The sequence below is a fragment of the Bidens hawaiensis genome, unplaced genomic scaffold, assembly GCF_021521415.1.
Source record: "Bidens hawaiensis isolate Kalapana, Puna unplaced genomic scaffold, B.hawaiensis_p1.1 tig00003015_1, whole genome shotgun sequence".
Taxonomy (NCBI): domain Eukaryota; kingdom Viridiplantae; phylum Streptophyta; class Magnoliopsida; order Asterales; family Asteraceae; genus Bidens; species Bidens hawaiensis.
In genome coordinates this window covers 691935-764023 of record NW_027491162.1, presented here as the reverse complement: position 1 = coordinate 764023, position 72089 = coordinate 691935, and the positions used below count along the sequence as shown (strand labels likewise).

Genomic DNA, 72089 nt, shown 5'->3' with positions numbered 1-72089 from the left:
CACACTTGAGGTTTACATTGTCCTCAATGTAAGAATACTTAACATTGTCCACAAAGTTAAAATAGATAAAACAATTAATGAACATTTGAGGGACGGGGTTGAAATTGACTTTTTGACTATTAAGCAATTTAAAAATTTCGTGGCTCATGTGAGGCGGTTCTACTAACAATTATACAATTACACTTTTTACGTTTAAATCAATAAAAACAAAATAAATTATGAAACTGAAATCACCTGATATCAACGTGACTGGAGAAGGACCAGTCGGCTCGTGAACTCTTGTAACACTCGTATACTCTCATCTCATCCAATTACCAAACTGACAATCGAACCTGCAAAATCTCGAGATGTGTAGAAGCAAGCTTCTCACAAGTGTAAGACATAGGTCTTTTAAGAGTTTCGAAAATGAATAATTTTTAATTTTATTAAAACAATTACCGAGCCAAATTAATTCGTTTCATAATAAATTCTGTTAAATTAGTTAAAAACGTTAAAAGACCTAACTCACTTTCGTAGGAATCACGATTGCATTTAGCGTATGCAACAAGCCTTGTAAACCCCCCGGTAGCCCGGGTGGACGAGTGGGATCTCGTGAGGGTTTATAGTGAACTACACCCACAAAGTTCGGTTACAACATAATATACACATACCTGGATTAACCACAGCAAAATGAACATGAAAGCACTCTGGTCGCTTAACTGAAACCTCATTTTCTCGTGGTGCGGTATCCCCACACTTAGATTTTGCTATGATGGTACGTTTGAAATACAATTAGTAATAAAAAAAATGCAAACTAAAAATATACAAAATGTACAAATACCATCCTTTTGAGAATTTTATGGCATTCAAGGTGGGCGTCTGCCCTACCCCCGTGCAGCCTTCTCGTTACACGCACGCTCCTCAAGAGATTCCTCCCAACCTTTTGGCACGCCATGATACTGCCATTTTTCATTTCCTTCTGGCGGATTCTTTACCTCTTTCTTTTTCGTCTTCTTTCCATTTCTTGTAGTTGCTTCCTCACTATCTCTAACTCCATGCAACATCTCCTTCCCTCCTTTCACCTTCATGCTACTCTTTAGCTCATTCCTGTCAGTCACAAAACATTTCTCTTTTGTGTGATCCTTGCTCAAGGATTCACACTTGTCAACAACATGGTTACTAGCATTTTCAAACAATGGTAACCGTTTATCACGATCTCCACACTTAATTTCCAATATCCCATTAGCACAATCAATCACCACATGTGCTGTGGCAAGGAATGGCCTACCCAATATGACTTGTGGTTGTGTATTATTCCCACGTTTAGCATAGTCAAGTACAAGAAAGTCAACTGGGTAGAAAAATTCCTCCACCTGAACCATTACATTAGTCACCATTCCCCGGGGAAGTGTATGAGTTTGGTCCGCCAACACCACGGTGGTGTTTACCATTTCAAATGTGCCAAATTCATACTGATCATATAAACAACCGGGCATGATACTAACACATGCTCCAAGATCTAGAAGTGCCCGATCAGTTTTAAATTTCCCGATTTGAATTGATAAAAGCGGCACTCCTGGGTCTTGGAGTTTACTTGAGGTGGTATTATTCTCCACCTCCTCATCTCTCATGATGGTCAATTTACCATTTAAACATTTTTCACATGTGCAATTTTCACAAAAAGACATTTCATATGTTTTTGGTTCTGATTCATTTTGGAAAATTGATTCATTTTGACCGACACAATCACTCTCATCACTAATATCTTCCACCACCTCCTCAACAAACTGTGGTGGTGAATCCACTTCAACACTAGAAATTTCAAAATGAGGTAAAAGACTTACAGCATTGATGTGCACATTGTTTCCCTTCTGGGAGCTTGGGTAGTAATGGTTCGGGTTGACTATAGTATCACTCGGAAGTTGACCTGCACTCTTTTTCAACTTTGCCATATCTGCTGCGAGCTGACCAATTTGCTTTGACATTGCCCCTGCTGACTTATCATGTAACTCAAACTGTTTCTTCGTTTCAGCCTTATGATCTGTCATAAACTTCATCAAGGCATCCAACTTTGAGTGCACCGACTCATCTGCATTTACCGAGGACCCCCTCTGCTGGTCCTGATTACCCGATGAATTTCCACCCCGGTTACCGTCTCTGTTATACCCCCGATTCTGATCATACGAACCTTGCTGCTGCTGATAACCGCCCTGGCGGTAATTACCCTGCGACCTGTTCTGGCTCGATCCCTGAAAGTTCGGGTGCAACTGTGTAGACGCGTTCCCGTACGAAAGTTCGGGTGATTCCTCATGCCCGGGTGATAGGTGTTTGAATTCAACCCTTGACCATTGGAATCCTCGTAAGTATAATTAACTTCCTCGGTGTCATCCTCCTCATCATCGTAATACTCGGGGCAATTTTCTGCCTTATGCCCGAGTTCACCACAATCTTCACATACCAAGAATTTAACACTAACTTTCCCGACCTCTTTCTTTTTACCCTTTTTCAACTCAGCCAATTCACGTTCCAACTCAGAATTCTCGCGGACTCACTCGCGACTGACTTAACAGATTTTGATGAATTACCACGTCTTCGTCATTCAGCTGCTGCTTCTGCCTTGGAATCTACACACGCAAACTCTAAAAATTCCCAATCATCTTCCTCAGGCTGATTCAACAACTGACCATTACACGAGGCCTTAAGATGCTTTCGGTCCTCGTATGACAAACCATCAACAAAACACTTCACCAGTTCCCACAGTTCGATCTGGCGATGTGGGCATTTCCTGATCATGTCTTTATATCTGGTAAAAACTTCATAAAATAACTCACCAGGTAACTGTGAAAAGTGACGGATGTCTGAACGGGCCTCGGTAGTCTTCGACCGTGAATAAAACTCGTTCAAGAAAACTTGTTGCATCTCAGCCCAATTTCTGATACTACGTATCGGCAGCGAATTAAACCATAATTTTGCTTTGTCTTTTAACGAGAACTGGAATAACCGCAACCGGATTTCATCTTGATCAAACGTACCGTCACCAATAGTCCCGCAGATAGCCGAAAAATAAGTTAAGTGTGAATACGGGTCTTCCGAAGCCATCCCGTTGAAGTGAGGAACAATGTTGATGTAGGATTGCCAGGACTTAAAAGTTTGATGTCCCTGCACTCGTTCATGTGGAACCAACGGGGATGCTCCGTCTGGGATAGCCGGTCTGAACCGACTGTTAACACCATGAGCCGGGGCTATGTAATTTCTCCTCAGCCCCCCGGGGTTTCCCATACCGCTCCGGTTAAACGGAATACCACGAACTCTTTCGGGTCGTTCCGCCCGATTAACCCAGTCTCGACCCCTTCCATTTCTGTTAGCTGGTTCAGCCCGTCTTTGATTTACCGGCTCTTCCACTTCTTCTTCATACTGATTATCACCCTCAATCCCTGGTTCATCAACCTCATTCTCGGGCTCAACCGCCCGATTCCTCCTAACCCATCGATCTACCTCATCATCAGCTGCCCGAAAACCTTCGTTTCCATTATTATCTTCACCCTCATCCTCATCTTTAGTCGGAACACTCGATCGAACATCATCAATATTTATCCGAACTCGGCGGTTGGGGTTATTGTTTGGAGCGGATGGTCCAGCTTGGTCAAAGTTGAGGTTTAAGTTTCGGTTAAGGTTTCGGTTTCGGTTTTGATTTCGGGTTCTGAAGGCACGAGCTGAGTTGTTTTGGTTATTCTAGTTATTGAAGTTTGGTGGGTCGGGTATGTTGTCTGGGTGAAACATGTTGGTTTATGGAAGTGGATCTTGGTTTTGGTTATTGTTCTGGTTCTGGTTTTCGTTTTGGTTCTGGTTCTGGTTTTGTTCTTCCATCTCAGAGTTTCTGTTTTGTACTCGGTTCTGCCGAGCTAACCTCTCAATTTCGGGCTCGTAAACTAACGGAGACTGTCGGCCCGAATGGCTAGTGCGCATAAACCTGTAATCTGCACAACTAACACAACCCGCGTAAAATGAAAAAAATACAAATAAAATAAAGTAAAATAAAATTTAAACTAAAAACTGAAAATTAAATAAAATACGAAAATCAAATAACACGAAAAACACTAAGCGCACTAACTCCCCGGCAACGGCGCCATTTTGATGACCGTCGTTTGAGTCAATCAAAAACCTAATTATTCTAAATAGTTAGAGTAAGTAGGGTATTGTATCACAAGGAGTATGTGGTCAATGTATTCGTGTAACATATTTCTAATTATGAAGTGAATGATTTTTAGTGCTGATCACACAAGTAATAGTTTGAATTTAGAGAACTAAGCAACGAACAAGTAAACGAGTATTAAGCAGTTAACAAACAAATCACACCCGGGAATTCAAGTAGGCAACCAATAGTTATCTCATGCAACCTATCAGATTAATTATAAATGATTAACTAAAGACTGATTAATCAGACAAAACCTTAGACATCATCAATCACTTTACACACGGCACTGGTTATCAAACAGTCCTTGCCAGTGTGACTCAGTTAAGGGTAATTGTATGTTTTATTGTATTCAATCTAACCAAACAGTCATATGATCAATTATCTAGCAACTGGTAACAGATCGTTCAGACTAACATAAACCTAAACCGACCGAACACTCAGAAATACCAAACATCAATAATCATATATCAATCATCAATAATAACACAATGATATTCTTAGTCACATGAGAAAAACTATAAAGATTACAACCTATACATCCCGGGTGCGATTCTTGGAGATTAGCCGAGCCTTGACATCATTGGATCTTCAATACGGATGATATGAATCATATGTAGGGTCTTGGCACGAGCTATGGTGGTGGAAATCGCCTCTTGGAGCCGCAAGAAGTCGCCTCCAACCGCCAAGAATGATATGGAATGAAAGCTAGGTCAAAATGCAGCTAAAAACCCTTATAAATATGCTGTTACGAACTCCGGACTGTGGCCACGGTCTCAACCGTGGGTCACGGTGGCTTCCTGGCAACACGGTACGGTGGCTTCTGTTGTTTTTTTGCTGGGTTGACCGTGGGCCACGGTTTGAACGTGGGCCACGGTGGGACAGTTTCCCAAAATCTTGTTTTCTTCATATCTTTCTCGTTTCAACTCCATTTTCTTCGCCGTTTTCGCCTACGTTCTCGTAATTTCATCCTTTATCTCATCATACTCTGGGAGCTGACTTTAAACCAACTTGTTTAGTGGCTCCGATCTTCCCGAGATATCATTCCATGCTCGTACAAGTCTCCAATTTAGCATCTTTAACGATCAATGACCTGAAATACAAAAGTACGTATGAAGTACCAAAGTTCCTACAATACGAATAAAACTAATAAAAAACATCTACACATTAACCAACCATCAACCCACGAACCTTGGTTAATTTACTTTCATATTTTAAATTTAATTACAGATTAAATATAGCATACTCATATATAAGTTATATTTCATCTAATTTATGTTAGCATCTTAAGATAATCATATTCTGTTTAGAATAAGAAGGTGGCCCACATAACAATTAGTTTAACAAATTATTTTACTGGTTGTTTGACCATTGAAGAAACAACTAGCACGAGTATTAATACATGGGATAAGATTATAATAATTATATGAATGTGCATGACCAAAACAAGTCAGGCGAACAGAACTATAAGTTATTTGTGTGACCATTTTCTTTGTAAACGAAAATCTCATATTTATTAGATGTGTTAGTCGTCAGAACACGCCATACTGGAGCACGTTAAAACCTATTCAAACCAGAAGCGGAGGATCGGAAATATTACCTCACTTGCAGAGTAACATCGAACGTATAAGTACAAAAGAGAACACAGATGCGTGTCGGCTGCTGAAAAGCGGAACAAGACATCAGGTGGTTACAAACCGTGACGTTACGCGGCGGATTTAGTGGCTGTGGCCGGCGGCGGTGAGGGTTGTGGTATGGGTCTTTGAACGGGGACAGTGGGTGGCGTGAATGAGCAGAGAGAAACGGTGATTTTGGGGTTTTTGAAAGAAAAAGGTTCAATGTATGTTATTTAAAGGAACAATAATGAAGACCACAAGTTTCGGTTTAATCGTTTAATTGAGATTAGGATAACTCAAAAGAAATAATAATTAGTTCTGGATACGTAGATGACTAGATGATGTGCATGTCTCAAATTTGGTTTTTAAGAAACAGCAACTATGGTCCTTAGTTTATTTCCATATTTACACAACAAACCTTTTACTTTATTATTTGTTTTAACTAACCCCTGAACTCATAACTACTATTACTAAGTTACATATTAAAATAATATATATATATATATATGAAAACATTAGGTTATTTACCATTAACGTTCTACCAGTTTAACAAGACGCTAACACTTATAATTATTTCCGTACTCGACAATTATTATTTTATTGTTTAAGAAAATTTCGAGTATTACATTAACAATCATAGCTTAATCAAGAAACACCATTCAAATATTTATATAAACCTATTTATGTATAGTTTAATATCATTCTCAATCACAAAAAGGTTTCAAACGCACCGACGGTACAGGTGAATACGTTAACCTTTACAAATAGTCAAAACATATTTATACTCGATAAGATGAACAAGTGTTATCTTACAGAGTCAGTCAACGTTTATATGAGATTACGTGATCTCTAAAACGTTATAATACAAAGTAGAAAATAAAAATAACTCAGACCGATTACACATGTGTCTGGATCCAAACAAAACTGTTCAGCCTAAACAGTCAAAGGCTACGTGGCCGCGGCTAGCATGCATAACTAGTTCTCCATTACGAGCTACGTGACTCGGGGAACATTTTTGTGTGTGTAGGGTAGTGGTACAAATCCCAAGAATGAAATACTTCTTGCTGAGTGTACAGAAAACTATATTTGTATTTTACCTGTTATTCAAATGATTTATAGAGTCATACGTGTTCACCACCACATAGCTGACGTATTTTCCCAACCCAAATGCAGGTAATTAAGTTATTATATAAAGTAGCAAGGATTGGAGTCGTTGTGGAAGTTAGAAGCACGTAACAAGATGGCTCAGTTTTTGTTATCAAAATCCTTGTAATATAAACATACATTTTGTAAATGAATACTTTGGTATTTAATTCCCAAGCAAATTTTCAATGTAAATTAATAGTATATTCAACCTAAAAGTCTTCCACTAAATTTAACCCATAAACTCTGATATATTTACAAAACAGGTCCCAACTTGTGGTCACACGCCTAGGCCCTAAATCGGGGTGTGACAACAGCGACGGTATCTTTAGCAACCATAGCGGCCATCCGACGACCAGGGTTAGGCTTGCGGGTGTGGCAACGAAGAGGAGGCGTTTTAAATTAACAAAATAGAAATTATATAAGTTTGGGGTAATTGGTACATGTATGTGGATAATGTAAAACATGGGGTTTTAATGATTGTGAGTCCTAGAGTTATGAGGATGAGGATGCTAGAGAAAATATTTTCTTTTGTTAATAAATCAAGTAAATAAATAAAATGTTAAATAGTTCAAATCCTTGAAATTTATAAATAATGTGTTAGAATTTAAAAGAGGGAAAAGCTTGCATGAACCACCATGACTTGTTGTCCCAATAAATAATCTTAAATAAAATGGGGTAAAAATGGGGAGTCGAACATGTGCACATATCACTGTGTTTTACACGTTTAGTCCCAAATATCGCAATAATGACAATAACAAGAAAACAAATGAGGCAATTGAGATGTTGAAAACACTAGTCCACGTATCATCGTTTCTTTTATGCTGCCAACAAAAAAAATATAAAGAGGCAACCAGAACGCTTGCATTTGACAACTTAAAGTTTTGACTCGTATAACATGGTTTGTTTGGCCTAGAGGAAAACACCTTGATTCAATCATCCCAGGTAAGTAAATCACCTTCGATTCTTGGAATCTTTTTCTCAAATAATCGTTTCAAAGTGTTTCGCCTCCTATGGTTGCTACAAACCCATTATAGAGTCGAGCTTTAAGAAAATGATAAATAATGGGATCCAAATTAAGTTTGTGATCCATAAAAACATCATAAAACTTACTTTATGCAGTAAGGTAAGGATACCTTGAAATACTATGAGAGTGTGTGCATGTGTATATTTTTGGGATTAAATGAAACAAAATAAGTAATTAAATAGTAATGAACAATCAAGTAGGGCAACACGTATAGGCAACACGTATAAGGACCCTAAAACATAAACTATACTAGGCCGTTATGTCTAACCACCTATCCTATAGTCATGGATCTAATACCAATATGTCACACCCCGGCCAAAGGCGGCGGAACATGTCGGGTCACAACGGATTTCTCAAGAACACAATGACACTGTTAAAGTGACAATATTTAATTAACTCATTCATTTAATTCAATCATCAAATATAACAAAACTTATTCATTACAAATGAAACAAAGTACAAGATAATAAATAGTTTCATTTAACTAATAACCTAATGATCCAAAATAAAAGTAATGTCTTCAAATATTCATTCAACCGATAATCAAACCTATAACGTTGCATAAAATATATTTTATCAACACGAATGTTGGTGAGCAATTCCATGATTTTTGTATGTATGATATGAGGCAAAATCCGCAATTCTTATGTGAAACCATAAATAATAACAACAATTGTGGTATATAAATCATAAATAAATGAGGCTACTTTCTAATAAGTAAACATACCAAATTGCAAGGAGGAGCGTATGATCATACTTATTGAGGATGAGGATGAGGCCAACCAACAAAAGCAATAAACATATAGCAATTAATCTTATGAGGCATATAACACACAATCGAGTAATTATTCTAAGTAGCACATAAACTAGAGTTGTGGTTTGAGAATCTAAGTCTCAAATCATTTTTGTTTAAGTAAGTATGCAAGCTACCCCCAAAGTATAAAAGCAAAAACAGGGATGAAAATACTCACTTGGACAAAGTGACGTCAATGAAGAAAAATTAGAATAATAATCTTCAAGAAAGCGAGCCGATGGTTTAACGAGCGTGTCCTAGATTGAAAGATCTTGAGTTAATATTGAGTCTTGAAGATGAAAAATAAATGATATAAAAGTGCATAAAAACAAGGCTTGGGTTTTCGGGAGTTTAAGTTATATTTTACAAAATGCGTTTAAATAAAGTAAGTATAACATAAAATGGGTTTTACATGAAACCGGGTTTTTGATGTTTAGTTTTACTCAACCTTTGTTAAGTTTTACATAGGGAAGTTGGTTTAGTGCTAGTGTGCACGATCCTGCTAATGTAAGCATCAAAATCCGACTTTTAAAGATGTGTTCGGTTTAGTCGTTTTGGGACTTGATAAAGCAACAAATCCACATCCAACTTCCTAAAACAATTAAATATATGAATGACTTCAAAAAAATCAGTAGCTTAAATAAGTTTAAGAATTTTTATTAATTAAAGTCCCAAATTCATGTTTAAGCGTGTGTCAGTCGGCCCGATCTCGGTATAAAACCAAGTTTGGTTCCGACATACCATAATCTAAGAAATATAAATAATATAAAGTGTAAAATTAGTTAAAAAGTTTGGAAAGATTTTTGGTGGTTTGAACGATGACTAGCTCGTTAAGACGAGTAGTTCGATTTTCACTCAGTTTTTACCCAAAACCTGGTTTAAGCCAAGATTTGTTCCAACACTTCCAAAATCTTAAGTAATATGATAAATATAATTTAAAACTTAACTAAAAAGATAGGTTGAACTTTTGGTGGTTTGAACAATGACTTACTTGTTAAAACAAGTGTTCGGTTTCACTCGGTTTTTACCCGAAACTTGGGTTGAAGCCAAGATTTGTTCTACACTTCTATATCAACCATATAATAGCTAAAATATAAAGAAAAACACAGATCTAAAGTGGTGTATACAATATATTTGTTCAAAAGTTAAATAAAGTGCTTAAACGAGTGTTCGGTTTGGTTTGGTCCTAGACTCAGTTTGAAACCGATGATGGTTACCACATGTCCAAAACCATAGAACTAAAATATAAATGAAAACTCAGATATAGAATGTTTTCATGCAACATGGTTGTTCAAAAGTTAATAAATGTGTTTAAACGAGTGTTTGGTTTTGGTTCGGTCCTTGACTCGGTATGAGACCGAGGATGGTTACCGCATGCCCAAAACCATAGAACTATTAAGAAATTAAAATTTTCAGATCTAAACTCAAACAAGAAGGTTAAGCGAGTAAACTTCCCGAAAACGACCCAAACGGGCCTAAAATGTAAGAATAAGTGTTTGAAGGTCCAAAAACCTTAAACCAAGAAAGAAATGGTTTTCTTAACATAAATTAACTTATAACAACTGAAAGTAACAAAAACATATACCCGAAACGGATTGAAATGCAAGATTTGGTTTCGTTGACTTTTAAAGTCGATCTTAAGCAAAACTAGCTAGATCAACTTGTAAGTTCAAACAATTTGAAAGAGGATGGTGAAAATGGGCAGGGAAAAATGGCTGAGATGAGTGGGTATTTATGGGGGAGGATTATGGTATGAGGGGTTGGATAAAACCTTTATCTAATAGGTAACCGGTAAACTTTGATTCTTTATTTATAAATAAGTTAAAATGTGTTTTAAGTTAAATAAATTATATCCAGAGATAATATCAAGTTTGGAGGGTTCTAGATAATTATGGGTTGAGTCTTGGTCGGTTTGAATGGTTAAAATACGAGTTCGGGCCTTAAACGAACTTAAGCGAACCGAAAACGTAAAAAAAAACTGCTTTATATATTGATGAGCTGCACTGTTGGCTGCTGTGCAGCAGGCTGAGGGCAGGCCTACGCGCCACGTGAGGTGGGGTTCTCGGCCAAACTTTGTTTTTTTGGCAATTTTAGTCCCCGTAGTTCGTTTTAGGTCGTTTTGAGCACAAAATAAGTGTTTTAAGCACCGTTAAAGACTTTGAAACGAAACGACAAATATGAAACATTAGTATAAAATAAGATTCTTTGTTTTATTAAAATCTAACGATCCAAAAACCAAAATAGGTCTGGTTTACATTACGGAAACAAATACAAATCGAACCGAAAATGACGAATGTCACATAGCACGCTTGAAACGGAGGCCCGTAGCCCAAGTTAAGCCCATTTTCGTGCAGTACCTCTGGGAGCGCGATTTTGGGCCTCCAAAAACATAATGGCCCAGTCTTCTACACTTGAACCCATATCACCCAAAGATAACTGATAAAGGCCCAACAACCTCAAAAAAGAAGGATTTTTAACTCCATAAGTCTTTGATAGATAGAGTAGTAGAGATCCGTCCCTATTTTGGATTTTTGGGTCTTTTACGAGTTATCTCGCGCCTAATAGTGGGTTATCTTTTCACTGAACTCCCATACGGAATCATACTTTTGGCCGGTGCTGACCAAGTTCAACTAAAGTAAAACATTACTTAAACTTCAATAAGGCTCAAAGACAAGCAATGTTTTAAAACAGCTACATACCAGCCGGTTGAACCGGTTATACTGAATTTTCGGAAGGTAACCGGTATTTAGAACCCGGTCTTTTTATGCAGTTTGCAAGAACATCGTACCACCAGTTTTTAAAATACCGGTATATCCAACAGATTTTTGATATTTATTGCGGCCCATATTTTTTAAAAATGACTTTTAACATAGCGGGATAAAATTGACACGAGTAAACACAGTAAACGACGATTTGTTAATTAACCAATTTTGTATCATGTAAATTCAATGTTCGTTTATTTACATATTTTGCAATTGACTAATTTCGAATACAAAGTACAAACTTTTTGTCTGACGTGATCATTGTTCATGTGTGATATTTGTCACACCCTCAAAATCCACTAACGGAGTTTTACCGTCAGAGGGTGTGAACTAACAGGATCGGAATCATTAGTTATAATCAAACCATAAATAAAGTTTTCAAAACACGAAAACATTTAAGTGTAAATAAGTGCGGAAGCGTAAAACCATAGCCCAAGTGTTGCGTCACGCAGGACGACTTAAAAACCCAATTAATAATAACAGTTTAAAAACAAGTTTGCATAAACAAAAGCATTAAAAGTAATGCATGATCCTATACCGCGCGCCCGCCTCGGCTACCTGAGAATAACATACTAAAAGTGTCAACACGAGGTTGGTGAGTTCACAAGTTTATATAAAATAAAGCGTTTAGCGTTTTGCGTTTAGCGTTTTGCGTTACCAGATAGTGTTAAATCAATTATATATCTATAGGTAGCTAGCCTATAAAGCAAGTATTACTAAGTGTTCGACACCGAAGCTGACTGTATATCATGTGCCTTGCACTAGGTCTATCCCGACCATGGTAATGTGTTAGCCAAAATTACACCCACTCGACCTCCAGTCGAGCTTAGCGTTGGGTGGGGTTTGTCAAACCCAGTAGTACTACTCAACAGTGACTCGTTATTATCCAATACTAAACGGTTCGATGTGTAGGACTTCAGTTGTTTTGTTTGCCACTTAGCCTTTACAAGTGATATATAATCTAATAACAAAATCTAAAAGCGTTTCGGAGTATGTATTCTCCCCCAAGTGAAAAACGTTTAAAAGAGTTAAAAGGGGAAACGTGAAACTCACTGTTTGCGAAGAATTCCAAAAACAAGTCACCCAAGTGATGCTCATCACAGAAAACCCTCACTAGCGTTCTAAAACAACAAGGAGATTTTCTAAGTGTTGGAACTATTATCGAGTCTCTAGACTCGGCACATAATTCCTATGCATAAAATACGTTTCGTGTTCGTTTGTGAATCGTGTGTGACTAAACAAGCACATTTGTGATACGTTACATGTTGTGAACAATTATTTACATGTCAAGTATTAATAGTGTACATATCTAGCCATTATTCCCCGCAAGGGCAATTTGGTCAAAATATAACAATTATCTAGCAACAAGCACGTTTCATGTATTTTCACAAAGTTCAGCAGTTAATTTTATCAAGGCAGAATTTCTACTCGAAAAGATTATTCTATCGACAGATCATAGCATCTCAATTAATTCACCAAAAATCGTCACAAAAGCATACATGTGTTAGGTTTCCAAAACATATTTTATTGTATTTTTATTCCTCATAAATTTCTCATAATGATCAACACATTACAGCAAACTCACAACAATCAAATTCATGCGCAACAGAATGTTATTTGTTATTCCTGTTAAATGAAAAATCCAACTAATGCAAGACCAATTGGGTTAGGTTCTTAACTCAACAAGTTAACTTCCAGAAGTGGAACCAACCCATTTGGTCTTGTAGTTCATGAGATATGCTAATTACAAAACAACTTAACAGCAGGTCTCACAACTCAGATTTGCACTTCAGTTTTGTAAAATCATAAAGATTAACTTTTACTCGTCCAAAAATTACAAACTTAGACTTTATAGAAACTAGACCCGTTATAGTACCCTGTAGTGTTAACAACCTCAACTAATTTCCACATTAACAATTAGTTACAGTTGTCTAAACATAACTTACAATCTGTCCAGTACCAGTTTTGACCTTTAATCATATTTAAATCGTTTGAGCAACCAAAACACCTCCAAATTAGGCGTGGTTGGACTTTCTGAAAACTAGACTCAGAGTACTACCTTGTAGACTCATAATTAGCTCAGTTTGCTTATATATTCAACAATTTACATGTCGTTCAAGTTTAACAATCACTGCTGTCAAAACTCAGCAAGCACAAACAATCGTCTAACATGCATCCTAAGCATACGACATATCTCAAAACATGTAACGAGCATAATTAATCACAAAAATCAGTAGTAACCCTCTAGGGTTTAGAAACCGTCAATGATTCAATAATCTTTCACCGTTCAAAATCACATATGATCAACAATATCTATAACTAACACATAATCAATCATCATCTAATCAAAATTACACATGCAAACACTAAATACATGATTTACAAAGTTAGGGTTTCATGTTTATACCTTAAAAACGCAGAAACAACCAAGGGAAACGTGAGAGATGCTTAGAAACGAGTGTAGGATGCTCCGATTATGAAGACAGGATCAAAACAAGGTGATATGTGTGTGTGTGGGCTGCCGATCGCAAGGGAGAAGGGGGGGGGGCTGTCGTCGCGTAGAGAGAGAGAGAGGGAAGAGAGTTAGGGTTTAATATTATTATTAATAATAACATGTTACACATAGGTCCCTCAACTCTTTAGTATTACTTTTCTAGCTTAAATTAACTCGTTTGCATCTTGAGTTAGCGTTTTATACCATGTTATCACATAACACATAAGTCTAACACATAATTATCACATAATTATTGTTTTGATGCTTTTCGTTTATTCACCAATGGTTTGCGTCAACTCGTTTGCGTTTCGGTGCAATCCCGAAAGACTACACATGTAGTGATTGTCAAGCGTCATTTAAACCCTAGTTTAAATGTAATGAGATGTGCGTTATAGATCCAGTGATCTTAAGTTTGAATTGACGGAGTTTGAGTTAACGGAGTTAACCTGAAATTGACGAGTGTCACATCATTCCCATGTTAAAGAATTTTCGTCCTGAAAATTTGAGTCAAGTCGTGATGATTGTCTGAAAAAGTAAGAAAAATTTTCAGTTTGTCATATCATCCCCTAGTTGAATGAAATTTCGTCCCGAAATTTAATCCATACCTCCGGTGATTTCTGACGGTTTGCCGGGTTTCGCGGTTTTCGGTGTTTAGTCAATCCTTCAAAAAGGTGGGGATACTTTTTCATCATTTGATCCTCGCATTCCCACGTGAATTCCGGTCCACGTCTCGAGTTCCAACGAACCTTAACGATTGGAATTTTGCTGTGCTTGAGTGTTTTGGTTTCCCAATCCAAAACTTCGACTGGTTCTTCAATGAAAGGCATTTGCTTAGTTACATGGAATTCGTCCAAAGGGACTGCTTGGGTTTCATCGGAAAGGCATTTCTTCAAGTTGGATACATGGAATACATTGTGTACACTACTGAGTTCCGTTGGTAGATCCAGTCGGTACGCCACCGGACCAATGTGCTTAGTTATCCGGTAAGGACCAACGTATCATGGATTGAGTTTGTTTCACTTCCCGAAGCGAACCACACCTTTCCAAGGTGAGACTTTGAGTAATACTTGGTCGTTCACTTGAAATTCAAGAGGCTTTCGACGCTTGTCGGCGTAACTCTTTTGGCGATCTCGTGCTGCTGCCATGCGGTTGCGGATTTGAACAATCTTTTCAGAGGTTTCAAGTACTAGTTCTGGACCAGTGATTTGGCAATCACCTACCTCTGCCCAGCAGAGAGGTGATCGACACTTCCGTCCGTACAACGCTTCAAACAGCGCTGCCTTAATGCTTGCGTGGTAGCTGTTATTATACGAAAACTCTACCAAAGGCAAGTGAGGTTCCCAACTCTTTCCGAAATCCAACACGCGTGCACGCAACATGTCCTCCAAGGTCTGAATAGTGCGCTCACTTTGCCCATCCGTCTGAGGATGGTGTGCTGTACTCATATCCAGGCGGGTGCCTAGTGCACTCTGTAGTGACTTCCAAAAGTGCGAAGTGAAACGAGAATCTCGATCAGATATGATTGAGACAGGCACTCCGTGTCTAGACACTACTTCCTTCATGTAGACGCGAGTCAGTCTTTCCATTTTGTCCGATTCCTTGATTGCTAAGAAGTGTGCAGACTTAGTCAACCGGTCAACGATCACCCAGATGGTATCGTATCCCGTTGGTGTTTTGGGTAATCCTGTGATAAAATCCATTGAAATGTGTTCCCATTTCCACGTTGGAAATTCTGGTTGCTGTAGCAGACCAGATGGTTTCTGATATTCTATTTTGACTCTCGCGCAAGTCAAGCATTTGCTCACGTAGGTGGCAATGTCGGCTTTCATGTTTGGCCACCAGTAAAGTGCCTTTAGGTCATGGTACATCTTATCTGAGCCAGGGTGGATAGAATATCTGGACTTGTGTGCTTCGTCCATCACTAGAGTTCTCAACTCTCCGTATCGTGGAACCCAAATCCGGTTCTCAAAATATCGGACCTCGTCCGATTTGGTTTCAAGTTGCTTGTTCATGCCCCGCATGAGTTCTTATGGAAGATTATCAGCATTCAAGGCTTCGAGTTGCGCATCGCGAATCTGATCGGGTAAGTTGGCATGAATCGTAAGTTGTAATGCTTGCACTCGCCTGGGTTTATCATTTTCTTTTCTGCTGAGAGCGTCGGCCACTACATTGGCCTTTCCAGGGTGGTACTTGATGGCACAATCATAATCCTTAAGCAGCTCTACCCAACGACGCTGTCGCATGTTCAGCTCCTTCTAATCGTAGATATGTTGGAGACTCTTGTGGTCGGTGTAAATAGTAAACTTGGTACCGTACAAGTAATGCCTCCATATCTTAAGAGCAAACACTACAGCTCCGAGTTCCAAGTCATGGGTCGTGTAGTTCTTCTCGTGAATCCGTAGTTGTCGAGAGGCATAGGCTATAACCTTCTCGAGTTGCATCAACACGCAACCGAGACCTTGTATCGATGTGTCACAATGTACCTCAAAATTCTCTGTTCCCTCGGGGAGAGCTAGAATAGGGGCGCTACAGAGTTTGGTTTTCAACAGTTGAAAAGCGGATTCTTGCGCGTCACCCCAATTGTACTTAGTACCCTTGTGAGTCAAAGCGGTGAGAGGTTGAGCAATCTTTGAAAATCCCTCGATAAAACGTCGGTAGTAGCTGGCCAGTCCTAGGAATTGCCGCACCTCAGTCGAAGTCTTAGGTGCTTCCCAGTTTTTGATGGCCTCTACCTTGCCGGGATCGACATGGATACCATTCTCATTGATCACATGTCCTAAAAAGTGAACCTCGCGAAGCCAAAATTCGTATTTCGAGAGTTTAGCGTACAGTTGTTCCTTCTTTAGTAATTCTAGAATTAACCTCAAGTCTTCTTCGTGGTCAGTCTTGTTCTTGGAGTAGACGAGGATATCATCAATAAAAACGATCACAAACTTATCGAGGTACGCCTTGCATACTCGATTCATGAGATCCATAAATACGGCTGGTGCGTTGGTTAAGCCAAAAGGCATAACCGAAAACTCGTAGTGACCATACCGAGTTCTGAAATCCGTCTTTGAAATATCTTCTTCGCGCACTCTTAATTGATGGTAACCAGACCGCAGATCGATCTTCGAGTAATAACTCGATCCTTGGAGCTGGTCAAACAGATCATCAATTCGGGGTAAGGGATAACGGTTCTTAATCGTCACCTTGTTCAACTCCCGGTAGTCGATGCACATGCGGAAAGTCCCATCCTTCTTTCGAACAAATAAGACAGGGGCTCCCCATGGCGATGAGCTAGGTCGGATAAAACCTTTATCCAACAAATCTTGCAATTGAGTGGACAACTCCTGAAGCTTCGCCGGTGCAAGCCGATACGGGGCTCGTGCTATGGGTGCTACACCGGGGGTCAATTCGATTTGGAATTCGACTTGTCGAATAGGAGGGAGTCCAGGCAAATCCTCCGGGAGGACTTCCGGAAAATCTCGCACAATCGGTATATCTTCGATTCGCTTCTCCTCCGCGGGTTTCTCGACAATATGCGCTAAAATTGCCGGATGACCCTTTCGTAGATACTTCTGCGCCTTCATGACGGTGATGACGCTAGTGGTCATGCCGCTTTTCTCGCCCTGGATCGAAATGATCTCGTCGGAAGGGGTAGTGATGTGGACTATCTTGTCGTGACATATAATCTCCGCTCGGTTCTCAGATAACCAGTCCATGCCGACAACGACATCGAAACTACCAAATGTAAAAGGTATGAGGTCGATATCAAAAGTATGACCTGACAGTTTCAACTTACATCCCGCAATTACGTGAGTTGTTTCTATAGACTTACCGTCAGCTAATTCAATAGGAAACTTAGCATCTAACAGGGTTGGAATTAAGTCTAAGAGTTTACTAAAGGTTTTCGACACAAAACTCCTATCAGCTCCAGTGTCAAACAATACAGAAGCAAAACAGTCGTTCACAGGAAACTTACCGGTCACCACATACGGGTCGTTGCGGGCTTGGCCCGAACCAATGACGAAAGCTCTTCCTTTACCATTACTTCCGCCACCGCTGCTGCCTCCATTGTTCTCGTTCTGTTTTAGTTTGGGACAATCCTTCCTGAAATGACCCTCTTGACCACACTCGAAACACCCCTTAGTCGTCATAGGTGGTTTAGGAGCACCCTTTGCCGCTAGGTCTCCCCTACATTCCTTGGCCTGATGACCCGTTTTTCCGCATCTCAGACACTTGACTCGATCACACGGGCCAGCATGGTGATAGTTGCACCTGTTGCATTTCGGGTGTTTCCCAGCATAGCCGCTCGAACCCTGCCTGCTACCGCCGTTGTTATTGTTGGGACCCTGATTAGTGAAGCTCCGGGTGAGTTCGGGCTTACGGTAGTGTTGTTGCTGTGGGGGGTTCGAGGATGAGGACCTGGCGTTGTCGAACTTTCTCTTTCCATTACTTGGGTTGTTGTTGCTGTTGTTGTCAGTGCTTGGGTTGTCACGGGCTTTAGTGGTTGAACCTCTAGGTGGTAACGCACCTTGGGTCACTGCTTGATCCGTCAGTTTCTGAGCTAACCGGATCGCTTGTTGAATTGTAGCCGGTCTGGAAGACGTCACCATGCCCTGAATTTGCGGTGCTAACCCATCAATATACATCTCGATCCTCTTACTCGGCGGGTCTACCATCCGTGGACACATCACAGCTAACTCGTGAGAACGGGTGGTGTAGGCTTCAATTTCGGAACCCACCATCTTCAACGACCAAAACTCAGATTCCAACTTTGCAATCTCCTCTCTAGGGCAATACTCTTCCCGCATCATATTCTTGAACTCCTCCCAGTTCATAGCGTTCGCCAATTCTAATCCAAGAATTTGCACATTTGAGTTCCACCAAGTGAGAGCAGAATCTTCCAGTGTTCCGGCAGCAAATTTGACCCTACTGGCAGGTGGACAATTACACATCTCAAAGGCTGATTCGGCCTTCTCTGCCCAACGCAGGAAACCTATAGCTCCCTCAGTGCCCTTAAACGAATTGGGCTTGCAATCCAGGTAGTTCTTGAAAGTACACGTTCCAGTTGGATCTCCAGCTTGATTCTGAACATGTGCGGCTAGAGCTGCCGCTGCATGGTCATTCAGCAAGGTTTAGAGTTCTGCTGCGGTTAAGTTGATGTTACCGCGACCGTGCCCAGCGTTTCTTCCAGCCATTTCCTAGAATCACAGCATAAAATGTCAGACATGAATTCTCGGTTTCATATGCAACATACCATACATGTAATAAAAGGTAGGTAAGAAAGGATAAAAGAAACAAACATCACATCACAACCATATAATAATCCAAATAATAATTCATGATTAAAACCATTGTATTCGCTACAAAGTATTTAAAACCAATCCTTAAAATTATAGAAAATAATAGTTTGGATGGAGACAACCCCTCCATCTAAGTGTTATCATCCTTAGATGTCATCGTCTGAGGACACCTCTGAGTGTGCCTCTGGCTCAGCCGGTTCTTCCTCCGGTTCCTCTTCAGGATCTTCCTCGGGTTCCTCCTCAGGTTCCTCTTCAGGTTCTTCCTCAGGTTCCTCCTCAGGTTCCTCTTCGTTCTGAGCAATTTGCATTTGTAAGACATAGCAACGCTCTAAAGCTATCTCGGTTCGGGTCCTTGCCACTTGGAGTTGCTCTTGCAAGTCTATCATCTCTGCTTGCATTTTCTCATAATCTTCATCTGTTGATCATAGCATTCTGCATTCCCTTCATAGTCGTTTTCAGGCGGGAAATTTCCTCCCTAGCCTCGGTTCCATCTCTTATCAATCCGGGAATGTCCGCTCTCGCCGAGCGCATAAAACCCACGTCACGCTCTAAACAAGAGACAACAGCCGCGAAAACTCGCTCCGTTGGTTCGGTTAAGGGTGGTAGAGTGTTGGGGTAAGCAGGACGACTCGGGTGGGATAGCGGGGGAACTTGTTCGCGATAAACCATACGCCTGATCAGACTCGGGTACCAATCCCAGCTAACATCGTCGTCGTACATGCCTCCAGACAGGCGATACCTCTTCGGTGCAGGGGCTTCTAGTTTCGGGACTACTCAGGGTAGCGATGAGGTAGGTAGCTGCGGTTCCTTTCCATGAGCATGAATCATCTGGTCAGATGATGATGATGGCGTCGACATCCCTACAGGTAAGCCGTGTATGCGCGCGTATGAGTGAATGATGTAAGGAGATATGATAACGAAAGACTACACAAACTATATATGCAGTGCGTATAATTATAACTAATGGGTCGTTGCGGTTATAGTCTAGTATGCATGCAATTTCTAGTTCGCTATAACCAATCGCTTTGATACCAATCTGTCACACCCTCAAAATCCACTAACGGAGTTTTACCGTCAGAGGGTGTGAACTAACAGGATCGGAATCATTAGTTATAATCAAACCATAAATAAAGTTTTCAAAACACGAAAACATTTAAGTGTAAATAAGTGCGGAAGCGTAAAACCATAGCCCAAGTGTTGCGTCACGCAGGACGACTTAAAAACCCAATTAATAATAACAGTTTAAAAACAAGTTTGCATAAACAAAAGCGTTCAAAGTAATGCATGATCCTATACTGCGCGCCCGCCTCGGCTACCCGAGAATAACATACTAAAAGTGTCAACACGAGGTTGGTGAGTTCACAAGTTTATATAAAATAAAGTGTTTAGCGTTTAGCGTTTTTCGTTACCAGATAGTGTTAAATCAATTATATATCTATAGGTAGCTAGCCTATAAAGCAAGTATTACTAAGTTTCGACACCGAAGCTGACTGTTTATCATGTGCCTTGCCACCAGATCTATCCCGACCATGGTAATGTGTTAGCCAAAATTACACCCACTCGACCTCCAGTCGAGCTTAGCGTTGGGTGGGGTTTGTCAAACCCAGTAGTACTACTCAACAGTGACTCGTTATTATCCAATACTAAACGGTTCGATGTGTAGGACTTCAGTTGTTTCGTTTGCCACTTAGCCTTTACAAGTGATATATAATCTAATAACAAAATCTAAAAGCGTTTCGGAGTATGTATTCTCCCCCAAGTGAAAAACGTTTAAAAGAGTTAAAAGGGGAAACGTGAAACTCACTGTTTGCGAAGAATTCCAAAAACAAGTCACCCAAGTGATGCGCGTCACAGAAAATCCTCACTAGCGTTCTAAAACAACAAGGAGATTTTCTAAGTGTTGGAACTATTATCGAGTCTCTAGACTCGGCACATAATTCCTATGCATAAAATACGTTTCGTGTTCGTTTGTGAATCGTGTGTGACTTAACAAGCACATTTGTGATACGTTACATGTTATGAACAATTATTTACATGTCAAGTATTAATAGTGTACATATCTAGCCATTATTCCCCGCAAGGGCAATTTGGTCAAAATATAACAATTATCTAGCAACAAGCACGTTTCATGTATTTTCACAAAGTTCAGCAGTTATTTGTTATTCCTGTTAAATGAAAAATCCAACTAATGCAAGATCAATTGGGTTAGGTTCTTAACTCAACAAGTTAACTTCCAGAAGTGGAACCAACCCATTTGGTCTTGTAGTTCATGAGATATGCTAATTACAAAACAACTTAACAGCAGGTCTCACAACTCAGATTTGCACTTCAGTTTTGTAAAATCATAAAGATTAACTTTTACTCGTCCAAAAATTACAAACTTAGACTTTATAGAAACTAGACCCGTTATAGTACCCTGTAGTGTTAACAACCTCAACCAATTTCCACATTAACAATTAGTTACAGTTGTCTAAACATAACTTACAATCTGTCCAGTACCAGTTTTGACCTTTAATCATATTTAAATCGTTTGAGCAATCAAAACACCTCCAAATTAGGCATGGTTGGACTTTCTGAAAACTAGACTCAGAGTACTACCTTGTAGACTCATAATTAGCTCAGTTTGCTTATATATTCAACAAGTTACATGTCGTTCAAGTTTAACAATCACTGCTGTCAAAACTCAGCAAGCACAAACAATCGTCTAACATGCATCCTAAGCATACGACATATCTCAAAACATGTAACGAGCATAATTAATCACAAAATCAGTAGTAACCCTCTAGGGTTTACAAACCGTCAATGATTCAATAATCTTTCACCGTTCAAAATCACATATGATCAACAATATCTGTAACTAACACATAATCAATCATCATCTAATCAAAATTACACATGCAAACACTAAATACATGATTTACAAAGTTATGGTTTCATGTTTATACCTTAAAAACACAGAAACAACCAAGGGAAACGTGAGAGATGCTTAGAAACGAGTGTAGGATGCTCCGATTATGAAGACAGGATCAAAACAAGGTGATATGTGTGTGTGTGTGGGCTGCCGATCGCAAGGGAGAAGGGGGGGGGTGCTGCCGTCGGGTAGAGAGAGAGAGAGAGGGAAGAGAGTTAGGGTTTAATATTATTATTAATAATAACATGTTACACATAGGTCCCTCAGCTCTTTAGTATTATTTTTCTAGCTTAAATTAACTCGTTTGCATCTTGAGTTAGCGTTTTATACCATGTTATCACATAACACATAAGTCTAACACATAATTATCACATAATTATTGTTTTGATGTTTTTCGTTTATTCACCAATGGTTTGCGTCAACTCGTTTGCGTTTCGGTGCAATCCTGAAAGACTACACATGTAGTGATTGTCAAGCGTCATTTAAACCCTAGTTTAAATGTAATGAGATGTGCGTTATAGATCCAGTGATCTTAAGTTTGAATTGACGGAGTTTGAGTTAACGGAGTTAACCTGAAATTGACGAGTGTCACAATATTTGGTTAAAATGTGGTGTTTATTAATGTACTCTTGGGTTATTTTTTGAGTTAAAATTGTATTTATATGGAATTATAAGTAAATTATTAAACTCGGTTGAACCTTCCGGTACATTCCGGTTCAACCGGTTGTACTATTTTTGAACTAAATCAAGTACGAGTAAAATACTGGTTTTTAAAACATTGGTAACAAGTTTTAAGGGGTGTTTGAGATTGCTTATGTTTACCAACTTATAACTTATTAACTTTTTGAAAAGTAATAAGGTGTTTGAGATTGTTTTTGGTGTAACAAGGAAAGTTAATAAGATACATTTTTATAACTTATAAACTTATTGTAAATTGATAAAGAGTTTTTATAAGGAAACCCAAACATCCCTTTAGGTGGGTTCATTCATTAGTCCAATAATGCATATTGCCACATGTTTGGACTTTAATATGTGTGAAATAGTTGAGTTTTTTTTGCCATTCACTTTATCAAATAATCTTAAACATGCTACAAATACTAGGGTTTGGATCAAATACAAATGAAATTAACGTGCTAAACGTGAGAATCAAGTAGAGTAATTATATATACAAGTACAGTAATTATGTAATTACGTCATGGAATAATTATTTTAGAGTAATTACATAATTACTCTATTTGTATATATAATTACTTTACTTGATTCTCACGTTTAGCACGTTAATTTCATTTGTACGTTAACTTTCCCCACAAATACTATATACTTAAATTGTTGTATAGTTTGTTCTTATTTGGGCTTTTATTTAACATACGAACAAATATTGGTGAGGTGATTTTTTTTAACGGGATCACTGATATGTCAACTGACCCACTCTATCATCACCATTCTCTGAGTATGGAATCATGGGATGATAGGCTAGCACGTCTTCGAAGAGAAGCTTGTACAACCGTCCGCTCCATCAACCTCTAGCTGAAGACCATCCACAAGAGGAAATCGGCCATAGATAAGAAAATCATATGACTCAACCATAAACTCTTAATTTTTTATTACATGTGTGAGTGGAACCTAAGATCGGAATCTTAACTCAACCATTTGATCCAAAGAACTCAAGACTGGTGTCTTATTAACTCAACCATTTCATCGACTCAATACAAATAAATCAAACAATTTAAATTTTAAAAATTAAATGTTTTTTTTTAAATTTGGTAGTATCGAAATTACCACCCTTAAAATTTTAAGTCCGACGAGATAAATTATAATTTTATTTGGAAGCCGCTAAAAATTTTAACGAAGTAAAAATAAACAGACGGTGGCGAGTCATATGTGACATGTGAGTTGTTAGAAAACAGAAGCCAACCCATCTATCTCTTGGTCCCACATTATCAGTAGCCGTCTATTTCACTTAGCCATGGCGACTCGACTTCATAATAAAGGGATGGCGATCTCCATCACATCCTTGTCCAGGGTTCGATGGGCTTCCTCTTCGTCGTCAGAGTTTGGTGAGTCGGCTGCTCGGAAACCTATAAACAAGACATCCGATCGTCTTTCCGGCGTTATTGACGCCGTCAACGACCGCAAACTCCCCCCTGAACTTCGTGGCCAGCGTAACGATATTAGGTATTCCGATTATTAGTTATGAATTAATTATTACATGTTTTTATAGCATTAATTACCCCAATAATTAAGCTCCGGTTTAGAGCTTGAAAAAATGCTTATTGGCTTATTCATGTTTTCTAAAAGCCAATCACAAGTCTTTTTTATTGGATTGTGTTTGAAAAATGTGTTTGGCAATCACAAGTCTTTTTTATTTTAGCTCACTTTTCCAAAAGCCCCAAATCCGGCTTTTTGAAAAAGCCAATAAGCAGTTTCCAAACCAAATCCCAAACATTTAGTTTAATTGTAAACGCAACCAACATAATGATAAGTACCCACAAAGCAGTCAACACAATTAAACAGTTACCAAAAAATGGGTCAACTCAATTATTCAGTTACCAAAAATAGAGGAGCAAATCATGGGACGGTTTTTACCTTTCTTCTTGTTATAATAGTGTAGAGATTATGGTTAGGGGGATCTATGTTTATTGTTAATTAAAATTAAGGTTTATCAACCTTGTATTTGGAGATTTGCCTTCTCGAATTGGCTAATCGGAGATCAAGCCTATCTCGAATGTGGCTAGTTATCTTAGTTCCAGTAATTTAGATTTCTGGTTTCTATCACATAACTTTTCATGTTCCGTTAGTTAAGGCAAGGTTGTAGTAGTAGCTAGTCGGGTGGGTGGTTGGTTGGGGACTAGCGATCAACCGGTTTAGACTTTTTTAATGCATAATTATCAGTTATATACACACACACAAATACATTTTGGCCAGAAAAATTAATCAATGTGAGAACTTTATTATCATATTTTCTTTTTTATTTTAAATATATAAAGTTATTATACATTATACATTTAGTCATAAACTATCATTTTCAACTTTTTAAATGTAAGGCAAAATTATGCCTTTGGTAAACAATTTGTTCAAAACCATCAAACTAAAACCAACTAAACCGAACCACAAAACGGTCAAAACCAGCCCAATTGATGATCAAGAAATGTAGAGAAAGCAATCACACATTAGTGGTTCACAAAAACAATAAAGTGTCAAGTCTTATTAACCATGTAGTCTTAAATTAAATAAATAACCACATAGTCTTCTTACAAACAAAATAGTGTAGACAAATTCAAAAGTAAACAATTGATACCCATTTGGTCATGCCATATCAGACAGTATCCCATTCTCCATAACACCACTTGTAGAGAACAGAACGTCACTAAAACATGCTAGCTTGTCAATGGTGTAGCTGAGATAGCAAAGAATCACCAACAAAAGTCAAACTTTAGTAATATTAATCAAACCGAAAAACTACACACCCAGTTCATCAGTAATCAAGAAACCCAACACATATTAAGCTAACAAAAATCATTATTAATCAAACAAATTCTTATTCTATGTTACCTGTGGCAACAAAAATGTCAAAGCGTACATTAAAAATGAAAACACCACCCACCATAATCAAGTTTTATTAAGGGGTAACGATAATAAATGGTGTCATCGGTTTGTAGAGAAACTTGTTTTATTTCAGTTCCATCCTCTTGCTCGATCCTATAGAAGGACACCAAGTACCCAAGCATATCCAACCAAATATATTTCAAAAAGATTTCTATGACCCAAGACATTAGAACATAAAATCTCTTTGTAAGCTAAAATTATGATAACTCAGCAATATCGTTCGTGCATCTACAATGGAAAATGATAATTTGACATGTTAATTGAAATGATGTGTGAACTGTTCACTAAAAACATGTTAAACCGCTTACTAAAATTATAACTTTGACCGGTTGACTAAAAATGATAAATTGACCCGTTTAATAAAAATGAGGAGTTTGATTCTATCTTATCTTTAGATCTATCTGACCCATTTACTAAAAATGGCAACATTGGCCTGTTTTGACACAACTCCATTTGGGTCATAACCAAACCTGATCCAGAGCCAAAAGGTGACATAGTTGCTACAAAATTGTTTCCAATTGTTCCTCAAGTTAAAGCACATTTAACTTTCTTGAAATAATTACATGATATGAATGTTTTAGCCGTGCAGCGAGGCCATGCTCACTAAGACAAGTCCATAAAATGATCAAGGGATTTTTAGTGCAAAAACCTTACCAAAAGCAACAAATTGTGCTTTGTGTGACAAAAAATCTTCTGCACGATGAAACACATCCAGATTCCTTATTTAACTTGTTTCACACCCATGATGTAAAATGTATTGATTCTTTTACAAAAACTCTGCGCACGCCTGCGATTTTAAGAAGATAAAAACAAAAAATAAAAATTAAATTAAATTGAAAACAACCATCATGCAAATAGGCGTTTTGTAAATAAAGTTATGAACAATTAAGTTCTCATATTGGGTCATGCACCAATAAGTAAAATGCAAAATGTACTTCTTGTAGCACTGAATTAAGTTCTCATATTGGGTCGTACACCAATAAGCCACATACTCACTATACAGTGACTTGCTAATGACCCAATGCATAAAAAGGCGTTTTGTAAATAAAATTGCTAATTACCCAATACGTAAAATGAATTTTGTAAACAACTAATTCAAGGTTTAAAAAATCCAATATGTTTTGATATAATGTAATGATATATAACGAAAACAATTTAAGTCATGACCTTAAAAGTGCATCTACCAGCAAAAGAGCTTCATAATGGGCTTCTATAATCAAACTTGGAGCTTGGATACCAATATATTACAAGATTTTAAGATCTTAATCACTACAAGAAAAAATAATATATTTTTTTCTTTAATATAAAGGAACATAATATGGAAATTAAGGTGCTGTTTATTTACTAACAGTCTGACCAATCTTAGACATCAAGCATATAATACAACTAATTTGTTTTTCATTCCCGCCACTAAATGCTTAAAGAAGAACCTCTTTAAGACACTCTACTTGTCATATAAGAACTTTGTGGGGATATGTCACCTACATTGTAAAGTAAACAAACTTGATAAATACACAATAAACTCCATACTAATCGAATTAATTAAGTCGATATCCATCAATATCCATACTTCAAAGTGATAATTTAACTTAATATAAACAATGTTACCTTTTTCTTATTGTTTAATAGGCATATGCCCTCTAACAAAATTATCAAAATGAGTATACTGAAAAGACAGTGTATTTTGTATAGATTAATAACAGATTTCAATTTACAAATTAGAGAATAGTAGATGATAGGTTCGCTTTATACCTCACGACAGAATGAAGATGAAATGGCCAATTTTCCAAGTAATTATATGACGGATTAAAACCAAGTCATTTGTATCACTAACTGTTTTTCAAATTTAGACGTTCTCGATGAATGTGACAATAATCTAAAAATAGAACTGCAAATCTATGACTGTAACTGTAAATAAGAAAATAAGATGAATGAAGTGGCTTATCTGTAATTGATCTCGCTGGATAATTGATGCAGCAAATGAATATGCCCATCAAGAATCGCTACGACTGAATTAATCGGCTTGGAAAAATTAGGGTTTATGAATAACAACACGGCTATCAATTTCATAAAATTGGGATTAGGAACATCATATGCAAAACCAATCTGTGAGGAAAATCGTTGAAGAAGATTTGTGATTAAGAGTAATGTATGTATGCAGCTGCCAAAGAAATAGGGATTGTGTTCCTAAACCTACGTACTGCCTTCTGTTCATGGTCTTGCCAGATGTCAGTATAATATGAACTTAGAATTAAAAGGGGGCTGCTTTCAATAAGCTAGGTGTCAAAAAAATGCTTCTTTTATTATAATAAGTAGATTGACAGATTAGTTGGTCGATTAGCCCAAAATTAATTAGTGGGGTGGGGACTAGCGGTTAATCGGCGCCTAGTCGAGATTTTTACAACCATGGTTAAAGATAAACGAACAAACACAAATAGTTATACATATGGGGTATCTTTGTTCGTGTCCGTTCGTTAACGAACGTGAACGCGTTCATTTTCGTTCTATAATAGTATGTATGAACGAGCGGTTCATGAATGTAAACGAACGGATATATATAAACATAGATGAACGAATATAAGCGAACATAACTAAGCAGAAACCAATTAAAGGTAAACTTAATATCAATTTGTTGAACCTAAAAAATTAATTAAAAACTAGACTAATTTGTATGGGGTGAAATTTTTGTTGATAAAACTAGACTAAATTGTAACGGGCTTGACAATTTAAATGAATACATAAACGAACAAACTTGAATAACGTAAAGCAAGAAACATAAATGAGCGAACGAGACATGTGTTTATGATTGTTCGTTTAACTAAATGAGAAACAAAGTTTTATTCATGTTTGTTCCATTAATAAATAATCAACCATGAAAACGGTTAACGAACGATTTACTGAACGTCTGATTCATTTACAGGCCTAGGTTTAACATATGAATAGTCTATATCTTCGAATAGCCTGATGTACAATTTCAACTAATAATCCATTCCTATTTGAGCAGGTCAGAAACCGATATAATCAATGTTGTTGAGCGAAGGATTTGGCATTCAATGGAAGAGGGTCATTTTGAAAACTTACCTGGAAAGGGAAAACCCTTAAATTTGAACACGCATTCTCATGCGGATCCCGCAGAGGACACATTGTATCGGATACTTTCAAGGAACAAATGTGCACCAGAATGGATTGAACTTAATAAAGGAATCAGGGATGATGTTGCTGAATGGCGGTTAAGATTAAAGAAAGGGTGGGCTCACAAAGAGAGTGGAGATATGAGTAAATGGGATGAATATTCAGATTCTTTGAAAGTTCAGATTCGTAGTATTAATAATAAGGTATGTGATGTGTAGGTATTATGCTGTTATTAGCTGTTTGTTAGTTATAAAATAGTTCCTAGCAACTACTTTTTCATGCCTACTTGGTAGCTAACTTTTACATTTATTAAGGTTAAGAAACTAATTTCAAACATTGGCTTGGCAAGCTCAAGGGCTCATTCTGTGGGGCCAAATGCTTTTTCAATCAATCACAACCTCCCACTCACATTTTATTTATTAAAAAAGATAACAGTAAATGTTTTTATAGCTAGATCATTAGTTGTTTTTAAGAGAAAAGTTAGAGAGAGTCGCTATGCTTACGTGTCAGTGATGTGTGATGTGACGGGATGTTATTCACTTTTTAGTTAAACAGTTAAACCACTATACTAAGCGCATTGATTTCTCGTCTAATTTTTCGGAGGTTTAGTGAAAATCCCCAAAAAATCCAAGTAGGACATTTTGGGAATTTTCCCTTCTATGAATTAAAAGTACATTATGGTCAACTTTCAATCTACCTGTTATGGCATTTGGACAGGCATATCCGCCGGTCAAAAATTACCCGGTAGGATCCCTAAGTTCATTTGTTACTATTTTAGTTTTTATATAAGGAAAATTAAAATATAAAACTAAAAAGTTAATGGATTTATTTCTCTATAAATTGAGGGTAAAGTGGAAAAAGTGTTAGCGGGTATAATTTGGTTAAATGGGTAATTAGGGGTGTTCCTGAAAACTTAAATCCGAACCGAAACTGAAATCGAAAATCCAAATAAACCGAGCTGAATTTTTATTCGGATATTCGGATTGGATCAATTCGAATATCCATGTAATTAATTCAGATTCGGATATGGAATATAAAAAAATTTGGATTGCTTCGATTATCTGGATATTTGTGTATTTAATCCGAATAAATAACATGTTTTTACTTTTTAGTGGTATTTTCTAGTTTTGTATGTTTATTTATACTATTGTTTGAAGTTTGAAATTTGAATTTATGTTCAAGACTAATTTCCATCTCTAGTTTTGTATGTTTATTGTGATTCTAAACATGTAAAATATTTTAGCGACCAAAAGCTAGGAAAGTTTTGTTATTACATATTAAGGTTATTTTCAGATTTTATCTGCGGATCAGGTGGGAATATCCCTAATTCGGATCGGATCGGATCGGACCCTAAAATTTTTAAATTCGAAAAATATGAACCGAATAAATAGAATAATCCGATAAACACCTCTAACTCGAAAGTGCCACTTTTAATAGCTATTGAAACTAAATGATCAATGTGGGCAGGTTTTCAGATATAATCTTATTGTACCATTTGGACGGCAGATGTTTGGTTTAAAATGGGAGAAAGAACTCGCTCGCCTTGATGATGATGATGATGGTGATTCATAAAGAACATGTGTTATATTCAGCATTTATATACACCTTCACCCTTCTAATATCAACCTTTCAAAAGGTTTGACATGTGAGGAGCCATAGTTTTTAGTTAAGATGAATGTAGAAGTTTATGAGTGTGGTCTTATAGAATCAATTGCAACCCCTAAAAGTTGGCATAGGACATCGATTTGTATCATGGTTATAAGGCAAAAAGGTTAAACTATAGTTACCTTATTCGTGAGGTTACTCATGAGGGTAGTCTATTATGGTTAACATCAGGGAATAAAATCTTTTTAAGTTCTTATTTTCCACTATATAAGTCTCAGAACTTGTAAAAGTACATAGAAAAAACATATAAAAGTACTTTAAACATGTCTTAAGTGCAATTTTTTTATTTTTTAAAATAATATCTTTCTTTACTTTTCCAATCAGTCCAAATAAGACGTAGAAATCTACTTATACTTTTAAAGCAGCATTCGTTCATTTGCGACCGATTTTCTACAAGTATGATTAGTCTCGATTCCATTTCATCAGTTATGAACCCTAACTAATCTATTCCTATATGTTTTTAGGTATAAACACTAAATTGAACCGGATATGAACATTATTATGAACCCTAAGTTACTTAATTTATTCATTTTCATCGATACTTTGAAGTGCTTTTTTAATATAATTTCAAAGTTTGATGAACTTATAAATTGATTTTTGAAGTATATATGTGACTAATGTTACGCCCTGCTTGCGGTGCGCGCATATAATGTATATATGTGTGAACCCTTGGGTGGGCAAAAGTAAAATTGCACTAATTTTGACGTTATTTTACTAATCACGTGAAAATAACGTTAAAAGTGGCGGAAGGTTAATCAGGCATCATGTGGTGGCGTTGATAGCCGAAAGACAAGGGCACATGCACCAATCAGCCGGTGTCCCGATGATTGAGTGTTATGTGCCTTATGTCCAAGGCTTGATGCAAAACTACTATCGAGCCGGGGGTCTCACCGGAAGCAGCCTCTCTATCCCTATGGGATAGAGGTAAGGCTGTTTACATCTTACCCTCCTCAGACCCTACCATAGCATTGCTATTGGTGGGATATACTGAGTACGATGACGATATGTGACTAATGTTATAAAGTTGGGGTACTGTTTTATCCATGTCTATTAAGTATGAATTGGTTTAGTTGATATAATTTGACCAGTTAATCGCGTCTCATTTATGTGAAAATTTTTAAAACTAATATCGTATCCGAATTAAGGGTGTTCTTGAAAACCTAAATATGAACCGAAACCGAAATCGAAAATACAAATAAACCGATCTGAATTCTTATTCGGATATTCGGATCGAATCGATTCGAATATCCAAATAATTAATTCAGATTCGGGTCGGATACGGATATGGAATTTAAAAAAATTCGGATTGTTAGGGTTATCCGGATATCTGTTTAATCCGAATAAATAACATGTTTTTACTTTTTAGTGGTATTTTCCAGTTTTGTATGTTTATTATACTATTGTTTGAAGTTTGAACTTTGAATTTATGTTCAAGACAAATTTCCATCACCAGTTTTGTATGCTTATTGTGATTCTAAACGTGTAAAAAATTTTAGGGACCAAAAACTAGGAAAATTTTGTGGTCCGAAAAATCCGAACCGAATAAATAGAATAATCCGTTTTCCAATCTGATGAACACCTCTAACTCGAACACATGTTCCGAATGTGTTAGTTTTGAGCTCGGTTCATTTGCCATCCCTATACCCTTTTGATCACTAAAATTAAAAACATAATTTGAAATATGTGAAATAGGCAAGAGTTGCCATCCACTATGCCTCTACATATATCTAATATACTATATATAATACACACTAGTCTATATACTCATGTGGTACATGAGTTAAATAAAATATTTTAAAAACATATTAACAACAGTAATCTATTTAATGCTTGAATTACTAAAATTATTTTTTTTTACCCAAAGACTCATCATTGCAAACCCGCCAGATTCATTCAAGTACCATAAATGATTAAAATAATTACAGACCATGTATGTTTGGCATCTAAATCCTAAAATCACATATAATCATTTAGTATACACTTTCAAAACAAAATAAAATAAAAAACATAAACCCATCAAACATAATAATATATAAGAGGGGAATGGGCACCCATATGGGTAGGGTGTATGGCTTTTAAACCATATGGCAACACCACCCCATCCCATGTGGGTAAAGTGTATGGCTTCATTTCATGGCTAAGGTTTGCCACACAACATTGATTCATTATTGGCCATTGAAGAATTAAATGTATTAATAAAGTTTTATGATACTTGTGGGTAGGTGTTTCCTATAAGTTTCTGGTTTATGGGTAATTAAGGGTAAAAATGAAGTGGCAGCACATGATTGACTAATGCATGGGTAATACCCATTAGTGCCCCTTCCCCTCTAATCTTAGAAAGCGAGAAAACTCATAGGCAATGATTAGAATGTTTCCACAAGTTCCATATCCTTTGCTACAAAGTCCTGAATTTTAAACTGTCACATTAATATAATGTAATATAAAATATACAAAACGTGTTTTGCATTTGATTTCTATTCTTCCTAATTTATACATTCACTCTGTTCCAGAGTTTCAATTATAGAGGGAAAGGAAAAGAAAGGAAAGAAATTAGGAAAAAAATGTGTTCCCTGGTTTTTTTAAGGTGAGAAAGGAAAAGAATGGAAGAGAAACTAAGAGGAAAATAATTATGTTTCTTTTCCTTTCAAATTGGAAAGAATAGGAAAAAAAGGAAAGAGTTAAGATTTCATCATACTCAAATTAACATGTTGCCATAGCTTTATCTTCATCATATCATACACTTCCCTCCTTTCTGTACATTAACCAAACCTAACCAGCCGCCGTTCATCATCACAATACTCCGACAAGTCGATACCCCAAGCTTACTCACAGGCCACAATTGCTTCTTAACGCTTGTTTCAACCCTTCTTTTACTAGGTGACATTATTTTCATTTTTTTTTTGTAGTTATTGGTTAATGATTTTGAAAACAATATGTCATGGTTAAGTCTGTTATGTATATATGAAGCACATTTGATCATATCTTGTGTTATGTGAATATTTGTGCACAGTGTGTGATCATAGGTGTATATTGAAATTGCAATTGCATTTATACATTTTTGTTGTTCTGATGACTAAACTATTTTTACATAAACTATTTATACTGGTTTAGGTTATTACATATACTATTTTTACAATTAGAAGACAATATATTGCAGATGCCCTTTAACAATATTTGTTACTGGTTGGTATTTTAATCTGAACTGGTTGGGTTTAGTTTGCTGTTTCAGCCGTTAAAGCGGTTTATGAAGAAATTAAGTTTATTACATGAAACATTTTTAACAATTAAAAGAGCAATAAATTACAGAATCCGTTTAACAAAAATTAACACAGAGCCCGTTTAACAGCAGTTTAACAACATAATCTGTTTTACAACATTTGATTACTGATTGGTATTTTAATCTGAAATAGTTAGGCTCGACTTACTCTTTCGGCCCGTGGAAGCAATATATATAAAAAATTATTGTAAACTTTTCTAACCATTATTTTCATTTTAATATTGATGTTTCTTATTAGTTGTTTAAATATAATGGGTCAAAGCATATGACATGTTATGATTACGTCTGGAATCTGGATGATCTGTGTTGTTATGTACTAATACTTATACTGTTGCTTATTATGTGTTTTTAACTCTATATGCTGTCTCATGAGTTTGAGTTTGTTTGATAGTAGATACAATTCTCAAGTGTGTTCAAATTTGGTGTTTTTGTTCTATACGTAGATGTTTGAATTATCTACTGCACTTACTGGTCATATTTCATTTTCCTATGTATAGCCAAATTATAACTCTTGCTAAATATGAAACAGACCCGGCGCAACAGGCTCGATAAGTGAAGCCCGGGCTCGGGCTCGTTTATTAAACGAGCTTTTTAGGCTCGAGCTCGTTTAAGCTTGGCTATATCGAGTTTTTCATGAGCCGATATCAAGTAGCTCACGAGCAATTCGGTAGAGAAACGAGTAATGACGAATGGAAAGTAATGCATTTTGTATTTTAATTTTCTCCAAGGGTATAATGGTAAAATTATAGCTTTCTTTTCCTTTTCCACTCAACTAGGGAACACATGCAATGTTTATTTTCATTTCCTTTCCATCAAACTAGGGAGCACATACTAATACCACTTATTTTCCTTTCCATTCCTTTCTTTTTCCTTTCCTTTCCTTTCTCTCTTTAAATGAAACTCGGGAACAGAGTGTATGATCGAGAATTTGGAATTCAGGAACTTATCAACTAAGGACTGGAGATGAATATATTAGTTGAAGAAATTTCTCATATGGCTTATATTATCTTTCCATTCTTCATTTGACAAGCTATGGATGAATCCATTTGTTTCCAAAATGTAATTCTTCAAATTACTAACAAACCTTCTCACTTAAATTAGTTAAGTGTTAAGAAATATCTTACCAAACTTAAATTACTGCATTCGCATCTATATTGTGATGATATCAGCCAGTGCACAAGCGGGAATATAAGTTTCATCAAATACATTCAAAATGCATACAATATTCTGAAGATTTATTGCTCATTTATGACTCTATTGATATTCTTTTTAAATAGTATTCTGTTCTTTTTAAATAATATAACTATTTTCCATATTTAAAGTTCCTTGCAAGGTGGTGGAAACCTAGAGAAGATTATGAAGAGATTTCTATGGGAAGGGGCTAATAATGTTAACAAGATGCATTGGGTGGCATGGGAGAGGGTTACTCTTCCTAAACACATGGGAGTCACGGTATCTCTAGATTGAGAGATATAAACAACTCATTTCTTGCAAAATGGGGATGGAGGTACAAGATGGAAAAGGATGGTCTATGGTCCAAAGTTGTGGAGTCTATCCACAGACAAAGATCTGGTTGGGAGTTGGTCCCGATTAATAAAAAATACACGGGGGTTTGGAAAAACATTGTTAAATTGGTGAATAAGTTGAAGCTGGAAGGTAGGAAGGTAGTAAGCTGGAAGATTTAATCAAAGGTGCGTGGGGTGGTCGGATAATTGGGTGGGTGGTGGCTCTTTAATATCGAGATTCCCAAGTTTGTACAAACTAGAGAAACATAAGCAGTGCAAAATTGGAGATCGGTTTTGGAGGCAAGGATCCTTTTTTGGTTGGGCTTGGGGTTGGGTAAAAATGCAGTTTCTGATGTTGAAATGGCTGAATGGGAGAGTTGCATCCGGGTGATTAATGCGGCTAGTTGGAAAGGGGGCTCGGATTCGTGGGTTTGGTTGGGTGATTCGAATGGAAGCTTTTCGGTAAGATTGGTTAAAAGGTTGATGGCGAAACAGAAGGAAAACTCAAACATTTATGCTTTAAATTGGTGTAAGTGGGTCCCACTTAAAAGTAACATTCATGTTTGGAGAGCGGAATGGATCGAATTCCTACAAAGGAGGCTATAGGAAAAAGAATATTCATGTGGCAAATTCGAGGTGTACTTTCTGTGGGACGAGTGTGGAAACCGCTGACCAAAATTTTACAAATCGTTTGGTGGCTACGGCCATTTGGGAAGGAATTTCTTGATGGTTCAAGGTGTCTCATTTTCGGCATGTTCGGTGAGAGATCTTCTAAACATTGCAAAAGCTTTTAGCCTGGAAGCTTAAAAAAAGGATATGATGCATGGGATTATCATCATCTCGTGTTGGAGTATATAGAAGGCGAGGAATGAAAAATTTTTGAAGGTAAAGAAGAGAAGTCGAAAGAGATTATAGGTGAAATCAAGTCGTTAGGTATTCTTTGGTATAAACATAGATTGAAAAGAAAAACGTTACAGTGGTCTAAATGGTGTAATTTAAGTTTCATATATTGGTGTGTCCTTGAGGCGTCTCTCTAGCTTGTGGAGGGCGTCTGTGTTTTGGGTGTGTTTGGTTGTTTTATAAAGTTTACGGTTAAAAAATATCATATTTAAGTATTATCTATATCTATATATATATATATATATTATCTATATTACATTATAATACATATAGACAACTTTTAACCTTCAAATTTCTCTCTTCTTCATACGCTTTAAAATTAAATGCTCTCTAACTGCTGTCTATAACTCTCCAACAAGTCTCCCGACAAAGTCCAACCTGCCCTCCGGCGAATAATTACTCGCCTCTTTACTGAATCTCCGTTACAAGGGCATTGAAAAATTGTAATTAAGAATCTTAAATCGTTCTCAGCCGTTTTGTATATGATATTAACCGAAATCCTAACCCATCATTGTCTCCCATGTTTCCACTGTGAATCGATTACAAAAGGTTGCCACTTCCCCCTTCAAATGACCAATAAAGGTGTTCAGTTGTTTCTATTACTGATTTTTTATTTGTTTTTTTTGGGGGGTTTGTGAGTATTCATAAAGAGTTTGTTGTTTTGCAGTTTTAATGGATTATCAGTCGTTCAACCTCAATCGATCCGTAAAGGTGATTACTTTATTTTATCTTATTAAATTAGTGTTTCTTGGTTTCTTGTTAATTCCAAGAGGATTGCTTTAGGATTCTGTGGGGGGTAGGGTACCAAACACATTATACAAGTAACAAGTTAAAAGGAATAACCCGCGGAAAAAATATCTTCCGTGAGGCGCCATAGGCCATCGCGGAAGACACACTCATAACAGTGAAAAGTAACAAAGCACAACGGAAGTACCACCATAGGCAGGACACGTGGTGAGGTATCACTGCGCAATAACCTTACAGTTATATGGATGCACGATGGACCAATAGGAATGGGCCAAACGCAATACTTGCACAGAAAGAAAGAACATAATTGGCCAGACTATCCAACCAATCAGGAAATGCCATCATACTCAACCATGAGAATAGAGGCTTCCATTGAGTGGGACAGCTGGCCCAACCCTTCTCCCCCCTTCGACATTAAATACAAGATGAGGTATAATGGTAAAAGGATCCGATTCCATACTCTCTAACTCTATAAATATATTTTGATCACTTCACGCCGGAGGGTGGTTACGAGAAGACCCCTCTATTCCTCTTCTCGTAATAAGCTTAGGGTGTTCGGTTTTGCAGGTGTATTGTCCGCCGGAACTCATCGTAATCCATTATCGTACAATCAGTAAAGTAGTGAGATGAACCCACCCATAAGTTCAGTCTTATCGATAAATCTACCCTCGGTGATATAGTAGGTTTAACCATATCAGGTTAGACTTAGTGTTTCTTCAGGTTCCATTAACGAATCACTGCTAAAATTCGGTGGTGTTCATACTGTTTTTTTCATGGGAGGGATCTTTATGTCAAACACACATCAATTACAATCGACTCAAACTCACTCAGCTTCTTCTTCAAATTATAAAGCACTTTGCCCATTGCAGCTAAAACATTTGGGAAAATTATAATGGTGATTTTTGTAAGGGTTCAAACCCACAAGTGAGCATTAAAATGTGAAGGTAATTCAATCTCTAAGCTCAAAATCATGGGAGGGAAGCTTTCAAGATTAGTGATTTTCGTGGATATGCAATAAAAAACGAAACTTTATTTGAAACTTTCCTCCATACATGAACAAGATTGAATGCCTTGAAGGTTCTTAGCTTAGTTTATTTTTTTAGGAATTTGGGGTCCACTTCCTGATAAGAGAAACACATTTTGATTCAGAACTTCAATTATTGCCTAATTGAGAGCTTGAGAGTTACTATATATTTATCGGTGTATGTCCGAAGAAGGTAGTTATTATCGTTTATATATTTATCGGTTTTAGTTTCAGTTTTTAAAAATTGTTAGTAGTTTGGTGATTTGTTAGTGGCCTAATTGTTATATAATTAGGGATTGACCATATATCAGGTTGTAAATGAATCGGTTAAGCGTTTACCAGACAAGCGAACGGTTCATGGGCAGCTAACCGAACACAATTATTTGTTCGTGTTCGTTTATTAAGGAAATGAACTTGTTCGTGAACAGGTCACGAACGTAAATGAATGAATACGAGTGGGCATGAACAACGTTTTATTTTGAGTAGCAGAAAATGGTCAGTGGCAACGGTTCGGTCCGGCTACCAAGTTTGTATAGGTGTTTTTTTTAGCAATTATATATGTTAATTTTTTACATATAAATGATCAGATAATAATTGTAAATAAATTTTTGTTTTATAGTTAATAATAATAAAGTTGCTTTTATCAATACGATAAAGATTAGAAATGTTATTAAAAAGTATTAAAAACCTTTAATGAGAAAATATAAATGAACATAAATAGATATAAACGAACACACTATCAAACATTCATGAACAAAATTGAACGAACAGTTCGATGAACGTCCGGTCGGTTTACAACCCTAAGCATATTGCATGTGGATTAGTTCATATTTGCGTGCAATTGTTTTTCTATGATAATTTGTATCAGATATCAGAGTATGATGTAATTGAAATATTAGAGAATGTATGCAATTTGAAGAAGCATGAAGCGGACTGGATATTGAAAATCGATATTGTAGAACAAGGAGATAGATTGGAGGTAATAATTGTTCTCTTGATTTTTTTTATTTGGTCATGCTAATCATAATGTATGGAAAACTGGCAATTCAATAGGGTTTACATGAAAATAGTTGGCTTTATAATACTGTTGTTTGTTAAGTTGTTGATAATCAAGATCACAAGATGTACCGCCATCTACCTTGTTAGAAGGAGATGTTAAGCATGTAGGTCTACTTTTAAAATTTGGTGGATTCTTGAAGTCTATTTCAATCAATGATTTAGCTTCAAGACTTGCAAAAGATGGAAGCTTTGATAAAATATAATGGTATAAATTGATAGCCTTGATTCCATATGATATTTTGGATAGGTTTCTTACCTTTTGGAATTTGGCCAATTGGTACGGTAACGCAACACGAGAATATCAAATGTTCAAAATACTGACTTACATATACACATATTGAGTCAGGAATGTAGACTTTAATATTTGCTACTAATTATATGCTGTTTTCGCTTTTCCATTTTTTGAGTCTCAATTACGCGGTACAATATTAAGATGTAGTTGTGGATAATGATTTTGAGATCCTGAAGTAGAGAACGAAGTTTGTGAAGAAACACGGATCCACTCACCGGGTATGGGTCCTGGATCCAGTGAGTCCACAGGGTACAATACGATAATTACTACCACGATATGAGTAAGGCTTCCTAAAGTCCAGTGACCGGAACCTGCAAAACAGACACCGTGAGTCTCGTTACAGGAAGGACAAGAGGGGGGGTCTTCCTATAATCACCCTCCTGCGTGTGAATCAGTAACGTTCGTAATGAAGAAAGTACTGATGTATAAAGACTAAATGTAGTCAGAATATATGTGAGTGAATGAATACCTCATATCGTTTGACAAGGTATTTATAGCCGAAGGATAATGGAAGATGATTGGGGCAACTTTCCTCTTCTAGAAGATCTTTGATAACCTCCTGGACACGTGTCTTCTTGTGATAGGTTGGGCTATACGTCCCATGTGCATGGGTATAACAACCTGGACACGTGTCACCAGCTGATAGGATGGATCGCACCCTGACCATGTGCACGGTCGTGTCACCAGCTAATAGGATGGATCGCACCCTGACTATGTGCACGGTTATAACAACCTGGCCAGGTGTCCTTTGTTAATTGGTTAGTATGTCACATATTCCCCAAGTAAGAATCATGAGACTTTCTTCTAGAAAGTATTTGAATGGTGACAGCTGTCCTACTGGCACTGTCCTTCAGTTATTTGTGCGAACATACGTCCTGTCTTGCGGATGACTATTGAGGACGCCAGGATGCTTCTGCGAGTGTTATGAGAACGTTCCTCCTTACTCGTAACATGCGGGTGGTCCAAGTGTCCCGCTGGCGGTTTATAAGAGGGTTCTCTATGACCAGCGGGTAGTATTTAAGGGTATTTGGGTCCTTTTGGTACCCTACCTCTACAAGTCCCCCCAGTCCAGTGTTTCTTCCGCATGAAGTCTTTGTGCGGGTGAAATTTCTGAACTTAATGTATGTTTTGGGGATTTTTGTTGTTCGGAGGTTAGGTAGAAAATATTTTCTGTTGTATGGATAGTCACGAAAAAGGACAAGTTGAGCACTCGCAGGCGCGTGAACAGATGATGGAACGTTTTTGACAGCTGTCACTGTACCCGACTGTACAACGTTTTCTCTTTTTCGAATTCCCCGCGTGACGTGGCAGTCATTAGTTGGTTGGTGTTTTTCTCTCTCTACTGTTCATATCCCATCGCATTAATTGCGATGGGTATAAATAATGGGAGATATCCTCTATTTGAAGTTTTATCGCCTTTTATTCTCTAACCATCTTTGCTTTCTCTCTGATAAAGTACCGATCTTTCTTATATACTTTCCTTAAATCTTTCTATAATGTCGAATATTCAAACTGAGGTTGACGAGATAGAAGCTTCATGGGATTATTCTGAATACAAGAAATTGCTGGAGACTTATGGCATTCCACCGGAGTGGGGGCCGGAATTTCCAGCCCCTGGTTCCATAGCCAGTTTTCCACCGCCTGAGAAAATGGCTGTGTATGCTGACTATTTCGTTCATGGGAATTTCCGTTTACCCATAACGAAATTTTTCTAGAGGTTTTTAACTAGGGCTGTGCAACGGTTCAGAACCGCGAGAATCGTACCGGAACCGAAAACGAGTGAAAAATAGAACCGGAACCGAAACCTATTATAGTAAACCGGTTCGGTTCTAGAACCGCTAAAGCCGGTTCTCGCTAAGCGGTTCTGGCTAGAACCGATTCGATAATTTATTTATCAAATGAGTTATGCAAACTTTGCAAATTGCAAAATAAATTTATACAATTGTATATCTTCTTTCACGGTAAAACTAATTTAGATTACAACATGAACATCCGTTGTTAAAACATAAGTGTTGAAGTTAAATAAATCATTAGCAACGATAGATTAATAGAAGATCATATTAATTTATATTAAATTACCTTGATAGCTTAGATCAAAATTGATCATGGTTGCTAGTTCTTGAACGTAAAGAAAGAAGATTTGAATTAAAAAATGATTGAATGGATGCCGGTTAATAAGTTACTCTATAAAAAATGAGGATTGGTAAATTTATTTAAAACGTTTTGAATATTCCGGTTCTTCGGTTCCAAGTCTAGAACCGCCGGTTTTACCCGGAATCGTACCGGGAACCATTTAAAACAAATTCTAAGAACCGAGAACTGAACCGGTACACACTTTAGCGGTTCTGAGGCACCGGTTCGGTTTCGGTTCCTCGGTTCTGGCGGTTCCGAACCGTTTTTTGCTCACCCCTATTTTTAACTGCCTATGGGATCCATTTATCCCAACTGCATCCGCGTGCTATGATGCGAATTCGTCATTATGAATTTATATGTATAGCACGAGACATGGTGCCTTATGTTGATCGATTTCCGGTTTTTTATCGTCTTGCCAACCGGAGCGGTTGGTATACGTGTCAGGGATTTTCCGATCGAAGCCTTGGGTATGAGGTTGAAAAGTTGTCCACTGACTGGCATAACAAATTCTTTTGGGTGTCTGAGGATGTGGTGCCTCTGTCAATGGTTCGCCGGCCAGTAAATTCCGCCCTTCCTGACGTTGTTACCGTTGCTCATGAGGGCCAAGAATGGTACCGTGTACTCACAATGGAACCGACACCCATGCGAGCCTTACCGGTAGAAGCTCTTGTTTGGGCGGGCATGAGCCGCTTGTGGCCAACATAATTTATGGAGCCCATTTTTGTAGATTTGAATGAGCGTAAGTTTCCGTTTATTGTCTCATTATTTGCTTGAATATTTTGATAATTTGTTTTCTATCTTTTTTCCGGCTGAAGCTCTATGTTCAATGCCTTTTTGAAAACAGGGGTTGTGTCCGCAAAAGTATCCGTGAGGCAGGGGACCAACCTATTCTTGAGAAAACTAAGTCCCAATTTTTGTCAAGTGATAGTTGCCATCTTATCGTCAAGTGATGACGATGGTAACGTTTCTATGTCTTCTGCTTCCGAAGAGGAAAAGGATTTCGATACTTCTGAACCTTCCTCTGTCTCACATTTATTGGCAGAATTGGAGCAAAGGAGAGTTTTCTTAGCCTCCCAGACGGGTCGTACGAATGAGAAGGCTGCGGACACTGAGGCGGGACCGTCAAAGAAAAAACAGAAAATACACCGTCCCAAGAAGCCACAGTATAGCCTTGCTGACCGTCTTGACACTGTTGAAGGTACATGCCAGCCTTTAAATACTGTATTATTATTTTTTTATTAGTATTTTGCTAAGTATAAATCTTGTTGTGTAGATCCGTTGATTTTTAGTGAAGATATATCTGAGAAGTTATCAACACCCACTCCTCATACTGAAAAACCATCGTCCCCTTTTTCAAGGGGAGGGGCGGAGGATAAACCATCTACTCCGCCTGATGCTGCTAACGTGGAGGATCAGCCAACTTTCCCCCAGGCTGGGGTTACTGTGGATGAGGAGATGCCTACTCCTCCGATTGATATTTCAACGGGGTTCCGGACGATCAGTCCGGCCGTGATACCCCGGATTTCAAGTCGGAGAGCTGTGACTTATTCGGCGCTATATCACAATTCATTCATTCTCGGGCATAGCTGTTCACGAAACGTGGCATGGGACATCTGTCGGCGGCGGGTTAATTCCGAGCGAGAATCAATTAATCCCCCAAACCGGGGAAGCTTAAGCGGAAATGAAAGAGTAGGGTGAAGGAAAAGAAAAGGGGGGAAGCAACAATAGAGGTGCAAGGCTTACAGAAGTACCGAAACAACCACAATATGCACCACTTCCAATTGAAAAACAAATTTTAGTCATTTATGCAGCTGTCAATGGATTCTGTGATCGAATGCCACTAGACAGAATTAGAAAGCCTCAACCAGAACCACATTCCTTTTGCGTGCGGATGTAGCTAAGTGTCTGACTCTATTGGTCATAGTTTCCTGCTGTTGCGGCCGGTGCTCGTTTGCACGCGCGTGAACCAACCCAACAAACAAGGAAAGGATGGTCCCTGGCTCACTAGTAGGTGACGAGGGGATTAAAAAAAGGGCTCATTTCACCTACCCATGCATTCGTTCGGATCCATTCTTCCTTCTTTACAGGCGGGACTTGACGTTTCACAAACAAAGTAGGTTTTTTATCCCTTTGCCTGCATCAGCGGAAAATGGGAATTCATTGATAATGACGGGGGGCTACTCTTCTAGAGTACAGGTAATTTGGCTAGATCGTTTTGATTATTTGTTTCAAGGTTGGGGGGTGGTAGTGGTGATCAGCAAGACAGTCCTACTGCTGAAGAGGATCATATTCAGACTGACGAGCTTCCACGCCAACGTCCTCCTCAACAGTCTTCTTCCACCCCGGCTCGCCTTAAACCCTCGGGCTCCCGTTATTACGGGGATACGGGCTTGGGTGACAAACACGAGTTGTTTGTCCCTCCATGGGGCATTACCAATGGTTCTCGGTTTTCTTAACCGAGAACTTGTATGGAATTTGTTGAACATTGCGCACCCTCTGCTGAGATGGTATATCAGCGTGATCTTTCCCGCCACGACCTTCATACAAATGTTGTTTACCATTTGGCTAATGCTCTGGCCGGTAGCCAAGAGGTTCTGAGCGAATGTCGTACTCTGGGCGGGAAGGTGGGGGAAGCTCGTCGGGCGGCCGAGGTTGCCAAGAAAGAAGCTGAGGAGCAACGTATTGCTGCCCAGACCGCTAAATGGAAACAGGCTGACGCGGAAAATGCTCTTAGGAGTGAACAGGGCCGTAATTTTGAGGCTACTCGCCGATGGAAAGAAGCCTGTGAAAGGTAAAATTCCAGTCGAGAAGCTGATCGGGCGAGGGCCCAAAAGGATAAGGACGAGTTGGTCCGTGTTCAGGAAGCCAATTTAGTATTGGAAAATCAAGTGGCTCTTCACGGTGCTCGAATCCACGATCTGGAGGAGGAACTGAAGTTGCAGAAGGAGCGGGCTGAACTTAAGGATCAAAGTGCTGTTGAAATCCAGACTGCTTATGATTCCCTCCTCCAAGCTCATGAGGAAGCTATCGCGGAGCCAAAGGAGTTCCGAGCGCGGGCCGAGCGTGCCGAACAGGACACTCAATGGTTCCTTACTCGGGGGGTTGATGCTTTAAGTCAAACTTTATCACTTGTTGTTTCACTCGTACCTTTTGATATTGGGAACTTATGTTTTTGTCTTAACAGGTTGTTCGCCATATCAAAGGAGGTAAGGACCTAAATGACAGCTTTGCCAATGCGATGTCTGCTTCTTCCTCACTTGGGCGTGTTGTGGGCTTTCATGAAGGGATGAGGTATGCTCAGAGCAACCACAGATTCAGAGATCATCCTCTTCATGGAGTTGATGTCAAGCAAGCCCGAGTTACGCGGGTTAAGGAACATGATGACCTAGTGTTTCCGCTTCAGCAAATGCTTCCGGAGTTTGCATCCGCAGATGATGGCCTACAACTTTTGAAGGCCTATCTTGGGGAACACTCCGAGGATGATTCTTCGGAATATACGTCTGTGAAGGCTCCGGAAGACCCGTCCGCTGCAAACCCTTAGGATAGATTTACTGTTTCTATAACTTGTAAAAAGTTTTCTTTCCTTCTTGTAATGTTTTTTGGATCATTAATGAAGAATATTTCTTTTGACTTCTTGTGTTCTTTTTACTGCTTTTAATATCTTCTGAGAGGAATTTCCTGAATCTTTCAATTTGTTGAAATATTTGAAAGTTTTGGATAACTATAGTGACGTGGCGGAGAGAGAAAATTTTTGAGGGTAACTGACAAGACGTATATGACGCCGCCGACAGTCTGTTTTCACTATCTTGAATTTCCCGCCTGACGTGTCAGTCATCTGTCGGTCCGCGGTTTCTCTCTCCTATGGCGCTTTATGGATCGCATTAATTGCGATGAGTATAAATATGACCTTTGTGGTTTCCACTCAATCTTTATCACTTTTAGATTTCTTTCAAACACTCGAGTTTTTCAACCTTCTCCTAGGTTTCTTCCCTTTTTCTGTGATTTCTTCATCTTACTGTTATTCCGATGGCTAAAGAAAAGAAGAGTACCCCTACCATCGACGAGGTTGCCGTATGTCTTAAAGAAGAAGACTATAATGATGTTGTCAATGTTTATGGATTGACGACGAGTGGGAACCAGAACTTCCTGCTAGTGGTTCTATTGCTACTAGTCCGCCTTCAAAGAAAATAGTTGTATACATAGACCACTTTACAACAGGGAACTTCCGGATTCCGATTACCAAATTTGTCCAATCGGTCTTGACAACTTATAGGATTCATCTTTCCCAGATCCATCCCTTCGGGATGTTGAGGATTCGACACTTCGAATTCTGTTGCCAGACCCACGACCTTGAACCGACTGTTGGCATGTTCGCCGTTTTTTACAAGATGACCTTCCGTGACGGATGGTACAGCTTCGCGACTGTGGAGAAGAGGGTTATAGGCACGGAATGGCTCCGTAGCCTCCATGGCTGGAAACCTAAATTTTTCTGGATCCGAGAGGATGTTATTCCTTTCGCGATGCATAAACGGAAGGCGAAAGAGGCTATGCCAGTGGTTGTGGCCTCCGCCCATGAAGATCAGCCATGGTATCAAACGCTGATCTCCACACCGACTCCCATGCGCCCAATCCACGAAGGGGCAATGGTGAGTGCGAGGATGAGCCGATTGTGGCCATTTCCAACTCTGGAACCGTACTACGAGGAGACCAACAAGAGTAAGTTTGTTGTTATCTCTGTTTTGTCATTAAGAATTTTCTAATTTGTTTTCTTTCTTTTCGTAGGTGAAGGTTCCGCCTTTAGCACTTTGTTGGATCGCAAGGGGGGAATGATGGTGCGCCGCCCAATCGATAAAAGGGATGCGTCCTTTCTTGAGCGCACCCGTTCTAATTTCGTGTTTCCCACAGCTTTCCGCCCGGAACCCAAAGTTTCCGAGGCGATGTATGTCAAAGGTGAGGCATATGTTAAAGAATGCATCCAGAAAGGTGAGGGCGCTTTGAAACCCAAACCTGTGACTGCTATTAGTTCCAGCGGAGTGATTGTGCTTTTCTCGTCTAGCGAGGAGTCGTCACTGTCTAGAGAAATATGTTCGATTGATGTTGACAAAATTACGGGCTCTATGCAGGTCTCACCCGTCAACGAGCCGCGACTATTCAATCATCGGGCCCAGATGATGCTGACACCACTGCAGAAGTTGAGGGTCCGGGACCTGATGATACTACTGCTGAGGGTAAACGCCAGGCCGTTGATGCGGGCGCCTCCAAGGCGGCGGGCAAGTGGAAACTTCATCCTGTAAAGATATTCCCAAGAAGAAGTCAAAAAATACCAAACCTTCAGCCTTGGAAGCACGATTGGAACAACTTGATGCGGAGGACCCTTCGCTGGGTATGCAAAGTTCCTTATTTTTTATCTGTTTTGAATTGGAATGTTTCTAACTCATTGTTAATGTTTTTCAGTGAGCCTGGATAACCTTTCTGAAGGTATTTCCGGTTTGAAGGATTCTCCTGTTCGTCCATCACAACCACCTCCTAACACCGTTGAGAATCCGGTCGTTGTGACGGATGACTCTCCATTGAAGAAAGAGGGGGATGACACAATTGATCGTACTAAGGTGTCACCCCATCATAACGTTTACCGCTTTAGGGATCAAGGGGGTGTGAGCACATTTCCATATGCTTCCCCGACTTCTCCCTCTCATTGGGAGGAAGATCCTACCCCGCACCAGCCTAACTGGTCCTTGCGTCGGTATTCAACATTCCGTGACGTGGACACATGTTTTGAATTTCTGGGGGAGTGTCTTCCTCATGGTGAAAAGGAGAGACGTCGCCTTAGTATTCGCCAAGAATTACTAAACTCTCATTCTTATTATTTGGCGAATACTATGTCCACTACTCATGAGATAACCAGAGATTGGTTGGCGATGAATGAACAATGGGATGAGCTGGCGGCCTCTGCTTCTGATGCTAAACAAGAAGCTCTTAAAGCTATAAACGGAGCTAGGGAGGCCAGCCAGGCCCAGGAGGCGGAAAAAGCTGCTCGGTCCGCTGCTGAGGAAGCCAGGATCGCTCTTCAAAAGCAGTTAGATGAACATGCCAAATTACTGGAAACCCTGCAGGCTGAATCAGCGGCCAAGGACAAGCGCTTGATTGATCTTAACGCTAAAAACCGTGATCAAGCCTTGAAATGTGCTAAACACAAGATGGAAATCAACCAGGCCAAGGCGGACCAAAAATGGTTATTGGCGGAGGCTATTCCCAAGGTATGTGCCTTATTCTCATCTTAAATGTTCCCAGTATTTTTAGAGTTACTTATGTGTAACTGTTTTATCAGGTCATTGCCGATGTTCGGGCTAGTGATGAACTTGGGAATTGTGTTGCTATCCTCCTCAAAGCTTCGAAGCAAGCTGGTCGCCAACTGGGCTTTAAAGAAGGTTATCAGTTTGGTTCCACTTCCAAGCTTCCTGAGGAGTACGTTTTGGCTGGTCAGGATACTGTTGCCATCCTTAAACAAAAATCAAAGGACTTTGATTCTTAGAAATTTTCTTTGGCGGAACAGATATCCGAACTTGCTGGCGAGGAGGATAGCATTCAGCGACTATTAGACTCTTCATGAACTTGATAGAAGTAACGAAGAAGAAGAAGAAGAAGAAGAAGAAGACCATATTGAAGATGCTGGAGGTAACGATGCGGAACACGAAGATGCCGCGCCATAGATAGAATTTTCTTTTTTCTTGTAACTTGATCTTTTGTTGTAATCCCATTTGTGTATATAAAGAAGTTTTAATTTTGCATCCGTTACACTTTGTTTATTTTGTCATAATATAAGTGTTTAGTAGGATCTTCTTTGTATGCCAATAAAGGATTACGTAATAATACAAGTCTCAAATGACTGAAATGAAAATTTTCATAACTAGGGCTTAAGCCAACTTACAAGAAATGAAATTACAAATGTTGTGAACTTCTAGTTAGGCGCGCAGACCAAAAGATAAACATACTAAATGTAGCATTTTCTCAGTTGGGCCCCATTCCAATTTCTAGGGACGTCTGTCCCGTCCAACCTTTCTAGTTTATAGGCACCTTTAGACAGAACTTTCTGTATTCTATAAGGTCCTTCCCATGTAGGGGCCAACTTGCCCGGAGGCTCTAGCCCTGAGCCTTCGTTACTGCGGAAGACATAATCTCCCGCATCGAATTCACATCTTTGAACCCGCGAGTCATAGTACTTTTGCAATTGTCGTTTGTAATTATGCTCGCGGATCGATGCCATTTCCCTCCTTTCCTCGAGGAGGTCGAGGTTCATCCGGAGCTCATGATCGTTATCTTCAATCATAAGGACTCTGGCGGATGGGATACCAATCTCGGCGGGAATCATGGCTTCTGTGCCATATGTTAAACTGAAGGGGGTTTCGGAATTGCTGGAATTCCTTTGAGTGCGGAAGGCCCATAGTACATGGGGCCGTTCGTCCACCCATCCCGTTCGTTTTGTTCCCAGCCTCATTTTGATTCCTTCTTTAATCGTCCGATTTGTTCTTTCGGCTTGACCATTCGCTTGCGGGTGGGCTACAGAGGTGAAGATTTGAGAAATGTGTAACTCTTTTAACCATTCTTGCAACCCACTGTCCGCGAATTGTGTCCCGTTGTCACTAACGAGCTCTAGAGGGAGGCCGGAATGGCATATGATGAATTCCCACAAGAATTTTTTAACACTCGCTGCTCTTATAGAAGCAACTGGTTTGGCCTCCACCCATTTTGTAAAGTAGTCGATGGATACTATCAGGAACTTGATACGTCCGGGGCTTCAGGGAAAGGTCCCATTATGTCAACTGCCCATTTCTGGAACGGCCAAGCTGAAGAGACTGGGACTAACTCGTTTTTTGGTCGAAGCGTGTTAGGAGCATGTCGTTGACATGAATCACACTTTCTGATTTCATGTACAGCATCCATATGCATCCCCGGCCAGTAATATCCGGCATTCATTATCTTTGCTACAACCATCCGCGGACCCGCGTGAAGACCACAAATGCCTTCATGAACCTCTCTGATTAAGTAATTCGCGTCCTCGGCATCCACACATCGAAGTAGTGGTCCGAGGAAAGAACGTCGGTACAAAATACCATCAAGAGTCTGATAGTTCAAGGCTTTGTGCTTTATCTTCCGGGCTGCTGCTTTTCCTTCCGAAAGTGCTCCAGATGACAAGTATGCCATAATGGGTGTCATCCAGGATTCTACTCCTGTTTGGATCACTAAAACCTGATGTTGCGGAACAGACGGGCGATCTAATACTTCAATGCGGATGTCCTTGGAGAAATGTTCGAAGTTTGTTGAAGCCAATTTACTGAGAGCATCCGCTGATTTGTTTTCACTTCTCTTTATATGAATGACTTTGTAAGAAAAGAACTGAAGCATCAAATCCTTTGCCTGTGACACATATGAAGCCATGATATCGTTTTTTGCTTCGTATGTACCATTGATCTATCCCGCAATAAACATGGAACCCACCCGGGCTTCTAAATGTTTAACCCTGAGCTTTTTGGCTATCCGCAAGCCTGCCAAGAAAGCTTCATATTCTGCCTCGTTGTTGGTACTTTTGAAGTCCAGCTTTATGGCATATGTAAACTCATGGCCTTCGGGATTGACCAGCCTGAGGCCTGCGCCACATCCCTCATTGCTTGAAGCTCCATCCGTGAATAAGGACCAAATTTGTCCTAATTCCGGAGGTGCTTGGGGTTGTTGCTCGATTAAACATTCTTTTTCTTTGATATGCGGAACTTCTGTCACGAAGTCTGCAACCACCAGCTCTTTGATTGCTGGCCTAGGTTTGTATTCTATTGCATGTTCACCTAGTTCGATGGCCCATTTGGCCAGTCGGCCAGATAATTCGGGCTTACTGAGAACATTTTTGAGCTTGTATCCGGTGAAAACATTGATAGGGTGCTCTTGAAAGTATCTGCGGAGGCGTCGGGCAGCATAGACCGGTGCTAAAACAAGTTTTTCAAGCATGGAGTATCTTGTTTCCGGGTCCGATAATGTTCTGCTGACGTAGTAGATCGGTGTTTGAATATTCTTTCGATCTGTCAGGAGGACGGTCCCAATGGCGATGTTTGATGCTGATAGGTATAACGTTAAAGGCCCCCCCGCACAGGGTGCTGTTAACGTGGGCAGCTCCATCAAACATTTTTTAACCTCCAAAAAAGCTTGTTCTGCTTCCGCATTCCAATTGAAATGTGCTTTCTTAAGGCAATTTCTTAGTGTTGAGATAAATGGGTAAGATTTGGCTGCATGGTTTTCCAAGAATCGATTCAAAGCAACCAAACGCCCATTGAGTGTCTGAACTTCCTTGAGGGAGGACGCGGAAGGCATGCGGGCTATAGCTTGAACTTTGTCTGGATTAGCTTTGAAGCCCGCATCCGTGACAATCACTCCCCGAAATTTTCCCTCTTCCATTCCGAATGAACACTTAGCTGGATTTAGCTTCATGTTAATACCTTTCAATGTTTCGAAAGTCTTTTCAATATCTCTCAGCAACTGATCTTCCTCAACAAATTTGATTACAAGATCGTCCATATACACCTCAAAGTTTCGACCAATTTGTCATTTAAATGCTGTGTACATCAATCGTTGATACGTGGCTCCCGCATTTTTTAGTCCGAAAGGCATCATTTTGTAACAAAAGGTGCCTTGATCGGTATGAAATGTTGTTTTGTTCTCATCACCTGCTGCCATGCGGATCTGATGGTAGCCTTTGTAAGCATCCAAGAAGCACTTGAATTTGAATGGTGCCACAACATCAACTTTGAGAACTATTTCGGGTAAAGGATAACAATCCTTGGGACATGCTTTATTTAGGTCATTGAAATCGATACACATTCGCCATGCCCCCTAGCTTTTGGGGACGATAACTGGGTTGGCGACCCAAGTTTGGTAACGAATTGGACGAATGATTCCTGCCTGCAAGAGGTCCTGGACTTGTTCATTCATTGCTTTTGTTTGTTCCGGACCCATCTTACGTTGTTTTTGAACAATTGGCACAAACAACAGGTTTACCTGTCACACCCGGCCCTGAGCGGCGGAAGCAGCCGGGCGCGCGCGAGTGGGAATTGATACTTAAGCACGGGCCATTGCAAACATTCAAAGTAAGATTTTCATTGCGCATGAAAAGTTTAATACAAATACATTACATTGTTTAAAAATTACATAAAAACATCCAAGTATAAAAATTGTTGAAGATTTCTACGCCATATCCCCATGCGCGGCGGGAACAACCACGCGCATCGAAGGGATATGGCGTAGAAATCTTCAACAATTTTTATACTTGGATGTTTTTATGTAATTTTTAAACAATGTAATGTATTTGTATTAAACTTTTCATGCGCAATGAAAATCTTACTTTGAATGTTTGCAATGGCCCGTGCTTAAGTATCAATTCCCACTCGCGCGCGCCCGGCTGCTTCCGCCGCTCAGGGCCGGGTGTGACAGATTGGTATCAGAGCACTGGTTATAGCGAACTAGGAAAAGAAGTTTTAACCTAGACTATAACCGTTGGGGAATCGCATGAAATATTTTTCAAAGAAAATATTTTCAAAAGAAACTATACACACACTTAGGAACACGGGTCACAGTGTCTAGTAAAATAATGATAACATTATGTGCTCAGAGTACATGCGCTAAGTCTGATATATTTTCACCCTTTTAAAGCAAGAATGCCTCCAACTAAAGCCAAAGGAATTACCATGACACCCGAGGAACTCGCGGAAATAATCGCGCAAGCGATCGCAACACATGAGGCCAGCAAGGCCGAATCAAGTCAGGGTCGTCAGAATGAGACCCCAGAACCCGAATCAGGAGCCTTGGACAAAGGATGCTCCTATAAGACATTCATGGCCTGTAAGCCTTGGCCATTCAAGGGAACCGAAGGGGCCATTGGGCTCTACAACTGGATTGACAAGATGGAGACAGTTCTCTCCATTAGCGGATGTAGTGAGAACCAGAAGGTCCTTTACGCGACCTGCATGTTCCAAGAGGCAGCTTCGTCTTGGTGGAAGCTTCAAACGAAAACATTGGGGCGAGAAGTTGCTCTCCACAAGACCTGGGAGGAACTGAAGGAGATGATGATGAGGAAGTTCTGCTCTCGCGCAGAAATCCAAAGTCTACAACAGGAATTCTGGAACCACACCATGGTAGGAACGGATATCGACGCCTACAACAACCGGTTCAACGAACTTTGCCAGTTGGTGCCAGACATGGCAAACACGGAAGAAAAGAAGATCGAGAGGTATATTTTTGGGTTACCTCATGTTGTTAGGGTTCCGCTCAACGCCGCAGCGCCTCCAACCTTTGATGAGGCGGTAGCGCGGGCCATTACCCTTACGAGGGATACGATCCGTGCGGGTATGTTGACTACGCGCGGAATCGAGCAGCGAACCTCTGATCCCAAGAGGAAATGGAACTCTCACCACCGAGGGTCTGACTCCAAGCAGCCACCGTTCAAGAAGCAGGAAAGCGCAAGGGTTTACGCGATTCAGGCCGCGGAGCCACCACGAAAAGGATACAGCGGGCCTCGCCCATGGTGCAACAAATGCAAGTATCACCACGAGGGTGAATGCGCAAGAATCGAATGTGCCAAATGTGGCAGACCAGGGCACAAGACGATGAATTGCCGTATCAGAGAAGCTGGAGCAAGCGACAACTGCTACGCATGCGGGAAGCCAGGGCATTTTAGTCGGGATTGCCCGCAAAAGGGGAACCAAGCTCGCGGGAGAGCTTTTGTGATCGGCGCAGGCGAAGCTAAAGAAGAGCCGAATGTGGTAACCGGTACGTTTTTGCTTAACGGACATTTTGCATCTGTCTTATTTGATACTGGCGCTGACCTAAGTTTTATATCCGCTGAGTTTAAAGACTCCCTAGGCCTAGCAACCAGTAGACTAGACACGCCTTATACTATAGAACTAGCCAATGGTAGGCAGTTATGCGCGAACGAAAGAACTGAACAATGTGTTATAGTCATGGGAGGTCACGGGTTCAATATTAACTTGTTGCCAATAGACTTGGGAAGTTTTGACATTGTGGTAGGTATGGATTGGTTAGTCGAGAACCGCGCGGAAGTTATTTGCCATGAGAAGCAGGTTCGGATCCCACTGTTGAACGGAGAAACCTTGGTAATTCAAGGGGAAAGAAGGGGAGTTGCGACGAAACTGATTTCGTGCCTAAAGGCGCGAAAGTGCCTAAGGAAAGGGTGCTACGCCTTCCTGGCGCATGTCGTAGAGAAGAAAGGAGATGAGCGAAGAATTGAAGACTTACCAGTAGTGCGCGAATTTCCAGAAGTTTTTCCTAAAGATTTGCCCGGATTACCGCCGCCGCGACAAGTCGAGTTTCGTATTGATTTAGTCCCAGGAGCTGCGCCAGTAGCTCGAGCGCCTTATCGATTAGCTCCATCTGAGATGCAAGAGCTATCCAATCAGTTACAGGAACTATTGGATAAGGGTTTCATACGCCCAAGCTTTTCACCTTGGGGAGCTCCAGTACTGTTTGTTAAGAAGAAGGATGGTTCGTTCAGAATGTGTATTGACTACAGGGAGCTGAACAAGCTGACAGTCAAGAATCGGTACCCCTTACCGAGGATTGACGATTTATTTGACCAGTTGCAGGGATCCAGTTATTATTCGAAGATAGATCTACGGTCAGGATACCACCAACTTAGGGTCCATGAGGAGGATGTGCCGAAAACAGCCTTCCGAACTAGATACGGCCATTATGAGTTCTTAGTGATGCCTTTCGGGCTAACTAATGCGCCGGCTGTGTTCATGGATCTGATGAACCGCGTGTGCAAACCATACTTGGACAAGTTTGTGATTGTGTTTATAGATAATATTCTGATTTACTCACGGACCAAGGCCGAGCATGAGCAACACCTGAGATTGATTTTGGAATTGTTGAGGAAAGAAAAGTTGTATGCGAAGTTTTCCAAGTGCGAGTTTTGGCTTAGAGAAGTTCACTTTCTCGGTCACGTTGTAAACGAGAAAGGAATTCACGTTGATCCTTCCAAAGTCAAGGCCATCGAAAACTGGGAAGCGCCAAAAACCCCAACTGAGGTGAGGCAATTCCTAGGACTAGCTGGCTACTATCGACGCTTCATTGAGAACTTCTCCAAAATAGCTCTACCTCTGACCGCGCTAACTCAGAAAGACAAGAAGTTTGTTTGGGGCGAAAATCAGGAAACAGCATTTCAAATGTTGAAACAGAAGTTATGTAGTGCGCCAATTTTGTCTTTGCCCGAGGGGATGGATGACATTGTTGTTTACTGCGACGCTTCACATCAGGGACTTGGATGTGTCCTTATGCAACGAGACAAAGTCATAGCGTATGCCTCACGCCAACTCAAGACCAATGAGAAGAACTACACAACGCATGATTTAGAACTTGGAGCGGTTGTCTTCGCGCTAAAGATTTGGCGCCATTACCTCTATGGTACAAAGTGTATAATCTTTACGGATCACAAGAGCCTTCAACATATATTTGATCAAAAGGATTTAAACATGAGGCAACGAAGATGGGTGGAGTTGTTGAACGATTATGATTGTGAAATTAAGTACCACCCTGGAAAGGCGAATGTGGTAGCAGACGCGCTAAGTAGGAAGGAGCGAATAAAAACGCTACGAGTCAAGGCTCTAAGGTTGACCATTCACGCAGATCTCTCTACCCGCATCCGAGACGCTCAGCAAGAAGCCTTGAAACCAGAGTTTGTTAAAAACGAATGCCTTGGGGGTATGGTTAAGAATTTAGAACTTAAAGAGAACGGCAATCTATATTTCGCTAACCGCATATGGGTCCCTCTCAAGGGAGGATTGCGCGAGCAGGTATTGAACGAAGCTCACAAGACGCGGTATTCCGTACATCCTGGCGCAGACAAGATGTACCAAGATGTTAAAACGCTGTATTGGTGGCCCAATCTTAAAGGCGCCATCGCGACGTATGTCAGTAAGTGCCTGACGTGTTCGAAGGTAAAGGCTGAATACCAGAAACCATCAGGGTTGCTTCAACAGCCAGAAATTCCCATGTGGAAGTGGGAACAAATCTCTATGGACTTCATCACCAAACTGCCAAGGACACCTGGGGGTTATGACACAATATGGGTTATTGTGGATCGGCTAACTAAGTCAGCGCACTTCCTGCCGATCAAGGAAACCGATAAGATGGAAAAGTTAGCCCGACTGTATATTCGAGAAGTAGTTTCAAAACATGGAGTCCCAGTGTCCATCATTTCTGATAGAGATAGTCGGTTCACATCAAGGTTTTGGAGATCGTTACAAGGGGCTTTAGGTACTCGTCTTGACATGAGTACGGCATATCATCCTCAAACGGATGGGCAAAGCGAGCGAACAATCCAGACATTGGAAGATATGCTACGCGCGTGCGCAATCGATTTCGAAGGTAGCTGGGATACTCATCTCCCATTGGTTGAATTTTCTTACAACAACAGCTATCACACAAGCATTAAGGCTGCGCCGTTCGAAGCTTTGTATGGGCGCAAGTGTAGATCCCCACTGTGCTGGGCTGAAGTAGGTGACAAGCAAATGACTGGTCCAGAATTGATCCAAGAAACAACAGACAAGATTTTTCAGATAAGGGATCGCCTTAAGACAGCGCGCGATAGACAGAAGAGCTACGCAGATGTGCGAAGGAAACCATTGGAGTTTCAAGTAGGGGATAGAGTACTGTTGAAAGTCTCTCCATGGAAAGGAGTCCCCCGTTTCGGCAAGCGAGGAAAGTTGAATCCGCGCTTCATTGGACCATTCGAGATCCTGGAAAGGATCGGTCCGGTTGCTTATAAACTCTGTTTACCCGCCGAACTCAGTGGAGTTCATGATACGTTTCATGTGTCCAACCTCAAAAAGTGCTTATCTGACGAAACGTTGATTTTGCCGATGGAAGAGATTCACATCGACAAACAGCTGCACTTCATAGAAGAACCTATAGCAGTAACCGATTGGAAAGAACAAAAGTTACGCAGGAGCAAAATCAAGTTAGTAAAGGTTCAATGGAACTCGAGGCATGGGCCTGAATTCACTTGGGAAAGAGAAGACCAAATGCGCAAGAAATACCCACACCTCTTTCAGAGCATGGCTTCTGCCAGCAACGTCTCCTAAATTTCGGGACGAAATTCGTTTAACGAGGGGAGAATGTGACACCCGGTAAATTCCCAATCCCTTAAATTAAGTAATCAACCTAATAATTAGGTGATTGTAAATATTAAGCGCGTGCATTTGTTATGTGCGCCCTGCGCGAGCGCGCCATGTTAGTCAGCGCGTGCATTTGTTATGTGCGCCCTGCGCGAGCGCGCCATGTTAGTCAGCGCGTGCATTTGTTATGTGCGCCCTGCGCGAGCGCGCCATGTTAGTCAGCGCGTGCATTTGTTATGTGCGCCCTGCGCGAGCGCGCCATGTTAGTCAGCGCGTGCATTTGTTATGTGCGCCCTGCGCGAGCGCGCCATGTTAGTCAGCGCGTGCATTTGTTATGTGCGCCCTGCGCGAGCGCACCATGTTAAGAACCAGCGTGAGCATATGTTATATGCGCCATGCGTGAATGTTTTGGCTTTATGTTATCATGTAACTTAACGTTATGTTGTCTATGAGTTGACCATCCCGCATGATGCTAAGGCGGGTGCATCCTAGATCGTTTATGCGCGTGCGGAAGGGAACTAACCTCCCCGCATGGCGGGAACATTGAGAGCTAGTTTGTCTGAAGCTCCAAGATGGAATTGACTTCAACATGACTGATCACTATGTTGAAATACCAAGACCACCTGGAGAATCTACAAATGAAACTCAATATCCCCAACAGCGAGAAGGTTACGCACCTACCCGCAGCAAAGAAATGTCCTACACGCAGAAAGCTATGCGCACAAAGTGATGCGCACAGAACACTTAGTCTATTCTCCAGACATAAGGAGATTACTCCCGCCCAAAAGGAAACAGTAGCGTGTTTCAGGGATTTTTCCACTTTTTACTGTACACTGACAAAAGTACCTGAAAAAGCACACTGTAACATGAAAAGTCAACTGTCAGCCACCCTATTCTCACCAACCCCAGACCTGCATGTCCTGTCCAAATCAAATCAAGATCTTTTGTCCACTCCTCCACTTTTAAGTAAACAATAAACAATAATAATTTCCATACTTTATCATCATTACACCTAGATATGAAAAGATTTCAATCCCCTAAAGCAAGGGATTGTGTTCCCTTGAGTTTGCCTATAAATATGTAACCTAAATTATCACTCAAAACACACTCCAAAGAACTGCAAACTTGCGCTAATCATCTCCCGAGCATCCGTTATTTTCGATTCTGTTCCAGTTACTAGGTAAGCCGAGGTTATAACCTTGAGATCTACTTTCCAACCCTTATATTCTCCTATTTCTTGATCTTAATATATATACTTCTTGTTATTTAATCGTATTCTAGACCTTCAATTCCAAGGCCAACACCAAGAAAACCCGAATCTCGATTAATCCCTTAACAAGAACCACAGGTGAGTCTCACAGCCCCTATTTTCACTGTTTTCACTATTTTTTTTAAACTGTTTTCGGGGCGAGGGACACGTACTTAAATAATGTTTTATCATGGTATACTTACAAGCTATGCAAGCGATTATGTGTTTAAGTTATGTTTCATGATGAGTAATGCAAACGGTTATCTAAGGTTTTCGATGTATGTGCGCTAGAACTCGAGTAAGTGATCACTTTACCATTGGAACTCTAAGGGTAGGGACTGCTGGTTTGATCCACCCACTCGTAGGGGTCGCACCTCTTTGCATGGACGAGTGCCTAGTATGGTCATGGGGCAGTACTATGGGTTTGAGCCCGCTCGTAGGGGTCGCGCCTCTTTGCATGGACGAGCGCCTTGTTTTCCGGCACAACGTCCGCGCGTAACCCGCGGGACGGAATTATTATTTTAGCTCGTAGTGGCAGCGCCACTTTGCATGGACGAGCACATGTTCCTGAAACGTTCGCGCGTAACCCGCGGGACGGTATTACTTATTTTAGCTCGTAGTGGCAGCGCCACTTTGCATAGACGAGCACAGTTCCCAGAAATGTTCGCGCGTAACCCGCGGAACGATTTTATCAGAATATGTTGATATAACTATGTTTTACCAAGCATGTGTTTTAATGATGCTATCAGAATTATGTTTCAGAATGATTTGTATCAAGATTATACGATTTATCAAGTTACTAAGACTTGTGAACTCACTCAGTTTATACTGATTCAAATGTTTTTACGTGTCTTTCAGGAGATAACTAGGTAGCGCATGGAGTCACACTTAGAGCACCTCACGCTGAACATCTAAACTAGCTTTTTGGAAGATTTTAGTTCTATCCCTTCGATGCGCGTGGTTGTTCCCGCCGCGCATGGGGATATGGCGTAGAAATCTTCAACAATTTTTATACTTGGATGTTTTTATGTAATTTTTAAACAATGTAATGTATTTGTATTAAACTTTTCATGCGCAATGAAAATCTTACTTTGAATGTTTGCAATGGCCCGTGGTTAAGTATCAATTCCCACTCGCGCGCGCCCGGCTGCTTCCGCCGCTCAGGGCCGGGTGTGACATTACCCGTCATGTCCGCAGGTTGCCATGCGAAAACATCGACATTCTTTGATAATAATTGTTTCAAGAAAGTCCGCACTATCTCGAAGATAGCATGTCCAATTGTTACAGTTTGATCAGGGAAATCTTTGTTCAAGACCCACTTTTCCGGTTCAGTTCTCAAAGCTTGTTTTGGAATCTTGCTTGGTTTTGAACTCTTGGTTGCAAAGCAGTGCCTGTTAACATGAATTATTGCGATGCCAGTACAAGTTGGGACTCCTACTGCACCGTGTGCTGTGGACGGATGAGCATTGAAATCACCAATCGCTTCTCGTCCAAGGATAATATCATGTCTTGATATTGCTGGCAAAACCTGAAATTCGACCTCCTCGGTCCTCGAATGAATTCCATCACTCAGGGTGACTGGGAATGAAATTACACCCCACGAATGCATTATTTCTCCTCCGAATCCCAACACTGGAGCGTGGATGGGTTTCAATCTTTCTTTATCTTCTTCGTCAAGCTGATCAACGCATTGTTCATACATGATATTTGATGTGCTGCCGGTGTCGAAGAAGACGTAATGAGAACGATAGTGTCCGAAGAGGGCAGTGATGATTAGGGGGTTCTTATTGTTCGGGCCTCCTTTAATTCGAGGGAAGATCACTGGTTCATTCTTCCACTCTTCATCATCAGATTTTTTTCTCTTATTTCCTGTATGGAACTCTCCTTGTATCATATGAACATTCAAATCTTTAATTTTGTTTCTTACTCGGGCCTAGGATGTCCCGAACAAGTGTTTTTCCATTGTCTGGTTTTCCATTTTTTACCAAGTGTTTGAGTTTTCCAGATTTCACAGCCGTCTCAATTTCATTTTTCAATGTTCTACATTCATTCGTATTATGACCATTGTCGTCATGATACGAACAGTGCTTAGTAGCATCCAAGAATGATCTTCTTGTTAATGGCTGTGGCTTTCTAAATTTTATATTCTCTGTGGTGAGAATTTCAGCGGGAGTCTTTGAAAGAGGAGTCCAATTGTTGGGACCTCGGTTTACAGGTCCCGCTTTGTTCTTGTTGCCTATGAGGGATCTTGCGTCAAATGGTTTTGACGCTTCCGCATTTGGCTGAAGCCTTGACCAAATAGGGCCTTTCGCCTGTCTATTAGGTCTCGGATTCTGAAACTCAACTTTAAATTTTTGTTTCGTGTTACCATTCCTCAATGTTTTCTCAGTATTAGCATACACCTTTGCCGCAGTCATCAGGTCGTCCCATTCTTTTGGCATTCCATCTCTGCCCGTAAGCGTGCGGACTAAATCGTCACATTTGACGTTTTTGCGGAAGGCACCACGAAGTATGTCTTTACTGATTCCACCGATGTTCAAACTTTCGTCATTGAACCTGGTGATAAAATCTTCTATGGACTCATTATCGCGGCGGACAACATCCAAAATTTCTGATAGGTCTCGCGTATGTTTTTTCTGTTGACTGAAGTGTTGGGAAAATTTTTTCACCAGATCGTCCCAACTAGAAATTTCACCGTTGGGTAACTTTTCAAACCATTCTCTTGCTGCCCCAGTTAGTGTCAATGCAAACATGTGACACCAATAGGCAGCGTCCAACCACTAACACCACCTACCGCAATAAAGTTTTGGAGATGATCACTTGGATCAGTCATACCATTATACTTACCCACCGATGTAGGTATCTTAGCATTAACGGGAAAGGGTGCTGTGGCGATACTTGCTATGAACTTTGATTTTTCAGCGAAGGCCGCAAGGCGGTATGGTTTAGTAAAGTCTCGTTCCGCATTGCTATGGTATTCGGTATGGCGGACTATGTCATGCGGATGGCTGCTTTTTGCCTGAGAACTCATCCTACTGTCTCCGGTATACATACTATAGTCTCCCGGGTGGTAGGATGAATTGTAACCGTCAAACTCATCTAAATAAGATGGCATTCGCATATTTATGCGAGGACGAGGACGTAGCCTCGGAAGTTCGCCAAACTCTAGTTCCGTCTGTTGACTGTTACGGGTTTGACTTCCTCGCACTGTTGGTGGAGGAGAAGGAGATCCCCTAGGGGATTCCTCATAATCCAACGTGCGGGCGTGAAGTTGCTCGTTACGTTTTCTACGCTCGTATTCAGCCACCAAACTTTGTTGCTGCACATGGAGCCACTCTTCAGGAGTCAAGGCTCCTCTGGATCTGGAATTACGTCTATGAGATCTCGCCACGTCAGAGTCACCTGAATCATTTTCTAGATCCAACACTGACCGCTTTCGGCGAGTTTTTTCTGTAATCCGTCTGATATTACCCAAATTAGAACCTTTCGGTGCTGAGGTCCGTCCCATATCTAGGGGGTGGTACCGGTTGGTGCTGTGACGTTCTCTAGGGTAAAACCCCCAGGTGTTACGTCAATGTTCCGGACCCTGGAGCTGTGACTCGCTCAAGAGTACGGCCTCTTGGAGTCGTGACGCATGCAAAAACACTAAGACCTGGTGGTGCTTCTGTGTTAGTTACACGTGACTCAGTTGCAGGGGTTCCCGTCGGTCCTTCAGGAAGTTTACTCATATCAAACGAACCAAAAAACCAACGAAAACTATAGCTGTTCTAACACAAATCACGGATGGCGCCACTGAAGAAACACGGATCCACTCCCCGGGTATGGGTCCTGGATCCAGTGAGTCCACAGGGTACAATACGATAATTACCACCACGATATGAGTAAGGCTTCCTAAAGTCCAGTGACCCGAACCTGCAAAACAGACACCGTGAGCCTTGTTACAGAAAGGACAAAAGGGGAGGGGGTCTTCCTGTAACCACCCTCCGGCGTGAGAATCAGTAACGTTCGTAATGAAGAAAGTACTGATGTATAAAGACTAAGTGTATTCAGAATATATGTGAGTGAATGAATGAATACCTCATATCGTTTGACAAGGTATTTATAGCCGAAGGATGATGGAAGATGATTGGGGCAGCTGCCCTCTTCTAGAAGATCTTTGATAACCGCCTGGACACGTGTCTTCTTGTGATAGGTTGGGCTATACGTCCCATGTGCATGGGTATAACAACCCGGACACGTGTCACCAACTGATAGGATGGATCGCACCCTGACCATGTGCACGGTTATAACAACCTGGCCACGTGTCTTCTTGTGATAGGTTGGGCTATACGTTCCATGTGCATGGGTATAACAACCTGACACGTGTCACTAGCTGATAGGATGGATCGCACTCTGACCATGTACACGGTTATAACAACCTGGCCAGGTGTCCTTTTTTCATTGGTTAGTATGTCACGTATTCCCCATGTAAGAATCATGAGCCTTTCTTCTAGAAAGTATTTGAATGGCGACAACTGTCCTACTGGCACTGTCCTCCAGTTATTTGTGCGGACATACGTCCTGTCTTGCAGATGACTTTTGAGGACGCTAGGATGCTTCTGCGAGTGTTATGAGAACGTTCCTCCTTACTCGTAACATGCGGGTTGCCCAAGTGTCTCGCGGGTTGTTTATAAGAGGGTTCTCTATGACCCGCTAGTAGTATTTAATGGTATTTGGGTTCTTTTGGTACCCTACCTCTACAGTTTTGTATAAAGTAAATGCAACTTTGTTTGATTCTTTGATCGGTATCTTATCTTTTAATTTGGACCAGTGGCAGCTTGTTGAACAAGAATATGAAGGCCAATGTGGTTCAGAATGCAAAACTATCGAACGAGCTTGTCAAGGGGTAACTACTTATTTATTCTTTTCTAGGGTGCAACCGTTTACTTGTAAATCCATATTTGAACACTTACTTTGTAACGCTCTTGTTAATTTTCATGGATGAATTTTAGAAACTTCGGATGTTTTTTTAGGTTATAGGGTACTATGACACAGATGTTGCAGAGTATATTTACAAATTACAAAAATAAGCGTACATTGAGTTCAAATTACAAAAATAAGCGTACATTGAGTTCATTGGTTAATTACCTCTGCAAAGATCTCACTACATGTAGTACTAAGCCACGCATGTTCCTAAGGTAAATCCATTATCTCACTCGTGACATAAAGCTTTATTCTCTTCTATTTTTTTTGAAAGTTAAACTTCATTTAACCAAAAAAAAAACAACAAAAAGGGAAACAAACTGCAGGCCTCTCCACAGAGAAACGGAGGAGCACCGCAGCGCCCTAAAAAACCAAAATTACAATAACGCATTCCTGCACCAATTATCCCAAACCAAATCCCCTATCTTTGATCTATTTTTTAACCAAAGAAAACATAAAGATTTAATATCTCCCATGATGTCCTTAATCTTAACCTCAATATCTTCAAAATGTTTAAGATTTCTAGCTTTCCAAATCCTCCAAGATCCGATAATAATAATGCCATGAAGTATCTCTTTTTCTCTCTTACCCAAATCCACAAAAGAGTGAATCTCCATAATATCTTTCGATTAGAAGGCAAATATTTAGGGGATCCCACACCAAACACTTATTTGTTGCCACACTAGAGCTGAAACTAAACACCCTGATAAAATATGGTCGATAGTGTCTTCTCCCGAACTGCATAACAAACACAGGGTAAACTCCACATTAATGTTTCTTTTTATAAGAATCTCGAAGGTAGGAAGCCTATTTAAGACCACTCGTCATGCGGAAATGTTGCATTTTATAGGAGCCCATCTGCTCCATCTCACCACATTACACCCCACACCAGCCCTGTCCTTCATTAATTTCTTTCTAACCGACTTGACCGAATAAACTCCTAAATGATCCCCTAACCACCTCCAAGAATCATTCGAGATACTCCACCCAACCGTAATTAACGTATTAAATAGGCGTTCCCATTCCACCATCTCCATATGAGACGACGGATTTCTCGACCACTCCCACCCCCAACAAACAAAACTATCTTGCGGCAAACACTCTCTATGATTTTATAATTCTTTTTCTTTTCTAACTTAATTATGTTTGGGAAGGCTTCTTGTAAAGTGGAGTTACCACACTAGAGATCTGCCCAAAAACAGATGGTGTTCCCTTTGCTCACTTCACCTTTAATTAAATGGATGAGCTTCTCATCCACAAAACATACCTCATTTAGTACTTTAGCCACCGGTTTCCACGACCCCGCGATATATTTGTTAAAACGGACCTCATTCTCTTTTAATCAATCAAACGTTTTTGGTCTTTTTGAGTTGTTTTAATTACTGAAAATTACTAAAATACATTTAAAGACTCCAATATTTCATATTTTATTCTGCTAAAAGCTTCAAATACATTTACTTTTTACTGTGTAAATTTTCAGGGTCGGGAGCCGGGTGAGACTCTTGTCCCAAAGTCCGCAAAAGAGGCTGGAATGGAAAAGATGTTAAAGTCAATGGAGGGTATGCCTGGAGCACCTGGCATGAAAATGTATTCAAGAGAAGAACTCATGCGTGGAAAAGGCTTAGATGATGAAGACGATGATGACGAACCATCAATCCCTTCGATTTAGGTAAGAACTTAGGTATTTTATATTCTTCTTATAACTAAATAATTTCTTTTAACTAAAATGTGTAAGGTGTACTTAGGTGCCATCTCATATTAATTGACTATATGTTCCTTTATTTAATAAACGAACAAATATCAAGATTTTTTTGTTGTTCATTTAATTAAACAAACGAACATGAAAACACGTATTGGTCGTTCTATGTTCATGAACGTTCATTTAAATTTTAATAAATACGCTAGTTATATATATTTGAAGAGCAAGAACGGTTGGCGTAGATAAGGAAGAAGATATAAACCATAAATGAGAATAAAAAAGACATCTGCATGAAAAAAAGAAAGGAAAAACAAAAATACTATTTTTAGCACCAGAAACAACTTTTTTTATGAGACCCATTTGAGAAGAGGCGAGAGGCGGGCTGGTAACAGGTTAAAACAGATAATTAAAAATAATGTATATCAATAATAAGACAATTTCGACAAGTTAAAACGGGCCGGCTTGGCTTCGCTCGAATCACTTGTCTAAAATTTTTATCAAATTTCTCCATATATGAATTGAATTAATGGGTTCTTGAGTTATACTAACAAACCCATGTGTGTTTATGTATGCATGTGTATTTGTCAAATGTGTATGTATATGCATGTATCTGTTAGTGTGTATTTTGCATCGCCATGCTTATAAATGTATATATGTATGAACCCTCGGGTGGATAAAAGTGAAATTGCACTAATTTTGATGTTATTTTACTAATTTCATGAAAATAACGTCAAACGTGGCGGAAGGTTAATCAGGCATCATGTGTTAGCGTTGATAGCCGAAAGAGAAGGGTATATGCACCAATCAGCCGGTGTCCCGATGATTGAGTACTATGTGCCTTATGTCCAAGGCTTGATGCAAAACTACTATCGAGCCGGGGGTCTCATCGGAAGCAGCCTCTCTATCCCTATGGGGTAGTGGTAAGGCTGTCTACATCTTACCCTCCTTAGATCCTACCATAGCTTTGCTATTGGTGAGATATACTGAGTACGACAACGACACTGCTTTTAAAGTTCCATAATAAAGGTTTTGCTAGAATAAGATCCAATTCTTAATTTGTTATAAAAACTGGGAAATTAATATAATAAAGCTTTAGCCATTATCAAATTTGTTTTTCAATTTTGTATATATTGGTTTTATTGGATCGGTAACGCTTTGTATGTTTCTATCTACTGTTGAATTTGTGCACTAATCGTTTTACTTAGTCTTTGCAGGTTTTCTCAGGAATACTTTAGGAGCAGCTAGAAAAGGAGGATATCATGACAGCGATGGACGTAGAATTGGTAAACCTAGAATTCCATTGTTTTATAGTTAACTTTTTTAGTTATTTATTTTGTTAGTAACATGTATGTTGAAAATTAACATTTAGCTGAAAGAATGGTTAATCTGTATTTCTCCTTGCCTTCACCAATAATACAATTGGTGTATATTGAACATTGTTTCCAAAATAGACGATACTAAATACAGTAACCAAATAATCAAGACAATGAAGAATATCCCAAGAATCATGACCATATCTCTTGTATCTCTTCCATTAATATTCACCCGCAGTTTTAACGGGAGTAAGATCGAACATTTAGACTGGACCTGAAAGACTCGAACAATCGCCGTGGAAGCCCCTTGGTAAAAATGTCTGCAAACTGAAACTCTGATGGAACATGAAGGACCCGAACATGGCCGATTTGAACCTTCTCCCGAACAAAGTGTATGTCCATTTCGACATGTTTCGTGCGTTGATGTTGGACCGGATTACCTGAGAGGTATATAGCAGAAACATTGTCACAATAAACATTAGTTGTTGTTCGTATGGGTACCCGAAGTTCCAATAGTAGGTTGCGAATCCATGTGGCCTCGGCAACTGCATTGGCTACCCCCCCTGTATTCGGCCTCTGCACTAGATCGAGACATGGTCGGTTGGCGTTTTGAGGACCAAGAGACAAGATTATCACCGAGAAATATGCAGTACCCCGAGGTAGAACGACGTGTATCTGGGCACCCGCCCCAGTCAGCATCGGAGTATGCCATGAGTGCATGTACGGAAGATGGTGTAATACGAATACCCATATTAATTGTTCCATGAATGTACCTCAATAAACATTTATGAAAGTAAGATGTGAGTCGCGATGGGCATGCATGAAGAGGCATAATTGTTGCACCGCGTAAGATATATCCGGATGGGTGAATGTGAGATATTGAAGTGCCCCAACAATGCTACGATAAAACGTGCAATCAGTTAAAAGTTCCCCCGTAGTAGCACTTAGTTTAGAGTTGGCATCCACTGGTGTGTGACACGGCTTACCATTCATCATGGACGCGCGATGTAGAATGTCCCGCGCATATTGCGATTGAGACAAAAACATATCCTGGTTATCTCTAGTGACTGAAATGCCAAGAAAGTGGTGAAGCGGGCCCAAATCTGTCATGGCAAACTCACCGCATAATCGGGTAATAATTTGATTACAAAGTGCAGTGGTCGATGCGGTTAGGACTATATCATCAACATAGAGAAGCAAATATGCCATTTGGTCACCTCGATTATACACAAACAAAGATGTGTTACAAACACTGTTCTTGAACCCTAACGAACGCAAAATGTCGAGAACCTGTGATACCATGCGCGGGGTGCCTGCTTTAAACCATAGAGCAATTTATTCAACTAACACACGTGGTTCGGGAATTGCTGATGAACGAAGCCAGGTGGTTGTTGAACGAACACGGTTTCCTGTAAGTGGCCATGTAAGAAGGCATTTTTAACATCTAACTGATGTATCAACCAACATCGTGAGACTGCCAGAGAAAGAACCGTACGAATGGTTGTCGGTTTTACAACGGGGCTAAATGTTTCTGTGCAATCAATTCCCACTGTTTGTGATTTACCATTGCAAACCAATCTAGCTTTATATCGATCCAACGAGCCATCTGCTTTAAACTTGTGACGAAAAAGCCACATGGATCGGATAACTGGGTTGTTCGTAAGTCGGGGAACCAAATCCCATGTATGATTTCCCTGCAATGCACTAAATTCATCGTTCATGGCACACAACCAATTAGGATCCGATAAGGCTTTTAGGTAGGATGTGGGTACGGGTGAGACATTGGTAGTGTCCGCGAGATTGTATTTGGGATTAGGTTTTATAATACCGGTTTTGGCTCTAGTATGCATATGGTGAGTGTTAATAGGACGATCTGGTTGGGGAGTGGTGTTTGGTGAGGCATGGTTTGGTGCGTGGGTGGATGATGGCGTTGAAGTCGGTGTAGGTGTTTGAGGAGGTTGTACGTTTGCAAGGCTAGGAGGGGTGAGCTAGCTGGGCTGACTGGGTTTTGTTAGGTTTAGGCTGATGGGGTGGAAGGAGTTGGGCTAGGTGATGTGTGTGAAGAGTATGATGGTGGAGGATGGGATTGGAAGTGATAAGGTGAAAGTAAAGTTGGGTTGGGGTCATCTAGAAAAGTAGGATGTGTGTGGTGGGGAAAGGATTGTTCATTGAATTTGACATGACGGGAGATGTGGACGCGACCTGTAATGGGATCGTAGCATCGGTAGCCACGAAAGTCCGATGGGTAGCCTAGGAAAATACAACGAGTGGATCGGGGAGAGAGTTTATTGGGTTGGGTAGCAGACATGTTTGGATAGCATTCGCACCCGAACACTCGTAAGTGATCGTAAGAAGGGTGCCGGTGGTAGAGGACAAAGGCGGGGGTTTGGAAATGAAGTCGTTTAGTGGGAAGAATGTTGTGAAGATAAGAAGCGGTGTGCAGAGCCTCTACCCAAAAAGGAGCAGGAAGTCGAGTATGGATAAGAAGAGTACGAATGATGTCATTAACGCGTCAGATCATGCGTTCGGCACGTCCGTTTGGTTGAGAAGTTTGGGGGCAAAAAAAGCGAAAAACTAACCCATTTGTGTGAGCAAAAGATTTGAAGTTGTTGTTGTCAAATTCACCGCCAAGGTCACATTGGAATGTTTTAATGTTCGTGTTAAATTGGGTTTGGACAAATTTATGAAATTTAACAAATGTGGGAAAAGATTTAGATTTAAATTTTAGTGGGTAAACCAAATGTAATTTTTGTAGTTATCAATGAGAAGCATATAATATTTATAACCTGAATTACTGGTGACGGGTGAAGTCCAAAGGTCACAATGTATAATATAAAACGGTCTAAGTGTAATAGATAAAGATTCAAAAAAAGGTAACCCTTTACTATTAGAAATATGACACGAAGAACAAAATAGAGAGTCAACATGTTTATTACATTTAAAATTGAAAAAATGACTAAGATAATCTAGCACGGTCGCACCGGGATGCCCGAGACGATCATGCCTGGGCACGGTTAATGACGAAGAAAGCAAAGTGAATGCGGGTGGTGTGAATGGGTAGAGATCACCGGAGCTATTGTTACGGGAAAGGAGGCGTCCATCCTTGAGATCCTTCAAAGAAAAACCAAAAGGGTCAAATTCAACAGAAACTTGGTTATCAATGGTAAATTTACGAACGGAAATTAGGTCTTTTATGACTTGTGGTGAGTATATTATTTGGTTTAAGTTGTAGGTTTTATTTGGGAGGACGTGTACGCCATTACCGGATCCGTTTGTCTGCATACGCTGGCCATTACCGACAAAAATAGTGTTAGAAGATAAGGACAAAGGGGAAGTGATTTTACCGACGTCCGAGGTGATGTGAGAAGATGCTCCGGTGTCCATGTTCCAATACGGTTCCGCATTGTTTAAATTCATATTGTTGAGGGCGGTGCCGATGTCACTTGGGGTGAGCGCGTTGAGATGTGGCGGTCCAAACCCGAATGCGAATATTGGGCCGAAGCCATGTGGGCCTGGTGTGGAGGAGCAAATGGACCTGATAGATATGGAGTAGGAGGTGGAGCCCAATTGTAATTTTGATTTGAGTGGGCATGGGCTTGAGGTGAAAAGCCAGTATGCCATCCATTTTTCCCACTTTGCCATGTTCTAAAACCAGAGGATCGGCCGCCTCCTCCTCCCCGGTATCTACCGCCGCCGCGGCCTGCACCACCACCGCGCCCCCTCCTGCTATAGTTCGGGTCATAATTATTACCTTTATAATTCGAATTCGATGGTGGCTGAGATGTCTCGTTGGGGTTATTGGTGGTGAGCAACAGTGAATCACGGGATTAATCGGACGATTTTCCGGGCCGCGCGGCTTGGCGTTGTTGCTCCTTTTGAACATCTGGCGTGCGGCATCCCACGTAGGGCAGCTGTTGTTGATTATGGTGCCGATGGTATCTAGCTCGACTAGTAAACCACGAACCATCTGCATAACCAGTCGTGTATTGCTAACCGGTTGTTCCAAATCACCCAGTTGTCCAGCGATTTCTTTTAGTTTCTTGCAATAGTCATCGAGACCACCACAACTTGTTAAGGTTGTGTTGGTGAATTCGTGTTCTAGGGTAGCGGCTCGGGATTGTTTGTTGCACATGAAGATATCCTGGATTTTGGTCCAAGCTTGATGGGCGGTACTGTCATCTTCAAGAGTGCGGGAAAGTAAGTCACCGTTGATCGTACCATAGATCCATTGAAGAACAAGAGCATCAATCTCAACCCATAGAGGGTAGGCTGGATCATCGTCTTTAGGTGCCGAGGTACCGTCGATGTGATCGAGTACTTTGTATGCCTTGGCGTGGAGTTTAAATAGCTTGACCCATGTCGAGTAGGTTGTATCGGTTCCATAGAGGGTACGCATTTTATGTTGAATGTTGGTAACGGTGTATGCAGGGTGAAGGGTAGGTTTTGGGTCACCGGCCGGAGGTTTGGAGGTATCGTCCCCAGCCATTACTTTGGATCGGAAAGAGGAAAAAAATTGGTATAGAATCGAAGCTCTGGTACCATGAAAGAATGGTTAATCTGTATTTCTCCTTGCCTTCACCAATAATACAATTGGTATATAATGAACATTGTTTCCAAAATAGACGATACTAAATACAGTAACCAAATAATCAAGACAATGAAGAATATCCCAAAAATCATGACCATATCTCTTATATCTCTTCCATTAATATTAGCATCATGGAAATATTCATTGCTGAATCAATAACATTCTTCGAACGAATGGTGCTATTACTATATCTGATACTTATGTCATATTGCTCTCCCAAAAATTCGTTATGAAGTCTGAAAAAGCTTCACCTTTTTTTAATATATACTATAGACATAGTAGAAGTTGATTTTTTAAAGATATTTAATATGCAATTAACAAAAGTTGACCAATTACCGTACCATATGCAGCAGATCAGATTATAATAGGTCAGTATTAGGGTTGCATTATGTAAGGTAACAAGTCATATTTGGGTAATTGCAACTACTAAATCGTATTTGTTGATAATCAAAGAGCAATTCAATTGATATAATAAAGAACAAGAAATGATTGATGAACAAACGTGAATTGTGATTATGAATAATACTAAAATCTTATTACAATTGTATTCACATCGTCCCTATTTATAGACTAAATAATTACTAAATAGACTAAATAATTACATATTAACCCTACTAATTACAATAATTACAATAAGACTCGTATACTTAATATAAATATTAATAAGTTTAATTTATATACTAATACTCCCCTTAAACTAAACATAGTTTAAGTTAGGTCTTCGTTTCTTCAAGATCCGGTTGCCATCACAGTAGCTTTGGTTTGTCATCTTCATCCCGGATCAAGTTTGCCTCCTCCCTTCTTTTCCAATTTGGACATTCATGCCTGAAATGCCCACATTCATCACTTGAAACATTTTATGTGATCCTTGTCCTGTTGGCTTGATTTCCTTGTTTATTCTTCCAAGTCTTCCCATCCTTTCCTCGACCACGTTCTTTGTTTCCTTGCTTTGAACTTTCATGACCGCATTGTTCACACTTTTGTTCCTTTACTTTCTCTTTTCCTTCTTCTTTAGGGAACAAAATTCTGTCATGCATGTCTACCTCCTTGTTTTTCTTCTTGGTGCGTTCCTCGAAAGCCTTTAACCTTCCAACGGCTTCTTGGAATGGCATTGCACCAAGATCCACAAACTGCTCGATCACAGCAACAATCTGTATGATTTTTTCTGGAACATAACTGAGTAGCTTTCGGACCAATTTTTTGTCATTCATAGTATGCCCAAGATTTCTCGCTTGTGATGCAATCTCACTTATTTCCCCAGCATACACATCAAGCGACTCATTAACACCCATTTCTAGAGACTCAATATCTGACTCGAGTGTTTCTAAACGCGCTTTTTTAACTCTGTCAACTCCAACATTTCGAACCTTTAATGCGTCCCAAATTTCTTTGGCCATAGTAAAATTAGCAATTTGCAATACCATGTTTTCTGGAATCTCTTGGAATAGTAATGCAATTGCAGTATTATCTTTTTTCTCATCAACTTCGCTGCCCTCTTTTGGTTCGATGGCTTTCCAAATTCCAACAACAACGGTACTCGGGTTTTCCTATCACAATGTA

General features: G+C 39.9%; 2 protein-coding genes across 2 annotated transcripts; both read left to right on the top strand.

The window, feature by feature from the left end:
• The first annotated feature begins 24140 nt into the window (after nt 1-24140).
• Nucleotides 24141-30788, top strand: LOC143622045 (uncharacterized). The gene is made up of 3 exons (XM_077093296.1): nt 24141-24380; nt 28816-29146; nt 30411-30788. Exons 1-3 carry the CDS (start codon nt 24172-24174, stop codon nt 30513-30515), a joined length of 645 nt encoding a protein of 214 aa, XP_076949411.1. The 5' UTR covers nt 24141-24171; the 3' UTR covers nt 30516-30788.
• Nucleotides 30789-35399: 4611 nt separating this feature from the next.
• On the top strand, nt 35400-64598 carry LOC143622040 (uncharacterized). Its single transcript, XM_077093292.1, has 6 exons — nt 35400-35541; nt 35737-35852; nt 38930-39040; nt 62784-62852; nt 62980-63033; nt 64410-64598. Exons 1-6 carry the CDS (start codon nt 35400-35402, stop codon nt 64596-64598), a joined length of 681 nt encoding a protein of 226 aa, XP_076949407.1.
• The last annotated feature ends 7491 nt before the right edge of the window (nt 64599-72089 follow it).

What these genes read in the sequence shown, in the direction of transcription:
- LOC143622045 (XM_077093296.1), top strand. Translation starts at nt 24,172, where the DNA reads ATGGCGACTCGACTTCATAATAAAGGGATGGCGATCTCCATCACATCC. An exon ending in GGCCAGCGTAACGATATTAG is followed by an intron (nt 24,381 to 28,815) that starts GTATTCCGATTA and finishes CTATTTGAGCAG; the next exon opens with GTCAGAAACCGATATAATCA. An exon ending in TTCGTAGTATTAATAATAAG is followed by an intron (nt 29,147 to 30,410) that starts GTATGTGATGTG and finishes CAATGTGGGCAG; the next exon opens with GTTTTCAGATATAATCTTAT.
- LOC143622040 (XM_077093292.1), top strand. Translation starts at nt 35,400, where the DNA reads ATGGAAAAGGATGGTCTATGGTCCAAAGTTGTGGAGTCTATCCACAGA. An exon ending in GAATAAGTTGAAGCTGGAAG is followed by an intron (nt 35,542 to 35,736) that starts GTAGGAAGGTAG and finishes GTAAAAATGCAG; the next exon opens with TTTCTGATGTTGAAATGGCT. An exon ending in ATTCGAATGGAAGCTTTTCG is followed by an intron (nt 35,853 to 38,929) that starts GTAAGATTGGTT and finishes AATTTGTATCAG; the next exon opens with ATATCAGAGTATGATGTAAT.